The 71,488-nt window shown below is 37.7% G+C and overlaps 1 protein-coding gene across 1 annotated transcript; it reads left to right on the top strand.

The window, feature by feature from the left end:
• Positions 1-10,880: 10,880 nt before the first annotated feature.
• NCEH1 (neutral cholesterol ester hydrolase 1) lies at positions 10,881-66,722 on the top strand. The gene is made up of 5 exons (XM_051983183.1): positions 10,881-11,253; positions 48,811-49,039; positions 52,824-52,893; positions 60,191-60,362; positions 63,178-66,722. The coding sequence occupies exons 1-5, from the start codon at positions 11,092-11,094 to the stop codon at positions 63,793-63,795; spliced, it is 1,251 nt and encodes a 416-aa protein (XP_051839143.1). The 5' UTR covers positions 10,881-11,091; the 3' UTR covers positions 63,796-66,722.
• The last annotated feature ends 4,766 nt before the right edge of the window (positions 66,723-71,488 follow it).

The following is a 71,488-nucleotide window of genomic DNA, read 5'->3' as shown; positions in this document are numbered from 1 at the left end:
TTTCACATTACTTATTGTAATAGCTTTGTCATTGACTTCTCTGCTTACTTGATATGTCCTTTACAAAGCTGCCAAGGTAATCTTCCCCAAGACCCGGTTCTCCCTGGGTTCTTCCCATGACCAAACTTTAGTGCCTGCCTCTAGACTGAAATATAGATTCTTCAGCTTGGATATTAAGACTTTTCACCATCAAGCTTTAGTTTGTTTTATTTCATATTGTTCCTGGTCAAGTTCTGTCCCTGCCAAGGTAGTCTGCTAGCTCACATAGCTAACATTTATTTAGCATTGCACGCATGTTATCTCATTTGATCTTCCTAACCCTGTGAAGCCTGTCCCTATTTTACAAAAGAGGGAATTGAAAAACCTCCAGACAGAAGTAAAGTGACTTGCCTGGTGTCTCACAGCTAATAAGTGTATAAAACAGGACACGATTTCAGGCATCCTTGACTCTAGAGTCCAGCAGTCTACCCACTATGTTATCTCTTCCCCAATTAGACATTCCACATCTCCCCTCTGGTCTTTGCACAAGCTGTTCCCCATTCCTGGAATGCACTCCCTTCTTAGCTTCCTTTAAGAATTAGCTTAGACACCACTTCTCACGGGCGATTCACCAGTCCCAAGCTCCACAGTTGTTAGCTCTCTCTTCCCTTAAATGTTTTTGTATTTAGTCTTATCTGTGTGTGCAGCAATGTACCCTAGTTAGATAGAAGTAACTTTTGGTTATTATCTTTGTGCTCTTAAGGCCTAGCAGTGCTTTGTGCAAAATAGATTAAAATCTCACTTTGAGTACAATTGAATTGCTCCATACTATTCTGGGGCACTGTCTGAGATAAATTCTTCTCAAGTGTTTCTCGGACCTGCTTTTTTGGGTCCCTAGCTCTTGTTGCTGACAGCCCTATGTATGATGAAATTAATAGGGTCCATATCTCACCCTCTGAGGGTCAAGCCTTTTGTGCATTTCAGTACAAATTAGCTAATATGATTCCTTAATCTCAGCTATTTGCAGAGAACCTTTAGTACTTCCCAGGCCATCCAGCTAAGAGCTTCATTTGTAAACTGGCATTTCAGAAATAAACACTCTGTTTTTGTGGATCACCTCAAGGTCTTTCAAAGTTTCAAGGTCAGTAGGATGATCGATTGAAGCCAAAGCAGGGAAACAAGCTTCAAACCGATAATTGAATCTCTTCTCAAATAACTCCTGGAAGATGATGGACTCCATTGCGGAGGCCAGTTCTCTGGAGTTGCCCAAAGACAGGACAAGAGGGGAAGAAATCAGAACAATTCTGCAAAAAAGAACACCCATATTATAAACAGCAATCAGGCTCTTATCACCTGGTAATAAAAGAGGACTTCACTACTACAAAGCTGGACTACATTTCCTGCACTAATACATTACAATAAGCCAGTTACCCTCTCCCTTACCTCCCCTTTTTTTGGTAATCTATCTGGGTTTGAATCCTGCCTCTAATAGCCGTTGTAACCGAATCACTGAAGCTGAGAGTTGGAATAAGATCAAGTCCAGTCACTCAAGCAAGTAGTTTATAAAGTACTGACTACTAAGGGCCAGGAACTGTGCGAGGCACTGGGGAATACAAATAAAAAATTAAGCAATCCTAATTTGCAAGCAGCTTACATTGCAATGGAAGAATCAACAAACACAGATATATTTAGCATAAATATAAAGGGAATACATAAAAATATATCCTTGTTTGTACTTTTTTGTTTTGTTTTAGAAGCAATGGGGTTAAATACCTTGTCCAAAGCCACACAATTAGTATCTAAAGTCAAATCTGAACTTGGATCCTCCTGATGCCAAAGCTGATATTCTATCACTCCCAGAACCTGGGGTTCTATTTGACACCCAGTTGCCCTATCTTTCATTGCTGAAGAGGACCAAAAAGACATCACCGTGTTGAAGTCAAGATAACGACAGAATGGCTAACTGTAGCCGATCAGACCAACAAAAGCTCAGAAGGCTCTACACAGTTTGAGCACAAATCATTCCCATGAACATTTGGAATAAGGATGTCTCCAAATTTGTGCATCTCACATTTCTTTTGAGCTATTGCAATTTGCTGTGCTCATAAAGCAGAGATCCTTTTTTAGTGCAGAAACATTATGCTGGGCAGTCTTTTGTCAGTGTCTCCCATACCATATAATCACACAATTCTTCAGAGAGACCTTGAGAATGTCCTTATCACTTCTATTTGTGGGATCGATTCTCCGCTGCTGGAAGTAATTTTGGCCTAGCAATTAACACCAAGAAAACAGGTTTTCCACTTGACAGGACCATACCATCCATATGTAAAACCACAGCAAATGGAGAGACATTGAATGCTGTGAATAAGTTCACTTACCTGAGGAGTATACTTTCCAGGAAGTATAAATCAGGAATGGTTTACTCATGCATTGCCAGATTAGCTCACTGTTTGGGAGGATCTGAAGGAAAGTGTGGGAAAGAAGAGGTATTAGGCTGCCTATCAAACTGAAAGTCTACACAACTTTTGTGCTGACCTCATTGTTGTATGCTTATGAAACATGGATAGCTATTCAGTATTGTGCCAGGAAACAAACACTTCCATTCGCATTGTTTTAAGAATATTCTGAAGATCAACTGGCAAGGTAAGGTACTGGATGTTGGTGTCCTTAAGCTAAACTGCCAAGCATTCAAACTCTACTATGGAGAGCTCCACTCCTATGGGCTGGCCACACTATTGAAATACTAAATATACATTTGCCAAAAAAGACTATTTTATGTGGCAGCTAAGTGGCACAGTGGATAGAGCACCAGCCCTGAAGTCGGGAGGACCTGAGTTCAAATGTGATCTCAGACACTTCACACTTCTTAGCTGTGTGATCCTGGGCAAGTCACTTAACCCCAATTGCCTCAGCAAAAAAAAAAAAAAGAAAAAGAAAAAGAAAAAAAAAGAAAAAAAGACTATTTTATGGAGAACTCACACAAAGCAATAATTCACATGAAGGTCAGAAGAAATTTCTAATTCATATAAGGAAATGCTATACTATTATTGAGCAGCTAGGTCATACTAGATATAGTGTTAGGAACACTCATCTTCCTCAGTTTAAATCTGCCTCAGACACTTATAGTTGTGTGATACCTTGTCTGCCTCAGTTTCCTGGTTTGTAAAATTATCTGGAGAAAAAGGCAAATCATTCCAATATCTCTGCCAAGAAACCCCCAGATTGGGACATGAAGAGTCAAACCACTAAATAACAATATAGCAAGATTTGGCCTCTGGTTGGCTATGTAGGATGAAGGAGAGAAGTTAAGGATAATGCTAAGATTACAAACTTGGGGAAGCAGCAAGATGGTGCTACCTTCATTATAACAATGGAAGGTCTGTGGGCATGGGTGATAGAGGTCAGTTTTATACATGTTGAGTTTGAAATACCTATTTTATGCAGTGGCAATTGGCCCACAAAACATAAACGTGGATGTCCCTCAGTTGGAGAATGGCTGAATAAGTTGTGGTATGTGAATGCTATGGAATATTATTATTCTAAAAGAAATGACCAACAGTCTGATTTCAGAGACCTCTGGAGAGACTTACATGAACTGATACTAAGTGAAGTGAGTAGAACCAAGAGAACATTGTACATAGCAGCAAGATTATATGATGATCAACTCTGATGGATGTGGCTCTTTTCTTTTTTTTTTAATTGAAACTTTTTATTTTCAAAACATATGCAAGGATAATTTTTCATCACTGACCCTTGTAAAACCTTGTGTTCCAATTTCCTCCCTCCTTCCTCCCACCCCCTACCCTCGAAGGGTAATAATCTAAAATATGTTAAATATGGCAAAATATATGTAAATTCAATATAGATATACATATTTATAAAATTATCTTGCTGCACAAGAAAAAATCAGATCAAAAAGGAAGAAAAATGAGAAAGAAAATAAAATTAAAGCAAACAACAAAAGTAAAAATGTTATGTTGTGATCCACACTTGGTTCCCACAGACTTCTCTCTGGGTATAAGATAGCTCTCATTATCTTAAGATCTTTGGAACTGGCTTGAATCATCTTATTGTTGAGAAGAGTCACTTCCATCAGAATTGATCTGTAATGTCAGAGAAATTGAGGCAAGATAGAGATTAGAGAGTTTTTAATATTTTATTTGAAAGAGAGAGATTTACTGGGACCAAATGGATCCATGGTTTGGTCCCAGGGCTGAATGAGACTACCCTCTCCAAGAATCTAGCAGCCAGCAGTGAATGCTAGTTCTCAATGACATATTTATACGCAGTAGCTAAACAAAGGCAGGTGGGGTGGAGTCCAAACTCTGATGAGCAGGAATCTCCAGACAGGATCCATTAATCTGGTTCTGACAGGTTGGGGAGAGGGTAGGACCATAAATTCTTATTAATGGGGAGGTAAGAAAGTGTCTGGCTAGAGACAGAAAGTCTGGACTCCCCCTTTTTGAATTTACACATTGACAATTTATAACCTCTGAATTATACCAGTCTTAATGAACTGGAGGGAGGGAACTAAGGGGATTGAAGCAGAACAATTAAGGAAACTGAGGCAGAACAATTAGAAGAGAACTGTGGCACAACAATGATCCCATTTCAGGTTTTCTTGGCAAAGACACTGGAATAGTTTGCCATTTCCTTCACCAGCTCATTTTATAGATGAGAAAACGGAGGCAAACAAGATTAAGTGACTTGCTTAGGGTCACATAGTTAATAAAATTTGAACTCAGACACAATGTCTATCACATAAAAAAGTGTGCAATGTTTGTTGATTAACTGCAATTTAATTTAGCTTTTACCAAGCAGCCACTAATATGAGGAATTTAATAAATATTGGACTTGGTATCTTGTATAGGACCATAAATCTGGTTCCAATAGGTTGGGGGGTAGGACCATAAATTCTTACTAACTGGGAGTTAAGAAAGTATCTGACTAGAAACAATGTCTAGAGTCTCCCTTTCTGAGTTTACACATTGACAATTTACAACCTTAGAGCAAATGACCCTGGGTTATATCAGTCTTTATGAACCAGAGGGAGGTTGCAACTAAGGGGATTGAGGCAGAACAATTAAGGAAACTGAGTCAGGACCAATTTAGGAAAACTGAGACAGAAAAATTTAGGGAAACTAAGGCAGAACCAATTTAGGGAAACTGAGTCAGGACAATAAAAGAGAACTGTGGCACAACAGCTCATCATATAATCTTGCTGTTGCTGTGTACAATGATCTCTTGGTTCATGTAAGTCTCTCCAGGCTCTCTGAAATCATCTTGCTTATCATTTCTTATAGAACAATAATATTCTATAATATCCATATACCAGAACTTATTCTGCCATTCTCCAAGTGATGGGTATCCCCTCAGTTTTCAGTTTCTTGCCCCTACAAAAAAGGGGTGGGACATGGCTCTTTTCAACAATGAGGTGATTCAGGACAATTCCAATAGACTTGTGATGGCGAGAGCCATCTGTATCCAGAGAGTGGGTTCTCTTTCAGTGGATTACAACAGAGTAATTGCACCTTGTTTGCTTGCTTTTTTTTCTTTCTCACTTTTTTTTCTTTTTGATCTGATTTTTCTTGTGCAGCATGATAATTGTAGACATATATGTAGAACTGTACGTGTTTAACATATATTGGAATACTTGCCTTCTAGGGGAGGGGTTGGGGGGAAGGGAGGGAGAAAAATTTGGAACACAAGGTTTTGCAAAATGACTGTTGAAAACTATGTTTGCATATATTTTGAAAATAAAGAGCTATCTGAGTGTTTAACTGGAAAAACATCTTCACAGTTAAAAGTTCTGATAAAGACCTCATTTCCAAAATATATAGAGAATTGACTCTATAAGAAATCAAGCCATTCTCCAATTGATAAATAGTCAAAGGATATGAACATACAATTTTCAGATGATAAAATTAAAACTATTACCATTCATATGAGTGTTCCAAATCACTATTGATCAGAGAAATGCAAATTAAGACAACTCTGAGATACCACTACACACCTCTCAGATTGGCTAAGATGACAGGAAAAAATAATGAATGTTGGAAGGGATGCGGGAAAACTGGGACACTGATGCATTGTTGGTGGAGTTGTGAACAAATCCAACCATTATGGAGAGCAATCCGGAATTATGCCCAAAAAGTTATCAAACTGCACATACCTTTTGATCCAGGAGTGCTACTACTGGGCTTATATCCCAAAGAGATACTCAAGAAGGGAAAGGGACCTGTATGTGCTAAAATGTTTGTGGCAGCCCTCTTTGTAGCGGCAAGAAACTAGAAACTGAATGGATGCCCATTAATTGGAGAATGGCTGGGTAAATTGTGATACATGAATGTTATGAAATATTGTTCTGTAAGAAATGACCAGCAGGATGAATACAGAGAGGCCTGGAGAGACTTACATGAACTGAATGTTGAGTGAAATGAGCAGAACCAGGAGATCATTATATACTTCAACAACGATACTATATGAGGATGTATTCTGATGGAAGTGGATTTCTTCAACAAAGAGATCTAACTCATTTTCAATTGATCAATGATGGACAGAAGCAGCTACACCCAACGAAAGAACACTGGGAAACGAATGTAAACTGTTTGCATTTTTGTTTTTCTTCCTGGGTTATGTCTACCTTCTGTATCTAGGATATACTGTGACAAATTTAACATATATAGGACTACTTGCCATCTGGGGGAAGGGGTGGAGGGAGGGAGGGGAAATGTTGGAACAGAAATGAGTGCAAAGGATAATGTTGTAAAAAATCACTCAGGCATGGGTTCTGTCAATAAAAAGTTATTTTTTAAAAAAAGGAAAAGAAAATAAAAGAGCTATTATTAAAGCTTTCTTAACCAGATGGCTTCTGAGATTCCTTCCAGATCTAAATCTGATCTATGATTAGATCATCTTTATTGTCTTTTCTACTTCTAATTCGGTGAGATTTCAGAGGACTAGTAATTTAAAAAAAATCATTTTTCTTCATGAGACTGTCAGTAGCATTCTCTAACTCATCTTTCATATGTCTGATACAGTAGATTTTCCCTCATTTTGCCTATGTTTTATTTATTTATTTTGCTTTTGATTCTGCAGTTGATCTTTAATTCCTGAAAACAGATTCAAATCATTTTGACAGTAGGTCAGCATAAATGATAACAGTATCCATTAGTTTTAGGCATTTTTGAAGCATGGGGACAAGAGACAGAATACAATTTCAACAGATTACACACTCACCTTGAGAACAGTCTCTAGAAGGTAAGGGAAAGCTAAATCAGTCAGAGGTCAAGGAAAGACATCCCTGCCTCCCACAGAAATTCAATGAATCATAAACTCCCACTGGAAGCATTCAGACTTGCCATAGAGGAAGTGAGCATATTGAGTTGGAAATGGGAAAATAACTAGGTGTCAAGGGTCAGCCTGACTGTCCCCACAAACACTCTCTATGGGCTCTTTATATTGTAAACTCGGCCAGAAGGGACCTCAGAGATTGTCACAATTTTCCACTCTTCTCATTCAACTCACTGCTCCAGAGACTCTTATAATATACATTGGAAGGAACACCTTCAATATACTAGATACCGAGTCCAATATTTATTAAAGTCTTCATATTGGTGGCTGCTTGGTAAAAGCTAAATTAAATTATAGTTAATCAACAAATATCACGATTTTTTTATATGATAGACATTGTCTAAGTTCAAATCTTATTCACTGTGTGACCCTAAACAAGTCATTCAATCTTGTTTGCCTCCTTTTTCTCATCTATAAAATGAGCTGGTGAAGGAAATGGCAAACTATTCCTGTTTTTGCCAAGAAAACCTGAAATGGAGTCATTGTTGTGCCACAGTTCTCTTCTAATTGTTCATTGGTCCTGCCTCAGTTTCCTTAATTGTTCTGCCTCAATCCCCTTGGTTCTCCCCCTCCAGTTCATTAAGACTGATATAATTCAGAGGTTATAAATTGTCAATGTGTAAATTCAAAAAGGGGGAGTCGAAACTTTCTGTCTCTAGCCAGATACTTTCTTACCTCCCTGTTAGTAAGAATTTATGGTCCTACCCCCCAACCTATTGGAACCGGATTTATGGTTCTATACAAGATACCAAGTCCAATATTTATTAAATTCCTCATATTGGTGGCTGCTTGGTAAAAGCTAAAATTAAATTATAGTTAATCAACAAATATCGCGATTTTTTTATATGATAGACATTGTCTAAGTTCAAATCTTATTCACTGTGTGACCCTAAGCAAGTCATTCAATCTTGTTTGCCCCCATTTTCTCATCTATAAAATGAGCTGGTGAAGGAAATGGCAAACTATTCCTGTTTTTGCCAAGAAAACCTGAAATGGAGTCATTGTTGTGCCACAGTTCATTTCTAATTGTTCTGCCTCAGTTTCCCTAATTGGTCCTGCCTCAGTTTCCTTAATTGTTCTGCCTCAATCCCCTTGGTTCCCCCCCTCTAGTTCATTAAGACTGATATAATTCAGCGGTTATAAATTGTCAATGTGTAAATTCAAAAAGAGGAAGTCCAGACTTTCTGTCTCTAGCCAGATATTTTCTTACCTCTCCTGTTAGTAAGAATTTATGGTCCTACCCACCCCCACCCCCCCCAACCTATCAGAATCAGATTAATGGATCCTGCCTGGAGATTCCTGCTCACCAGAGTCTGGACTCCACCCCACTGCTTTTGTTTAGCTATTGTATATAAACATGTCATTGAGAACTCACATTTGCTTCTGGATGCTGGATGCTGAATTCTTGGAGAAGATAGTCTCATTCAACCCTGAGACCAAACCATGGATCCATTTGGTCCCAGTAAATCTTTCCTTTTCAAATAAAATATTAAAAACTGAGCTCTATCTTGCCTCAGTTTCTCCAGCATTATATCATAAAGACTTAAGTAGGACTGAACAACAAAAAAAGAATTTGATTTTTTTTTAGAATTTATGATTTTTAATGTTTTAAAGTAGGAGTTTAAATCTTGAATCATGTTGGAGTAATCAAACCCAACCTGTCACCCATTTTGGAATCTAAAATACCTAATTAAGTTATGTGACCTGGGAAAAAATAATTTAACTTGTCAGTGCACCCTAAAAGTATAAGTTAGTTGAATTTGCCATTTGCTTTAAGAGAGAAAATTTCTCTACTTAGTTTTCTATAAATCTATGAAATGACCTGAAAGACCTGATTCCCACCCCCCTCACCCACGCCATTAGATCTAGTAATCATTTTCTTTTTGATTTTCTTTCTTGACCTGCCAAAGCAATTTCCCCTAAATAAATTAGAAATTCTAATGTCTTATCAATAGAATGTTGAATAGCACTCTATACACAGATACAATTTTCCTAGTAGTCTATCTTGTCTTTCTCTAATTTTCAAACTCACGTCTTCCTTCTAATTGTAGTTCTTGAACTACAATTGAATCAGTCAATTAACAAACAAGTGTTAGGCTCTGGGATCACAAAAACAGAAACAGTCTTTCCCTTCAAAGTTGCTTAATTCTATGATGGAACCAGACTAAACTTAAATGAGTAAATAAAGAGGACTGGTGATGGACTTTTGAGAACCTGGGCTGTGCCTTTGATCTCAGTACTTAACCAGGGCCTTGACTTCTCTTTAACAAATGGCGGAGACTGGACTAAATACATCCAGTCGCAAAAGGCCATGGGGATGGCTCTCAAGACAGGAACCTTGCCTTCATTACACTCATGCACTGAGTCAAATAGACACAATGTTGGATAGCCAGAAACTACTCTTTTTTTTTTCCCTTGTCCAACTCCTTTATTTTACAGATAAGTACGCTGTAACCTAGAGAGCAGTGATTTACTGAAAGTAATACAGATAATAAATGGCAGGATTAGATTTCAAACTGAGGTCTTTTAATTACAAATTCAATATTCCCTTCATAAATTACAAATCCAGTATTCTCTTCATTAAACCACAAAATCTTCAATTTCAGAATGGAATATTCTCAATATTCTCTCAATAATTCTCTCAATAAATTCACATGACATGAGTAAATTGTAAGGGCAGAGGGAAGTTTTATACTTTCATCAAGAATAGTTGAATTGAAAATATTCCTTGTTTTGTTTTACTTATACTGAAAATAAAAATGTGTCTACCACTTCCTTTTGCCATCCACAAAAAACAAACAAACCAAAAAAAAAAAAAAAAAAAACCAAATAAGTCATATTCCATGCACTATGTTTGGCAGATTCCCTATCCTCCTGTGAGACTCGAGTCCATTGTTGAGAACTTAGCAGGGATTGGAGAGTTGGGGTATGTAGAAAGGTCAGAATATGGCAACAGTTAAGGAAGTTTAGCTTCCATATATTGAAAGCTGAAAGAAAATGTTAGTCCAATCCAGGAACAAGTTCTTACTGGGCTGCAGTTATGGGCCATTTCTAAGATGACCCTTGATCATTTGATTAATTGTTGGGCAGTTTTGGAGCCTGCTACCGAAGTGGGCTTTTTCTGTTTCCCACCCAGAGCATCCTAAATCCCTCATCCCCATCCTTTCCCCAAGACAAAGTAAACTCCACCAGTCATCTGTTAGAAAACACGTCAACAGAAAAGCTTGAGTTCTAATTCTCCTCTGCTACCGTTGGCGAACGGTAATGAGAAGCTTTTCATTGGGTGTTCTCTCCATGAGGGGCCGCTGGATTGACTTTTCCCTGCCTCAGGAGCCGAAGCAAAGCGGGGAGGAGGGAAGGGGGGACCTCCTGCCCTGGAAGAAGGAGGCCCGTCCTTGCAGCCGGAGCCCAGGGCCGAAGAGCGAGGGTAGGTGGCCGGGGCCCAGCTCGCACTTAGGGGTGCAGTACCCTGCGCTGTCCTCCAGAGTCCGCTGCGCCCAGCCGAGCGAGCGCACCCTCCTTGCCAGCCACTGCGCTCACTGACAGTTTGCAAGGACACCCCGAAGGAGGCGCGTCAGCTCGCGGACTTCCTCCGGGCGCCGCCGCTGATTGGCTCTCGGAGGTTTTAAGAAACCCGGGGAAGAACGCTGTAACCTTGCAGAAACTTAGTGCTGCAGCCGGGCTCTATCGTCTGCGCTCGGGTTTCTCCCCTCCCCGCCTTTGCCCAGCCAGCCACCTCCTCTCCCCGCAGCCGCGGCGATGGGACAGCTGAGCCACACGAGGCTGCGGTGCTTCTGCGTGCTGTCCACCGCCCTGGTGGCTCTGCTCGCCTACTACGTGTACATCCCCCTGCCAGCCAACATCTCCGATCCCTGGAAGCTGATGCTGCTGGATGCCACCTTCAGGAGCGCGCAGCAGCTGGTGAGCCCCCGAGTCCGAGCCGTCCCACCGGCTCGGCCCGCCTAGCGCCTTTCGGTCCCTGCTTGGAGAAAGGTCCACGGGGTGCTGAGGAGCCTGCGGCCCCCGCTGCATTTGCTCTCTCCCCGTAACCCAATGCGCCGCCTCCTTTGGGTGTTTTTAAAGGCTGCCAGCTAGTTTTCTGTTTCCCGAGCAGTTTTTCTCGCCAGAAGATGAATTTACTGAATGGAGGTTCAGCAACGTATAGGGGGGTTGGTCCGCGTCTGTTCCTCCCCTCTCCCCCCCCACCCCAAAACCTACCTCCTCCTTCTCTAAGACCCTGGCTGCTAAATGTCCGCGGGCGAGGAGAAGGGGCGCACGAAATCGCCTGTCACCATCTACTAGGGCCCTTTGGCCACTTAAACGGATCTGAGTCTAAATGCAACTTCCTAACGTCCTATGGCTTTGGGAAGGCTGCCTGTGACCCAAGGTCACACAGGTAGTCGCTGTCTGGGATGGGAAAGAAGGCCCTGGGCCGGCACCGACTGCACATCCCATTTTCTATTCTGGGTGCTTATCACAGACCCCGAGGGGGGTTAGGAAAGTGGCTAGCCAGTGTAGACATCCATGGCCTCGGTTTTGTTTCTACACTGTCATTTATGTGCTTGTCTGATCGGAGGTAAAATCTGCCTCCCTTGTTACACATAGCCTGGATTTACCCGGGAAGGGCTTATCTCACTAATGCATTCTGGGTATGTTTCCTGTGCCCACGGGCAGGAGGCTGCGGCTCTTCCTAGTTTACCCTCAGATAAGAGAGGGATTGAAGCTGGGATGGTGCGGAGATAAAGACCTCTACCATTCTCCCTGTCCACTCACCCCTGTCCAGGCCTTTGGGAGATTCCTATCTCCTACAGCAACAAACCATCCTCCATTCCTTTTGCTTCTATCTTCTAGATTTTCCCGTCCTCCTCCGGTTTTGCAGGAATTAAAATGAGAGGGAAGGAAAAAAAAAAAAAAACATCCCTCTTCATTTCTTAAAACTCTAACTTGCTCATGAAGGGCTATTCCCACTCAGAATCAGGCGAAGCAGTGCCTCCTTCTCCCCTGGTGCCCTCCTTTCCCTTCCTGTCTTTTTCCTTTCACCTAACTGGCCTGTATTCAGCTTTAGTTCCTTTCCAGAGATCAGACTGTGGTAGTCCTTTCCGACCTTAGCGATCTCTGTGACAGTAGTACGGTAGCAAATTACCCCATTTGTAGTATTTGAGTCCCTCCCATGTCAGAAATTGCTGAAGGCATTGATGATGGTCAGGAGAAAGTTTCCAACATGGAGGTCTGCCCAAAAAGGGAATTCTGAAGGGAGGGGGTGACCCTCACTGAAGGTCTTTAAGCACAGGTGGGATGAGACTTGTCAGCTGTATTGTGGCAGTGAGCTTTCCCTGGAGGGGGATAGGTTGAACTAAATGATCATTGTCATCCTTGTCTAGCTCTGAAAATCTTGAGATTCTGCCCTGGTACCAAGCCAAGTACTTTTCAGGCTGGAAGATTGAATTTGGCTAAAAGGAATTTTAAGATCTTTCTTATTCCCGTCCTCCTGAATTTGAGTAAACCAGGAATGATGAGTTAGAGTCATTCAGTAAAGTGTTGTTGGCAGTCAGTGAATGCTCAGGTTCAATTTAGCAAGTGCTGAAATTCTTCTCTGGCCCTGGGGGAAACAAACAAAAATAAAAATATCTGCCCTCAAGGAGTTGTAGTCTATTGGGAGAGATGCCCACGTATAAGCAAATAAAACAAAGGAAGGAAAACCTTACATAACTTCAGGTCCAAACATCTCATTTTTATAGTTGAGCAAATTTAGAGAGACTGAAGTCTAAAGTAAGTGGTACAAGGTCAATTAGGCCAGAAATATCAGATCCAAGATTTGAACTAGGAACACTGACTCCTCCATCTTTTCACACCAAATAATTATGGCAACACTGAATAATTAACACTCCCTCCCCCCTCCCACAAAAAAATAAAAAAAAAAAACAAGTATGTGGAGGGGGAGAGGGAAACAACTGGGGAAATATTGCTAGGATTATTACCATTCCTAAACTTCCCAAAGAAATATTCTCCAGTAAAAGAGTACAGTTATGGAAAGAAGCCAATTCTGTTCAAGTGATTCCTCTTCTCCTATTTAGATTATAAATCTCTGAAGGGCAAAACTCTAGTCTTTATATCCTGTGGTGAAGACTAATGACCTATACCTAATAGATACAAGAAAATATTTGTTAATATCGAAGTTGGGTAGCTACAGGTCTCCCATAGGTTCAGTGGATAAAGAGCCAATCTTGGAGTCAGGAAGACCAGAGTTGAAATTCAGGGTCAGACACTTTTTGCCTCAGTGTCTTCATCGATAAAATGAGCTGGAGAAGGAAATGGCAAACCATTCTAGTATCTTTGCAAAAATGGGATCATGAAGCATGAGACATGATTGAAAAAACTGAAATGCAATGAAAGTCAAAGGTCTAAGATAACTAAAGTAACCGATGTTATTTCCTGATATCATGACTCAAAATTTGGGTTCCTCTTTTTACCTCCCCACCCTCCAGGGGAGAATGTGTGGCTTCCACTTAACACTCTACTCTTTGCCTTATGTGAAAAAATGCTTCCTTTTTTTCTTTTTCTGGCCATCTGAATTCTGAAATAAATCAGAAAAGCTATTTAAATCTCAGGAAGCAGAACTCTACCGAGAATAATAATTTCCAAAAGATGATACAAACTGTGAATCAGAAATGATCTGACAGCTGTTCCTCAAGGTGTGGACTCCTGTGGGCTATAGAGAGATGATATTTTGTGAAGATTAGAAACAGGAAAGTACAATAAGTTTTCAATGTTGTATGTCAGTGAAACCTATGGGACTCTTAATGGGGTGCTGGATGTAAGATGTGTGACTCATTTGGGGATGAGAGATAGGCTATAATTATTATTTTTTAAGTAAAGGGCAAATGAAACAACTTCAGGCAACTGCCTACCCCATTAAATTTTTTTTTTTTTTAAGTAAAGGGCAAATGGAACAAACTTCAGGCAACTTCCCAGCCCACATTTTGGGAAGGTAGCCAGCCTTTCATTAAATCTGCAGTTGATTCTCTTCCCTTCTTTTCTTTCTCCCTTCCCTTCTTTCTTTTTTCTTTTCCTGAGAGGGCTGATCAGATGGATGACAATGCTTTTCCTTCATTATTATTAAATGTTTTATTTTCCTCCAGGTACACATAAAACAACTTTTTAATATTTGTTTTTAAAACTTTGAGTTCCAGATTCTCTGCTCCCTCCCCACTCTCACCCTATCTGGAAAACACACATGAAGTTATGGAAAACATTTCCATAAAAGTTATGCTGTGAAAAGAAAACAGAGATCCTGACTCCACCCACCCCATAAAAACAAACAAACAAACAAACTCAAGAAAAATCAAATTAAAGAAAAAGTATGTTTCAATGACAGTGCTTTTCTTGAAGAGTTTGAAGTGTCTCACAATTCTTGGGAGATGATCTACTCCTTCCTCTGAGATGGGAGGAAGGCAGAGTACATGCAGAGCTGCCAGCTACTGAAATGTCCCTAAAGTCACTCATGGTTTAACTGTATCCATGTGATCTTTTCTCAAGTTGTTCCTCTGTGGTTCTGGGTCTACAGATAGAAAAATTCCCACCACCAAAATGTCAACTAACTAATAGATAAACTAATACATATTGATCTGGGGCCTAGAACAAAACTGGTAAATCTTATCTAGCCCTTTCCTCCTATTCTACATTAGTTCATCAGATTACTTAGTTTTTCCAAGGAGCCAGGCTTGAAAAATGGCCTGTATCCACTTTGATTTCTTATAGTCTTGAATGGCAGAAAAGGGGAAAAGGAGGAAGGGCTAGGGAAGTTTGGGGAGTAGGGGAGGGATTGTCTTCTGGGATAGGCAGCAGGATAATCTAGTCTCCAAAGGGAGGTACCTGGACTCAAAGTGTTGCCCAAGGCTGAGAGATCTGCCCTACCCCCTCTTCTTTTGGACTGCTGGAAGTTGAAAGTAAATGATTAAACAATGAAGGTGAAGAAAAATCAGATTACTTTGATTGAACCTGTGTCACAGCTGGGAAGATGTCCTGGTTTATGAATGTTATGAATGAGACTCAACATGTAGAGCTTTGGACCTGGAGTCAGGAAGAGAGTTCAAATTCTGCCTCAGACACTAATGTGTAAGTCCCTTAACTTCTGTCTGCCTCAGTTTCCTCATCTATAAAATGGAGTTAATAATAGTACCTACGTGCTAAGATTGTTGCGAGGATAAAATAAGGTAATATTTATAAAGCATGTTGTAAACATCAAAGTGCTACATAAATGCTGCTGCTGTTATTATATATGGAGAGAGACACATTTACACACGTACACATTTAATTTCATGCAATGTAGGTTTAAGAATCATCAGCTATATATGAGAATCAGTTTCATGAACACAAATCGCCCTTTCCCAAATAGAAAAATGTATGCTAGCTTGCTGATTGTCTCGTATTCTCTTATTCTATAAAAGATATAAATGAGTGGGTTTTAATACTGGACACATTTTGTGCTGTTTGGTCATTTTTCAGTCATGTTTGACTCTTTGTGACCCCATTTGGATTTTTCTTGGCAGTGTTAGTGGGATGTTTGCCATCTCCCTTTCTGGATCATTTTGCAAATGAGGAAACTGAGGCAAACAGAATAAAGTGACATGCCCAGGACTATACAGCTAGTAAGTGTTTGAGCCTGGATTTCAATTCAGGTCTTCTTAACTTCAAGACTGGCACTCTATCTGCTGTACCTGCTGCCTAGCTACCTGACACATGATACATGTCATTTGAATTTTCTTTTTTTTAAGTAATTAAAATTTTTTTTTATCTTTAAAATTTTAATAGTATCTTTTTTATTTTCAAGATACGTGCAAAGATAGTTTTGTTTGTTTTTTAACATTCACCCTTGAAAAATCATTCATTTGAATTTTCAAGGAACAAAGAGCATCTTGGTTCTTGTCTAAGGTTCAGCTAAATGAATGTTTATCAGTATAATCAATTCTGTGGCTCTTATTCTTATCACCAACCTCACAGAGTCACAGATTTAGCCAGTTTTAGTCCCAGCCATTTTTTCCATTTCCATTTCTTTCTTTAAAAATATTGATTAATAGCAGCATACATGGAAAATGTTATCTTATAAAAAACAAAAAAGAGAGATTTTTATAAGATATTACTAATTTCTGTTATGAGCAACTTGATTTTTTTTTAAAGATAAGATAGAAAGAGCAAATGTAGGTCTTGTGATCCCATTGATAGGAGAGATGCCTTGATCAAGGTAACTTGGTTCTTCCTCTGACACTTAGAGTCTTAGAAGTGCTTAGAACAAAGGCATCAACTAGGATGTCCACAGCCCACATGGGAGAATCCTATAATGGGCTCCTACCAGATTAAATACAATTGGGAAATATTTAACAAAATTAATAAAAAATAAGATAAGATTAATAGAAATATGTGGTTTTCTAAGTTGATGTGCAGCCCTGTTTCTATTTGAGTTTGACTCCACTGGCTTAGCACATTGAATAGTTATATGACTTGCCCAGGATCATATACCCTGGAGCCTGGATTGAAATTTGTTAGGTTTTCCTGGTTCAGAGGCCAAATCTCTATCTTCTAGTCCAGGGGTCCTCAAACTTTTTAAATAGGGGGCCAGTTCACTGTCCCTCAAACTGTTGGAGGGCTGGACTATAGTAAAAACAAAACCTTTGTTTTGTGGGCCTTTAAATAAAGAAACTTCATAGTCCTGGGTGAGGGGCATAATCGTCCTCAGCTGCTGCATCTGGCCTGCGGGCTGTAGTTTGAGGACCCCTGTTACAGTAAGTTGCCTTGCTTATTGGTCCACATCTCTTTTGACCTTCCTTTGGATCTCTTCTGAATGTTTTTAAAATGTCTAATTGATACTCTTCTTTTTTATAAAAGAAAAATGGTATCACTATTACTGATCCCCTGGTTCAGTTTTGTCTGATTCTATGTGGCTCCATGGATGTTGTCTCTGAAGTTTTCTTGGCAAAGATAATGGAGTGATTTGCTACTTCTTTTTCCATGTGTTCCCATTTTGCAGGTGAGAAACGGAGGTAAATAGGGATTGAGTGACTTGCTCAGGATCATAAAACTAGTAAGTGTCTGAGTCTGGATTTGAACTCAGATCTTCTTGACTCAGACCCTATCCACTGCACCAATCTATTCTTTTTTAGGAAAACTCCCCACTTGTAATAAATAAATTTGTAATAAATATATTTAGGCAAAACAAATCCACAGACTGGCCTCTCAGAAAATATGGTTCATTCTGAATCAGTAATATCTTCTCTGCTAAGAGATGTTTCCTCTAACCCCCTCTTTTTTTTTTTTTTTTTTTAAGCACCTTGAGGTTTAAGAGAGATTAAATGAATTTCCCAAAGTCATACATAAAGTATGGAAGGCAAGATTAAAATTGTGGTAATTTTTGCTGATCCAGTGCCTTTTATTCTTGCCTAGCTCTTATTATGTGTTGTCTTCCTCAGTTAGAATATAAACTCCACCAGGACAAACTTGTCTTTGTTTTTGTTGAGGTTTGCACTCTGAGCACTTGTTCCAGTGCTTGGCAAACAGTAAGACTTCTTTAAATGGTTTTTGACTTGGTTAATCTGCCTGATTCTTATTCCCCTTCCCCAAATTGTTTTGTTTGCCCTTTCTCAAACTATATTGTTAACTTATTTTTAAGTATTTTTATTCCCCAGTGGAATGTAAGTTCTTAAAGTCCAGAACTGTTTTCTCTTTGTCTATTTTTTCTCTTTTCTCTGGTATCCATCAATAGTCAGGCTTAAGTAATTTTTATGGGTTGAATTGAATGAACTTTTGATCAGAACTCAAAGACCTGAATGATGTTAGATTGGGAAAATACAGATCCGATTTTCACCACTGAAAATATAGTTCCTAGATGTACAACTTTGAGATTCTTTGATTCTGATCCTGTCACTCCCTTAAAACTTTAAAAATATAAATAAGAAAATAAGAAGACCTGTGAAATGTTAAAACTAGAAAAAAATGAATTATTAAAGAATTTAATTTAAAAAAGAAAAAGAAAAGAAAATGTAGTCCCTCTCTAGTCTTTACCCCTCCCCTTCTTTCTTCTATTCACTCCATTTATTTGAGTGTAAGCTTTTTGAGGGCAGGGAATATTTTATTTTGGTCTTTAGTACCTACCGTAGTGCCTGGACCATAGTAGGCATTTTAAAAATGCATACTCTAAAAGGAAATTGTGGTATTAGTATTACTTTGCTATTTTCAGAGCTAGTTCTAGAGGTCAAATTTTTAGTGTTTCCAAGGTGGGGTGATCCAGGAAGAAGTATAGCTATGCTCTTCTCCTCTGTTCTCTGATTTTTATCCAGGAAGGGCCCTTGCTCTTCTGCAGTCCCAAGTGCTAGAACTCCTCAGTGCCCTGGACCTGGGACCAGGGCCTCTGCTCCCTTTCTGCCCTTCAACTTCAACTAGATCTTTTGCTTCCCTGCAGCTGCAAGTCCAGCATCTCTCTTGGCACTAGAACAGTGACCCAGAACTGCATATGGTCAATTGCCAAATAGTACCAGGTCCTATGCCAGTGCCAGCTAAAGGTCCCTGATGATCTTTTTCTGACCAGTTGTCTTCCCCACTCTCCCCATCTGTAGGCTGAGAGTTCTGGATGCTGCTTCTGCCAGTGCTGCCATTGCCACCTCCAATGCCCACTGCTAATCTAGCTTGCCCCCTACCCTGGTAGGGTACACCTCTCCTGCTGACTTCCTCAGTTCCCTTGGACTGGAAAACATGTCTCGCCCTGACCTGTCATTACCTCTGTTGCTCCAGAATTCAATTCAATGTGTTATATCCAAGTTGTTTGGAGGGGAATATAGGGAGAGTCTGGAGGGATTCCTGCTACTCTGCCATCTTCTGTCAAGGTCACTCATGAAATGTGATAAGCCAGATCTGGAGATGGTGCTCTAGTTGTGCTCTGGCTGGTATTGGGTATGGTTTTTCATCTTTCTTTTTTTTTTTCTGGAAACTATGTGTAGGAAGATGGAAAGACTGTTGGACCAAGAACCAGAAACCCTGGATTTGGGTCTCCTTTTTATCGCTTAACTGAAATCTTGAAAATCTTGAGGTTTCCATCTAATGTCTCCTAGCCTTGGTTTATTCATCTGAAAAAAAGTGATGATTCTTGTTCTGTGAAAAGCAGTGTGACTCAGTGGACAGCCCTAGAATCATGAAAACCAGGGATCAAACACCTCCTGGCTGTGTCACTCTGAGTAGGAAGTGTGTCTCAGGCAACTCTCTTGAGTAAGTTTGAGAGGAGGTGCATAGGTAAAGGGAATTTCCTTTCTGGGAATTCTCCATGCCATTGAAATCACAGATTTAGTCCGGAAAACTCCAACAAACTAACCAAACCCAAACAAACATTCTTGTATCTTAAATAAGATATTGAATAAAGGAGCATTTGAATGCTTAATTTGTAAAACATTATGTTAAGTGCTGGGGATGGAATCTTTTATAAAGAAAGAGTTGAAACTCTGTATGAGTTCCACACAGTTGGAAGGTTTCAGCTGTAAGTCATAGTCCTTAGGATGCAGCAGCAAAGTGGATAAATAGGAATGCCTCCTCTTCAATCTTATTTCCACTGACAAGATTACATCAGTTTCTGATGTTGAACTATCTTGACTTTGATGGCAAGAACTTTCTTTTTGGAATCTTGACTAGTTGTGACTGTAGCCCCTGGGACTTGCTTCCCAGGATGATGGCTTTGGGCACTGAGCAGGCAGCACCACTATTTCCAAGGATCCTTGGACTCAGATCCTATTTTGGTTCTGGGTCCAACGCTAAAAATGGTTGTGGTGATTTGACCAGACCTGCTGTGGTCTGACCCCTCTCCCCCTATCTTTTTGTCTCTCTGTTCTTCTCTGTGTCTCTGTCTCTGTTTCTGTCTCTTTCTGTCTCTGTCTCTCTGTCTCTTTCTATGTCTGTATTTGTCTCTCTGTCTCTGATTTTCTCTTTTCTCTCATTTCTGTCTGTGTCTCTTTGTCTCTGTCTCTGTCTTTGTGTGTTTGTTGTTTGATGCTGTTTCAACTAGGCTATTTTGCTAGGATAATTGAGGTTGAGCCTTTGTAACCCTAATATGCTACTTCATATAAACATTAGATATTATGGTCACTAAGATTCATTCATTTTTGATGATCGTATTTGCTTCTATTGAAAGCTAATCCAGCTGTCAACTAAAATCCCTAAGTCTCTTCCAGCCAAAACAAGTCTTCCTTGTTTAGGAAACCTGTGTCTATGGCTTTATATTTATTTATTTATTTTTTTAATATATTGAAGCGTAAGTCTGAGCCAATTGAGTTTCAACTTATTTGTGGAATGTATTGGGATCTGGAATCCTAATTCTTTCATCTGGTGCATTAGCCCTTTGTTTTGTTTCTTTTTTGCTTGAACAAGCAAATTAATAATTAATTTATGAAATGATGAAATGGAGGCAAGCATACCCTACTCTTTTGGTACTTGATGGCAGTGGGAAATGAGGCAGCAATCACACTTTAATAAGGCACAGAGACAATGGGTGAAAAGTAGAGGGAGATCCAGAGGGAGATATCACAGCTCAGGGATAGGGGAATGAGATGATGAAGGGAAGCAGCATGGGGAAGAGTTTGGGTAGGGAAAGAGGTAGAGATTATCACTCAAGTAACCATGGATTAGAGTTCGGAGCACTGGCTAGGATGGACCTACTGAAGATGGAAGAATGTTGGGCTGGAGTTTGAGGCCCCATTTTTATAGTTTTTTTGGGGGAGATAGACCACTGTTAACTTATTAACTTATCCAGGTCATCTCAAAATTAACAATAGAACTTCAAAGTCATCATTTTAAATTTATCATCATCTTTTTGATGTTCCTTTGGCCTGGAACTGTGGAGGTCTGGATTTTGTCTGCAATTTACATATCAGAGGACAAGGCATCTTCACAAATAGGACCTAGATAATTTCCCTTGATTAGGGGCATGTTACAGGGATGGGAGTTTTAGTTAATATATGACTCAATTTATAAATTATGTTCCTTGGTCTTTGGGAGGTTTGCATGTGATTTCCAAGTTCCCCTTTGCCTTCTTTTTTTCTACTATTGTTCATTTGCACTGACTACCTATAAACACACTCTACTGACTAGAAGAAGATGGCAGTAGTGGTCAGGGGAACCAGAACAAGATATAATTTTAACCCAATAAGTATGCCATTGTGTTGTCTTCTTCTGGGTGATTGATCCCAAATGCTTAGGGGACCAACCCTTGCTCCAGAAACGGCTCTTGGTGATAGTTGTGATCATAATGATGGTAACTGACATGTATATAGCCCATTGCTTATATTAATTGAGATGCTCACAGGTACCCTGTATTGGTGGATAGTACAGATATAGCAGAATTATCTCTATCTTGCAAATAAACTGAGACTCAGATAAAATAGGTGACTTATAGGATCATAGATTTAGGTTTAGAATTTGACTCCTTCATTTTATAGATGATAAATAGAGGCCACAAGTCACTCAATCAGGATTAATGATTTATTCACACTTTTGATGCAATATTTGGACCTATGTATGATAGGGCAGCTAGGTGGTGCAATGGATAGAATTTTAGGCCTGAGTTCAAATATGGCCTCAGATACTAACTAGCCATGTATCCTTGAACAAGGGATTTTTTTTTACCTTGTTTGCCTCAATTTCCTTACCTATAAAATGAGCTGGTAAAGGAAATGACAAGCCACCAAGATCTTTGCCAAGAAAACCCCAAATGAGGTCACTGAAGAATCTGATGATTGAACAACAAAATGCCAGTCTACATATCCAGCACTTTCTCCACCCCATCAGACAGCTTTTGACTATTCATGACTTCACACAACTAAAAGTTGTAGAGCTTGGACTTTGAGCCTATGTCTTCTGGTTTCTAATTCAAGGACCTTTATCTCCTTTTTATTTATTTATCTTTTTTTTTTATTATAGCTTTTTATTTACAAAACATATGCATGGGTAATTTTTCAACATTGACTTTCCCTAATCTTGTAGGTGTTTCCACATTGATTTGGATTAATAGACTCTTTGGGGATCCTTATCTCTAGTTTATCATCAGGTTTCCATTTCTCTTCCTTATCTACAAGGAAATCTATTAAAAGACTGTCCATTTCTTTCGTAGCATTCATCTGAATAGGTTACCCAGTGAAAAAACTAAATTCAGTAAACATTTTTAGATGCCTACTATTTTTTTTTTTTTTTTTTTACAATTGACAACTCATGTGGACTACTAGGAGAAGACAGATAAAAGAGATAATCAAGAATTTTCATTTATACTAGCATTTCTATCAGAAATGCCTTCTGAGTTCCAAATACAATGGAGTATAGTACTGGATTTGGAATTAGAAGCCAAGGATTTAAATCCCAGTTTTATTTTCTGCATAATCTTGAATGAACAAATCACTTCTTGGAGAGGGACCATGTGATCAGAAATCTACAGCTAAAATGGATCTGAGAGGTTAATAGTTCCAACTCTCCTCACATTATAACTGAGGAAATAGAGGTTTAGGGTAATGAAGTAGTTTGTCTAAGATTATACAAAGTGGAAGCATCAGAGCTGGCATTTGATCTTTCATCTTATGCTTCTAAGGTCAGTATTTTAGGTGTTGGTTTAGATAATTGGCAAAGTCTTTTCCATGTTTAGAACCCTAGAACCTAAGAACAAATTATTCAAGCACAACACCTTTATTTGGGGATTCCTGTGTACTTGAATCCAGCAAAGACAGGCCAAATCCAAATACATCCAGATATTATCAGAAGCAATGCCATCTCATGGGTACCAAGACACATAATGAAACAAGAATCCTCAAACACAGAAAAATCAGGGGAGAACAGAATCATTATTTTTTTTTTAAGAATATAATGAAATCTGATTTTTATAATAGCTATCATTTGTATATTTTGAGATTTGCCAAATGCTTTCCAAACTTTATTCCAGTCAATCCTCTTCTGTGAGCGTGGTAGAGAAACTGGGTTCAAATTGTGATTTAGCTGCTTACCATGATTGTCACCTTGGGTAATTAGCTTAAACTAGATTAATGCCTGGCACATAGTAGGTCCCTATATTCTTGTCAATTGCTTGCTTTTTTGGTAAATATTATTTTATTTTCTCCAATTATATGTAAAAGTAATTTTAAGATGCTTTTTAAAATAAGATTTTGAGTTCCAAATTCCCCCCCCCCCCATCCCTCAAGATGACAAGCAGATACAGGTTATTTATATAATGAATTTGCTTTGAATTTGAATGTATTTGCAAATTCATATAATGAAATTGCTTTTTGATTGAAGAAAGGAATTTGAAGACCTACATTTGAATCTAACCTCTGACACTTTTTAGTGGTAAGTTACTAAACTTAGTGGGCAAGTTACTAAACATCCTTATGTGAAAAAAGAGGAGGTTGGATTTGACAGTTGAGGTCTCTTGTGGCTCAAACTCTATTATTCTGTTATTTGAACATCTCTGGCCAATCTATAAAATTATGTGGTTAGACTCATTGAACACTTGCAACTCCTTCCCTCTCAAAATTATGATCCTACATTTATTAGGAATTTCTCTGGGTTCCAGCTTACTCATCTGAAGGAATAAAAGAGTTCTGTTTTATGACTTCTGGGTTCTTCCAGCTCTAAATCTAAATTAGGTCATGGAGATTTCTCTGGACATCAGTTTACTCATTTAATCAATTGTTACATTGAGAGGATAGAACTTGGTCCCTTCTGGCTCTCAATCTATGCCCTTACCATCTTCCTCCCAACTTTGTGAGGCCAGTGCAATAGACATTACTATGCCCATTATATGCATAAGAAAATTGTGACTTTCCCAGGATCACAAATAATAATATCCAAGATGACTCATGACTTCATTGTTCCACCCAATTGTCACGTGTCACCTCAATAAAATAGCTATGAATAATTCCTGAAGCATAGTTTCTCAAATCAGAGTATGTATTGTACAGTTTATGTGGATGTTCTGGGTGGAGCCTCCATCTTAAATTATTTCGCAGAATTTGCAACATTTCTACATTCATGACAAGTTTTAGAAAAGTTATTGTTGGTGAGATGATTCAGACCAGTTCCAGTGATCTTGTGATGAAGAGAACCATCTGTACCCAGAGAGGACTGTGGGAACTGAGTGTGGTTGGCAACATAGCATTTTCACTCTTTTTGTTGTTGTTTGCTTGTGTTTTTTTTTTTTTTTTTATTTTCTTCATCATTTTCTTTTCTAGTTTGATTTGATTTTTCTTGTGCAACAAGATAATTGTATAAATATGTATGCATATGTTGGATTTAATATATATTCCTACCATATTTAATATACATTGGACTACTTGCCATCTAGGGGAGGGAGTGGGGGAAAGTGGGGGAGAAATTGGAACACAAGGTTTTGCAAGGGTTAATGTTGAAGAATTATCATGCATATGTTTTCAAAAAAAACTTTAATAAAATAATAGAGGAAAAAAAGAAAAGTTATTATTGGATTTACCCTTTAAAAAAATCTTTTTGTTAAATCATCCCTGTGAATGGACAGATATTTCAAAAACTGGGATTAGAAGCAGTTCTTGTCTCGTCTGTTGGAATTTTCATTAATGTCATGCCAGTTTTCCTTTGGGTAGAATCATATCCATGTGATGTGCTAATGTAAATTCAGTGCTATAGTTAGTAACTTGGCATGTAAGATGTGTGTGTGTGTGTGTGTGTGTGTGTGTGTGTGTGTGTGCGCGCGCGCGCGCTCCCATGCATTGTTTGGCAAGAACTTTATGTTCCCCAGAGCACACGTGTAGCATAAACTTGGTATGGGGCCTCTGGGGTGCCTCTTTGAGTTAAAGGAATATGTGACCTCATCTTTCTTTTAGTACCTGCAGCAACAATTGCTTAATTCTGGGACTCTATCATTGTTTACTTAAAGAGGGAGAAAAAAGCTATCTCATTTTGGCATTTTGCCTACCAGAAAAACCATCTCAGCTTGGAAAGCAATTTTCCATTCTTTTGAAAGTGACTTTCCATCTGATTGTTTTGCTGACATCATCTACTTTCAAACAAGGTCATTGAACTTTCACCCACTTCTGGCTGCAATTTCAGCTGGGCACTGTCAAGGTCAAATATTTCTGCTCTCATGCCTTCCCTGTCTATTCTGCACTTCTCTCCAACTGTACAAACCACATTATAAATGTAGTAGAGCGACTTTGAGGAAATCTCTGAAACAAGAATTTAGTTAAAGTTCTGGATTAACCAGTTCTTCAAAATGCATTATGAATATCAGGTTTAATTTAGTTTTTTTCCCCCCCAACATTACAGAAACTTCTTAAAATGCAAAGGAACTCAGAAGACATGAATATTAAAAAAAAAAAAACCCTATAAAACAATAACTTATCACACTCATATTCTGAACCAAGAAGTCTGACACATAATAATAGGTGTTTAATGAGTGTTGATTGATTGTTGTGAAGACAACTTTTGGGGATGGTTGAATAGGTTATTTGGTATTTATCTAGGACCCAGGGCTCAGGATTTCTTTTTTGGTTATTCTGGGCCAGAATCCTCCAGATGGTGATGCTCTTGTCTGAAATTTCAGTGTTATTTGATTTGATTTATTTATTTCAGCTGGGCATTGTCAAGGTCAAATGTTTCTGCTCTCATGTCTTCCCTGTCTATTCTGCACTCCTCCCCAAGTGTACAAATCAAATTATAAATGTAGTGGAGTGACTTTGAGGAAATCTCTGAAACAAGAATTTAGTTAAAGTTCTGGATTAACCAGTTCCTCAAAATGCATTATGAATATCAGGTTTAATTTAGTTTTTTTCCCCAACATTACAGAAACTTTTTAAAATGCAAAGGAACTCAAACGACATGAGTCTTACTGGACAGCTAACCTCAGAACCTCAGGAAATCCTGACCTGAAAACTCAGTTACTTTCAGAATTAGAAACATTCATTTCTCAGGATTAGAGAAAACAAAAAACTGAAGTGGCTGTGGTCAGTGACTCAGGCTCAACTAGGCAAGTACATAGTCTTACTGCCAAGTCCTTGTAGCCACCATTATCACTTGGGGGATTGAGGGAAAATACTATTCTTTTCCTTTACTAGAAGTATAAGGAAGAGCAAATATTGGCAGAGTCCCAAAAAGTAAAACACTCAAAAGAGACCCTGATTCCAGTTTTCTTTCTTCTTGTAGATACCAGATGTCAAGCTCCTTTTGACAAGTCAGAACTTTTTCAATGCTCCTTCACCATAACCAGTAAGGAATTATGTCATTTTGAGAGGCTATATATATCACTCAGTAAGAAATCAGGCCATATATCTAGCTCCACGAAAGATGTCCTACTCTAAATGATATTATCTATAGAAACAATTTAAGGAAAAACTTTAAAAAAAAAAAGGTTTATCCCTTATCCTTATTTGCTAGGTTTTGAAGGTAGTGATGTGGCACAGTGGATAGAGTTTGAGGTCTGGAGTCAGGAAGATTCATCTTCTTGAGTTCAGATCTGGTCTTAGACACTTAGTAGCTATTTGAATGAGTAAAAGAGGTCATCTTTTGCCTCATTTTTTTTTTTTTTTTTTTTTATCTAGCCTAATCACTGAATCGGTATCAAATAAAATAAGATTTGGGAAATATCTTAGCTAAAAAAAGTCAAGGTCTCCCACTGCTATTTGCAGTCTTCCTGATCTACGTCTTGCCACTGGATCCAGATCAGTCTGGAGGAGTGAAACTGGTGACTTTGCACAGCCTTGCCTCACTTAAATCCAAATCACTTGAATGTCAAGACGTCACTTTCCTGATGTCATTGGTTCTCTTCCAGAAGGAAGGATCAACAATAACAACAACAAACAATGATCCTGAGCAAGTCGGTTAATCCTATTTGCATAAGCTTCCTATCTGCAAAATGATCTGGAGGTGTGGAAATGGTAAACCACTATTTCTGCTAGCAAAACCCCAAATAGGATCACAGAGATTCAAACACAATTAAAACATAACTTAACAACAATAATCTAAATTTTACAGAGTAAGAAACGGAGGCCTAGAGAGGTCAAAGGAGTTGATGTTTGGTGTAGATTCTTGTTCAGGTGCTCATTTGGGTTTGATAGTGTGAGAGCTCTTCAAAGTCTAGAATTGTGTGGTTCTCTTGTGGGTGTTTTGTGCATGATTTTTTCTGAATATCTGGTTTCACTTGTGTCTTTTTACTGAAATCATTACACTAAAGGGCATTTATTGGTAATTACATTTCTTAGCTTTAATAGTCCAGTTTCCTTAAAAGACCTGGTATACTTGTCAAAAAACGGCTGGTAATCTAAATGACGCTGATTAGAAATTATTCATCTGACAGGCTAGATCTGTCAGGTGAATAATTTCTAATCAGAGCCATTTGGATTACTTCTTTTCCTGGTATCTTTGGAATTTAGGACATGAAGCATGGGTGAACATCCTTAATGGGCAGTTTTTGTAGTGACCGTGGTGCTGGTGTGAGCAGCAGGTATGAGAGCTCTGAAGAGCAGGAATATCCACTTAAGCTTCTTCAAGAGGACAGCATCAGAAGACTAGAGTGTGACTGTCCAGCTTAAATGGGCTTTCTAACTGATTATTTTTCTATTCCTCTGCTTAGACTTGAGAAAATAGAGTGGACCACTTAATCCAATGGCTGATACTCTTGAAACTAGAAGTATCAGTGGGAAGAACAACTGGTTTTCTAGAGTCCTGAGAAAGTGGGAGGTAATTGGAATTGAGGAATTAATACAGTTATTGTTTGCCTAAAGAAGGAGTGTAGGTGGAAGGAAGGATTGTTATGTTATTTGACATCTTTGCCTTCCAAATTTAGGTTAGGGATAGGTTTTAGTTCTTCTAGAAATATTTAACCAATTTTGTCATAGAATGCTGTAAGATTGAAAAGAGATGCTATCATTGAAACAGATGAAGGCATTAAATTTTTACCTTTTTCTGGCTTGCCTTTTAACTGGGCATTGTATAAGGTTAAATATTTTGATCCTCAATTTCTGGTTTCCAGCCCTAACTCTCTGGCTTTTTACAAGGACTACCAAAGGAAATATAAATAATTGTGAAGAACATTTAATATTTACAAACTCCTTATCTTTGAAGAAATCATTTGCTAGCTCTTCAGGGTCAGGTAACCATTTTAGTTTTGTCTCTGTGCCTACCATAATCATTTTTACCATCATGTTCTTTAACCATTGTTGAGGCATTTGAGTTTTACCCTGATTCACATTTTTAAACTATTACTTCTGGGAACTGAAAATGACTGAATTATTATTTTTCTCAAATGCTCTATTTATATTCTCTTGGTTTTATAAAACCCAGAGGATTGAATCACTCTATTTACATAATTGAACTGTGGGCAGAAATGAATATGCTCATTCATTATGAAAATGTATTTGTTCATTATAATTATCATGATTTAAAGTTCTGCTTTTTTGTTGCAGTTTCCTCACTGAGTATAAGGAAAGGATTGGAATAGGTGATCCTTACTGACCTTTCTACCATTAAATATATGATCTATGAATATAGATAAATATAGAATATAAATATAGATTGCAGACAGTTTATTCAGAGATCAAAATCTGATTGTCAACGTATATAGTTATGTTCCAAGAAAGCATGTTAATTTATAAAGGGGTGTGTGTGTGTCTGTGTATGTGTGTGTATGCGAGGACTTGAACCTGCATATTCAGAGGGTTGGTAGAGTATGCTTCTTTAATAGAAAATTCATTATCTATGATTCACTACAGTTCTGAAATCCTTCCAAATCTTTCTTTCTGTTCCTTGAATAGTTCTGTCTCTTTGATTTAAATCTGAAGATTAGTTGTACTTTGAGCTTTTTAAATTAGTAGTCAGGCTTGTTGATTGGCTTGGAAATTATTTCTCTTTGATAATAATGAGTAATGTGAGATTTAATTTATTTTAGTCAGATTGTTGATTTCATGATTGTAGATTAGTTTTGGTGACAAATTACCTCTGCCATTGCAGATAATTATAGTTCCATCATGTCTGACCCCATTTGAGGTTTTCTTGGCAAAGATACTGAAATGCTTCGCCATTTTCTTCTCCAGCTCATTTTACAGATAGGGAAACTGAGGCAAACAGAAATTGTGTGAGGCCAGATTTGTACTCAGGAAGATGAATCTTTCTGACTCCAGCCACTCAGCTGCCTTAATGCAGAGAGACACACCTGTTCTAATTTCTAGTCTTGGAGAATTGCTTGGGGCCTGAGAGGGAGGTGACTTGCCCTGCATCACACAGCCAATAGGTGTGAGAAGCAGAAATTCAATCCAGGACTGTTGATTCCAAGTTCAGCACTTTCTAAACAGTTCTATGTCTATTTCCTCAAATTGAAGTGCCAGTCTTCAATTTGAATAGTACTTCACACTGAACAATTGATTCTTGCTATTTTAGGATTATTGTACTTTTTCAATGTGAAAAAAAAAATGTATAGGTTCAGTTTGGTTAGAAAAGTAGAACAAATTGTACTGCAATGGGCAGGATCACTATCTGTGCATCCCTCACTCAGGGAACAAGTTATTATGAGCAAGAGGTCAAGACATTGGGTTCTGTTCCCTGGCCAAGTAAATTACCTACTTGTCAGTGCACGAAGAAGCTCTGGTAGGGGCTTCTTCTTTGAATCTCTAGACTGTTTTGGACCTTTGCCATGGTTCCCAATTTCTACTTCTGATTGGATATTTTCAGCAAAACCTTATCTTCCTGATCCTCGAGTTTAACATCATGAAACCTTTTCCACATACTGATTCTGTATCAAATCTCACCTACTTTAAGTTGCTATTTTTTTTGTTGTAGTGGTAGTCATTAAATTACTCAGTGATGTATCTCAATTTATAAATCACAACCAGAAATATTTGCATGATTTTTGGCAGTTGAAGGCAGGATAAATTTTTAAAAAATAAATCTTTGTATGTGTGTGTGGGGGGGAGAGGGTGATATCTACATTTCCTGGGGAAAGCTAAGTGTCAGAGAGAATAGAGTGACAGGCTTGAAATCAGGAAGACTCATTATTCTAGCTATGTGACCCTGGGCAAGTCACTTTACCTTTTTTGCCTCCATTTCCTCATCTACAAAAATGAGTTAGAAAAAAAAATAGCAAACTATTCCAATATCTTTGCCAAGAAAATCCCAAATGGGGTTACAGAAAATTGGACACAATTAAAAATCACCACCACCACCAACAGTTTTCCTGTTGTATCCTCATAGAGAGAGACCCATCTTTTACCACAAGGAATGACATAGGCTGACTTTTCTTGTGCAGCAAGAATATTGTGCAAATATGTATGCATATATTGGATTTAACATATTTTAACATGTTTAACATATATTAGATTACTTGCTATCTAGGAGAGGGAGTGGGAGGAAGGAGGAGAAAATTTGTAAGGGTCAATGTTGAAAAATTATTCATGCATATGTTTTGAAAGTAAAAAGCTTTAATTTAAAAAAAAAAAGAAAGAAATGACATAGAGAAAAAGAAAGAGTTAAAAAAAATCTTCTGTGTTCCAAACTATAGTCCCGTTCTACAAAGAGGGAAAGAAGCAGGTATTTCTCCCTTTCTCCATATCTTCTCTTTGGGGACATAGTTGATCAATGTAATTTCAGTTGGATTTTTCATTTAATTTGGATTTTTGTTGTTTTTCTTCTTTCCATTTACATTGTTATATTCACTGTGTATGTTGTTTTTCCTGATTACAATTATTTCATTTTGAATCAAATCACATAAATCCTTCCATGCTTCTCTTCTTATGCATGGCTGTTTCTATGACTCAAAGGGAGAACAGAATGGACATCTCAAAGGTCTCTTCTCCCCGACTTCTTCCAGGAGAGAACTTTAATTCCTACCAGGAAAGGAAGCAGGAGATAGGAACTAGAAGCTTGACTACTCTGCTCTTCTCAAAAAGAAAGGGTACTAACCTAGAAGTATATCTGCATCTTTAAATATTGCTAGTCTAGGGCGAAACTGTACATTAAGACTCATTCAAAATTCCTACTCTTTATTAATGGAGAGAAAAGGCCCCAAGGCTTGATCTTTTCCTCACCAGATAAAGGAACTCACATAGCAAATAGCAAGAAAACCTGTTTATCCAAGTTCACAAAAACAAAATAACACTATGTACCAGATTACATAGATTAAATGAGTTCTCTCTCTTTGGAAGCAAGGGAAGTCAACTTGACTAAGAGAGATGTCTTGTATTTCATCCAAAGAAGAATAATTCCTAAAATTTCTAGCATGGGGAGCTGAGAATAGGGAATGATAGTGACTACCAGCTTCTCTCATGTTGGCCTTTTCCCAGAATATTTCTCTCTACAATGGCTTATAGAGATTGGCCATAAGGACTTCTTTCTCAAGTTAGGAGAACCAAAAAAGACTGTAAAACCCAGATTTTTCTCCTCTTCCACTCCTACCCTCTGGATTCACACAGGGTATTTGTAACCACTAATAAAGAGAGATCCATAAAAATAAACTTTGGAGCTTGGTTTGTAATCTGTATTAGTTTTTTCATCATTTATTTAGTATTTTTATTTTTCCTCCAGTTACATGTAACATTTTAAAAACATTTTTTAACATTTGTTTTTTTAAAACTTTGATTTCCATATTCTTTCCTTTCTTTCATTCCCATCTCTCCTCATCGAGAAGGCAAACAATATGTTATGTCATATATGTTAAGTCATGCAAAACATTTTCATAATAAGTCATATTGTGAAAGAAAACATAGACAAACAACACAACAACCCAAGGTTTCTGGAAAATATCCTGCTTATCATTTCTTATAGCACAATCATATTCCATCATGAGCATATAACACAATTTGTTCAGCCATTCCCCAACTGATAGGCATCCCCTCAGTGTCTAATTCTTTGCCCCCAGAAAGTTAGTAATATTTTTGTACTTATAGGTTCTTTTCCTTTTTAAAAAATCTCTTTTGAGATGCAGACCTAATAGTGCTATTACTAGGTTAAAGGTTATGTATGATTTTGTAGCCCATTGAGCAAAGTTCCATATTGCTCTATACAATGGTTGAAAGAATTCACAATTCCACCAACAATGCATTAATGTTTCATTTTAGAACCCCTTTTACTATTTGTCATTTTCCTTTTCTGTCCTATTACCCAATGTAATAGGTATGAAGTAATACTTCAGAATTGTTTTAATTTTCATTTTTCCAATGAATAATTATTTAGATCATTTTTTTCCAGATGCCTGTAGATAGCTTTGATTACTTTATCTGAAAATTGTTCATATCTTTTGATCCTTTCTCAATTGGGGAATGGCTCTTATTTTTTATAAATTTGACTTATTTCTCTATATGTGTGAGAAATGAGGCCTTTTACCAGAGAAACTTGCTTAAAAATGTTTTTACCATTGCTAATGCTAACTGCATCTTCCTCCCCATTTATTCTATTCTTTCTCTCCTTTCACCCTGTCCCTTCTCAAAAGTGTTTTGCTTTTTATTACTTCTTCCCCAAATCTGCCTTCCCTTCTGTCCTCTTCCTTCCCCATTGTTTTAGTAATTTTTTATGTCACGTACTATTCCTATATATATATATATATATGTATACATATATATATATGATTATTATTTGTAGCATTCTTCTCCAGTCAACCAATGAGCATCTATTTTGTTTCCATTTCTTTTCTATTATAAAAAATGGTAGAATGAATTTTAGTGAGCCATTGTACGGACAGACAAGCGCCATTCTTTTACCCCTCTTATTTTCATACTAGGTTAAAAATAATAATAATAATAAATAAATCCTAGTCAAAGTCATCCATTTTCACATGAAGAAGTGTTTGGAGGGTTGATAGTCAACTTCTGCCCACAAAACATTTTTTTAAAAATAATTTTATGTACATATATACAGATGTATATATATACAATCTATATATCAAATGGCTTGCCTTCTTAATCAGGAGACAGGGAATTTGGAACTCAAAAATTTAAAAAAACACATGTTAAATCATTTTTAGAGATAATTAGGAGAATATAAAATGCTATATAAATAATTTTTAAAATGATTTCATTGATTTTTTTTTTTTTGTGGGCTATTGCTCTTTCCAGTGAATTTCTACCTTTGACCCTCATTCTTTAAACTCTCCACTAACAATAAATACAATGAAGTAAAACAAATGAGCACATTGCTGGCACATGCACACACACACACACACACACACACACACACACAGTACACACACACACACTTCCTCTCCAGGAGCTGAAATCTGAAAAACAAAATCCTATAATCCAAGAGTGGCCAATTGAAAGGATAAAATTGTTTTCTGTGATTTGATCTGTTGGCTTTTTAAAAAAAATCCATTTACCATAAAAGTATTTATCTTGCAATAGCAACATAAATTCTTTGTAAATCTTAATAACTTGCAAATGTATGATTTCTTTGCTGACTTTTCCAAATAAATAGGTCTTAATCTATCCATACTTGTCCATTCTATATAATTTTCTTTTATATGCTCACTGTGGAGACGTCCCAATGTGCTGAGAGCCATCCTTTAGGTCTCTAGACATTATTGTTCAGTCATGTCCAGCTCTTTGTTTTCTTGACAAACCTGGAGTGGTTTGCCATTTGCTTCTACAGCTCATTTATAGATAAGGAAATTGAGAAGAACAGAGTTAAGTGACTTGCTAGTCAGTGTCAGGCTGTATTTGAACTCACAAAGATGGGTCTTTCTGACTCCAAGCCTCACACTATATCTACCATGCTAATTGCCCTTACAAAGATATTAAAGTTCATTTCCCATGGTTATTGACTTTTTTTTCTTGTCATATAATTTCTTAGATATCCTTCACACTACTACTGTGTAATTCCTCATTAGTATACTTATTGATCAAGAATAGACATATGCCCAGAATAACTGAGTCACAGTCATAGTAGTCTTGCTATAAATACAGTTAAAGCAAACTATGAATTGCTGTAGAATTGTAGCTTGTCATTTCTGCTTTACTATGTTGTGCCTTTATTCATTTTCACAAACATTTGTTAAGTATCTAAATATCAGAGACTGAAGATATAAAGACAAACCAAAAGGCAGTCCTTGTGGGGAATTTTCATTGTCTTTTGTTTTTATGTCACCCATACTTCCCAATGTATCTGGATAACCCCTGGAGAGCCATCCTATATAAAAAAGTAGAAAAAAGTAGGAAAAAGCAGTTCAATAGACCAGCCAACAAATTGAAAATGTGGTGAACTCTTCTGCAAAGAAAGGAGGGAGAGCCTTTTTTGTATCTTTTATTTTGGTAATTTGTTTCATTTATATTGTCACCATTTTTTGTACATATTGTTTCCTGGTTCTGTATACTTTGTACATTGTAGCAGTTCATATACGCCTAGAGAGATTGCCTTCTTGGGAAGCCAGGGGAGATTAACAACATATACCCATATGTATATATTTTATAAATATATATGTTTAGAATATATTATATGTATAATATATATTAGTCTAGGGACAACTAGTGCATAGAGTACTGGCTCTGAAGGAAGACTTGAATTCAAATGCTCCATCAAATACTTTCTAGCTGTGTGAGTCTGGGCAAGTCACTTAATCCCAATTATTTCCAAAATATAAACTGCCTTTGGGACACATCTCAAACTGGATGTCCCATAGGGATGTCGAACTCAGTGTGTCCAAAACAGAATGAATTCTTCCCTTTCCCTTCATTTCTAAATATTATCATCTTTACCTCTTCTATCACCTGCACATTCCGTTTATTAATAAATCTTGTCATTCCCACTTTTGAAATATCTCTTGAATTTTCTCCCTAACTGAGCAGCTCATAATCGACAAGAATTTTGCTTGCTGCTTTAGAATGAAGTTTAATACAACTCAGAAGGCCCATGGTTCTTGAAATTTAAAAGCTAATTTGGGAAACTTGAACTGACTTCTCTAAATTGCCCAAGGGTAAAAGACAGACTCCTAAAAAAGAAAGCTAGAGTCTCTAACATACGCTCTTTCTTCTTTCCTTTGTTATTCTACCTCTTTCCTGCTGGGCCACTTCAAAGGTTAAGAAGGATTGAAAGAGGTGCCAAAAGGCATCCTTGAGGAAAATGTTTTGAGGATTGGGGGAGTGGAAGAAAGGGCCATCACTTTCCTTTGCTTGGGTGATAGGACTCAGAATTGCTCCCAGAACTTTCTATTGACCCCAACAAGTGGAAAGGTTGCCTCTGAATGGCTGCCCCCGGGACCCTGCTGGAAAAACCAAGAAATGAATGAATAAATTGGGAATAAATCTAAAGGTCTCTGTTTACCATGGGAAAATGTTGAAATAGGAAAAAAAAAAAAAAGGAAAAGGAGATACTTGAGAAGAGAATTATGCTCTTAACTTGAGTGTAGTGAATTGGAAGGATCCCAAAATTGGGACTGCCAAGACATTCAAGTAAAGGTTATCCTGCCTTATTAGGAAGTTATATGGGATCGGTGGGTTAAAAAAAATTTTTTTAGATCTGTCCATTTTAGGGCTGATTTATGAACCATAGAAGAGGATCAGTCTTAAGACCATATATGATCTTACTAAGGGAGACAGCATTGTACGATAGAAAAGGGGGCCATCTCAAGAGTCTATGGACTTGGATTTAAATCCCCATATAACTTTGGTTAAGTCACTTTACCTTGATTGGCCAGTGACACTATAGCCTTCTTTCTTCCCCTCTGGACATAAATGTCCCATTTTTTTTTTCCTTTTCCTTCTCCCCTTCCTCCTTTTTTTCCTTCCCTTTTCACACCATTTTTTTTTTTGGGGGGGGGAGGAAGGAGAGGCATCTGAAGATTATTGGTATTGAGAACTCCCAAGGAGGAAGCTCCCTCTATCCAGAAGATCAACCACATCTTTATACCTTATAACCTTAGAAAGATTTACTTACACTATCTTATTTTTGAGAAGTTGATTACAGGTACTTCCTTTTGATGAAGGATGGCAAAATTTGGAAGATGTCTGAGGTTGCGGATTCATTTTTTTTTTTTTTTCCTAGAAAGATTTAAGAATGGATACCAGAACTGGGGAAGAATTTAAAAATGCATGTTTGCTTTTCTTGGATTGGAATTCCCAGCTGGGGTGAGGCAAGAATAAGACTAGTTCTCTAGGGTGGGGCTGATGGCTCTGTAGTCTACTGTTGGGACATGGAATTAATGGTTAATTATAGGAAGGCTAGATGGTTCTTGGGGAGGAGAACGTGATATTCTCTCTGTGTCTCTCATTCTCTGTCTCTCCGTCTCTCTCTGTGTTTGAGTTTGAAAAAATCTCAAAAAAGTTAGGATAGAATTCATTGACTTTCTTTCTAAGAGGTTCTTCAGAAATCCAGTCCAACTCTCTAATTGTACAGGTAATTAAGAAGTAAGCTGACCTATTTGGAGTCATATAGGTAGTAAGGGATAGAATGTTAGTATTAAAGGGTGACACTTTGAGGCCTTTTTTTGGAGGGGGGAAGTAGTATCACGAAAGGTCCTGTGCAATTTGCTGAAAGCAAATTCTTGGTAAAATTCTTCATAGAACAATGAAGAGCTTAAAAAAATCTAGGAATAATAGATGTCCTAAGATAGGAAGAGAAGATGGACTAGCCATGTGCTGACCACCAAATACCTACTTGCATCCTATAATGTCAAGAGAAACTGGAGGCCCCCAGCACATTAGGTCAGTCCTCTGGATGAGTTGCTTTTGAGTAAGTTCACAGATCCATTTAGAATACTGAATAAACAGTAGTGGATTTTTTCATCATGTATTTTCTCTTTGAGGAAACAATGAGGTAGTTCAGTGAATAGAGCACTGGATGTGGTGTAGAGTCAAGAAGTCCTGAGTTCAAGTCCGACTTCAGACACTTACTAGCCCTGTGACGCTTGACTTCTGTCTGCCTAACTCTATGAGAGAAGAAAATGCCAAATTATTCCAGTGTCTTTGCCCCCAAATCCCATAGACAATATGGTCCACAGTGTTATGAAGATTTGGAAATGGCTGAACAATTACAATTTTTATTCCTCTGGGTGGTGTGTAAAGGAGAGTAACTTGAAAGAAGGCAAGGTCCTTGCCAGCCTAAGGGGTGGCATCTCATCTAAACTGAGGCAATATCTGGGGCTCTTCTGAAGGGGGAAGGACCCATGGATGAATAATTATAGTACAAAATGGGATAAGAGATAGGCATGAGATTTTTGACAGGTTAATTAGATGACATGGTAAGAAGTTACTTGAGGTTTTAAATGAATATGTTAGATTGTTGGTTGTACAGATGCATATTAATTGAAGCAAAAACATCTGCATTCTAGATAGAAGAAAATGATCTTTCTGGGCATTGGGTATATGTGCCAACCACTCCCATCATTGTATTAGACCAAGGGAGCATAATTTATGCTGTTAGAAGTAAGCAATTAATCCCCCTTTTCCTTCTCTTTGGATATATTTCCCACGCCCCTTTCATTTTACTTATAAAAAAAAAAAGAAAGAAGGGGGGATGGCTTCAATACCAGTATGGCAGGGCTTTGGAATTGGTGCAAATTCAGCAGCATGATATAGTGAAAAGGGAGCTAGCTTCAGAATCGGGAAGACCTGACTTCAAATACACTTGAGACTCTCACCAGCAGCACACTCTCTTTCTTAGTTTCTTTTTGTTTAGTCTTTTTTTTTTTTTCCATCTATGTCCCACTCTTTATGACTCCTTTTGGGGTTTTCTTGACAGAGATTCTGGAGTATTTTGCCATTTCCTTCTCTATCTCATTTTATAGACAAAGAAACTGAGGCAGACAGGATTAAATGACTTGTCCAGGTTCACACAACTAAGTGTGTCTGAGGTAAGATTTGAATTCAGGGAGATAAGGCTTCCTGATTCAAGGCACTCTATCCACTGAGCTACTCAGCTGGCAGTTTCTTTACCTCTAAAATAAGGTTGTTGGAGTCACTGGGTTCTAAGACCCCTTTCAAGTCTAAAATCTATGGTGTATGATCCTGGTGGCTCAGTTTTTGAGGATAATTTGGAAAAAGTCTCATTTGGGAGACATCGATGTGTTTATCATAGATTGTAAGTTACTTAAGGGCAGAGACTGTTTACTTTTGTCTTTGTACTCAAAGTGTGATAACAGAGGAGTCAAATAAATGTATGTTAGTTTGTTAACATATATGCACATTTCTCCCTTTAGATTACAAACTCCTTGAAGGCAGAGTCTATTTCATTTTGGACTTTGTATTCCCAGGATATAGCACCAGGCTGAGCATAGATTAAAAGGCTAATTAGTGCTTATGAATTGATCAGTTTGATGAATAAGATGAATCTATTTTCTCTCAAGAAGGAGACTATATAAACCCATCAAATTATTCTTCCCATCCTCTTGAGTTCAGGGTAATCTCCAAGCCATGTTGTTATCTATATGCTTTGTTGGTTTCCACATGTCTTAAGGGGATTTCTAGGAAGACCTGGATGAGGGTCACATGGAATGGGCAGGCAAGTATAGATGGACTGCATTCCATATTATTGAAAGAATTATTTATATTGGGGAGGTCATGGGTCTGATGGATTATTGGATCCTATATTTTTATTCTGGCATCTCTAATTTTATCTTAAAGATATTTTATTTATATTAGCATCTATATTTTTATATATCCTTCACTAAATAATAAAAATAAGAATAATCACCATGAATATGTATATAACACTTTTAAGGTTTTCAAAGCCCTTTGCAAACTTTATTCCATTTTGTCTTCACAGCTATTACTGTCCCCACTTTACAGATGAGGAAAATGAAACTGAGAGGGGTTCAGTGATTATCCTAAGCTAGGCTTACAAAGCCAATAAGTATCTGAGAAAAGATTTAAGTCAGATCTTCCTGACTTAAATCCCTCAATGTATCCTCTGTGCTGCCTGAAGTCCTATTCCAATGTCTTGTGGTATGGAGATGCCACTGGTGTTTAAGCTTTGACAGGTCCAGCTAAATTGAAAATGTCATGGTTAGAGACCCAGTGGGCTGTGTTTCTGCTGTTTGAGGACCAACCTACTAGGTACTGAAATTTTCTGTATTGCAAGGGGATGACTCTTTTTTTCTCTGACAACTCTTCAAGACCATCTGATAAGCTCATGATGGATTGGGATCTTCAGGCTGTCCCACACTGATGAAATCATAGCAATTTGAGGTGTTGGAGAACTGAAATTTGGCCATATTGCCTACATTACATGTCATTGCGTTAATATGTAGAAAAAGCAGAGTCAGATCTCCTACTCACTGACCTTCAAATGTGCAAGATTAACTCCTGATTCAGAAGCAGTCTTGCATAATGCATTTCAGAAGACAGATGAAGGACTGGAAATGAAACACCCTCCCTTTCTGTTTGCTGAAGTTGGGAGTGAATATTGTGTTTTGAATTTCGTACTTATACATCACCTTTGCCTAGAATGCATAAAATTAAATTTACTAAAACATTGACTAGCATTCATAAAATCCCTATCAATTCCAACCTCAGGGGGCCCTGTCAGCCAGCATTTACTAGCTCTGTGACAATGGGCATATCATTTAATTTCTCTAGGCCTTAGTTCCCTTATCTGTAAAATTATAGAGTTGGGTTTAGTCCATTCTAAGGTTACTCCCAGCTCTAAATCAGCCTGATGGCACTGAGATTGAATCCCATAATGTTGGGATTTGGAGCTGAAAGGACCTTTGAGGCCTCTAGACAAAGGTAGCTTTGGTACCCCTTTGTGAACGCACACAAGTATTATAGTTTTTAGAGATTCTCTACTGAGTATGTATAGAAACAGTAGAGGGAGAACAACGTGGTATTTTGTTTTATGTTTTCATTCCAAGAATGAATCCCTGCAGAAGCAGCTATAGATTATAAACCTAAACTGGATGTAAATGAAGGATGAGCTATGCAAAGCTAGGCAACAGTTATGAGAAACAGGCAGAATTTGCATAGGGGACACATTTTGGCTTGATGAGAAGTCAAATCCACAAGAATTATTAAGCCACTTACTATGTGCTAAATTCTAGGGATAAAAGCAAAGGCAAAAAGAATCCCTGATCTTGAGGAGATCACAATCTAATGCGGGGAAGAGCATGGAAATAACCATATATAAACTATATTCAAATTAATAGAGGAAAACCAATCCCAGTGGGAGGAAATAATTTCTCCCAAACCACGTACGGGAGCAATCCATAGAACAAACATTTAAACTCTGATCCATCTTTTTAACCTTGCAGTTATTTATTTATATATATATATATATATATGTATATATATATATAATTAGAGAAAATCAACAGAGGAGAGGCACTAATTTTAAAGAGAGCCAGGAAAGGCTTTTTGCAGAAAGTAGAATTTTAGTTGAGAACTGAAGACATCCAGGGAGGTAGAAGTAAGAAGAAGAAAATGGCAGGCTTGGGGTACAGCCAAAAAAAAATGTTGGGAATCAGGAAAAAGGAGGGTTTTGTACAAGAAACAGCAAAGAGGCCAGAGTCACTGTACACTCAAGGGAGCAAGATGTAAAAAAGCTAGAAAGACAGGAAGAAAATAGGTTATGAAAGAAAAATCTTCTAACAAATAGATGCTATTCCCAAGAGGAATGAGGCTCTCCCTCATGGGAAGATTGGATACATGCAAAGACTGGATAAACATTTCTTGAGTATCTTATCAAGAACATCCCTGTAAGATTGAACCAGATGGTTTCTAGGGTTCTGTCCAATTCTGAGATTCTATGATTTGAGGGGAACAGTGAGATGATACCTGCTTAGACTGATAGATTCTATCTTCCCCTTGGCTAATAATAATCACAGAAATGTGTTCCAATGAAAGGATATATTGAAAAGATGCAAAAATAATGATCAGAGAAATGTGTTCCAATGAAAAGATATACTGAATATACAAGATGATTTTGGAGGGAAGGCACTAATAGATGGGCACATCAGGAAAGCTGAGCTTTGAAGGAAACTTAAGAATTCTGAGAGATGAAAGTGAAAAGGGAGGGCATTCCAGACACAGGGACAGCCAGAGTCCATTATTGGGCAAATTGTGACATAATAGATGAAATGAAATGTCACTGCGTTTAATAAGAAATAAGTAATATGAAAAATACAGAAAATCTTGCAATGATTTTCATGAGTTGAATAAGTAGAGCCAAGAAAATATTATGCAGCATGACTACACAACAGAGTAAATGGAAAGACCTGTCACCCCAAATCAGAAGTGAATGTTGTGAAATTACAAGGAACAAGTTAACTTCAAAGGAGAGCTATGAAAAAAAACTCCACTGCATTCTTCCAGGTGTGGTATATCATCACAGAATTTTTTGAATTATTGAATGCTTATTTCCCTTTTTGTGTGTGTGTGCATCTTTAAAAATGTTGTTTATAATACAGAATGACTCTTGGGGAAGAGAAGAAGAGGGAATTTTAATGAGAAAAACTCACAAAGATATTTTTAAAAAAGCACTTAGTTTAAAAAAAAATTGAGTGATGGCGTATTTTGTTTGAAAGACAACGAAAAAGCCAGTTTGACTGGCCCAGAGTGTTTGTCGAGGGGAGTGCCGCAAGGTTAGAAAGATGGATCAGAGTTTAAGTGTTTGTTCTATGGATTGCTCCCTTGGGTGGTTTGCAAGAAATTACTTCCTCCCATTGGGACTGGTTTTCCTCCATGAAATGAAGGGTTTGGCCATGATGACATCTTGAGTTCAGTCCAGCCCTAAATCAACAGTATGTGATTCTTACCTTGTAAAACTCCCACACATCTGCTGCTTTTGTAACCATTTTTCTGAGTTTGCTGGATTCCTCTCCTAGGGAGGGGAAGAAACAAAAGCTGTCTCTTCCTTACCTAAAGGCGACAGACCCGGGTGCACAGTCTTAACCTCAGTTGGAGGATTTGTACTGGGAGGTGACCAGATAGCAAAGGCATTTGTTTTTAAGTGTTGTATATGATCTATTACCTCCTGACATGAACCAGTTCTATCAGGCAGGGTAGAAGAAACTGGTATTAGACCCAGTTAGCATCAAAGGAACAATGTGAACAATGGACAATCCGCTGAATGAGGTTCCAGTTCCAAAAGCTTTATTGGGCTTTGGTTTTTAGAAACCATGGGAATATGAGAAGTATACTACCGTGTTTCCCCGATAATAAGACCTATCCTGAAAATAAGCCCTCCCCTTACTGTGTAAGATTCCTCTAAAATAAGCCCTCCCCCGAAAATAAGCCCTATTGAGATTGCTACTGTAGTGAAGGTGATCCCCTGTGCTACACGCTACATTACGGTACCCTCTGTATGCACCGTTCCTCCCCCCCTTTCTCCCCCCCCCCCCCCCCCCCCCCGCATCCGATCAGAGTTGTAGCAGTGAGCGTGTCAGCCTGTTCTTCCCCAGTGATTTGCTTGCTGGCGCCATTGAGAGCATTAAAATAAGCCCTCCCCTGAAAATAAGCCCTCTGGTGTTTTTTTTTCTATCCAAAAAAATAATAAGACAGTGTCTTTTTTTCAGGGAAACACGGTACTGTGCTAAAAGCAGCTCTGAAAGCCCATTGTCAAACTAAGCTAGCATACTGTAATTGATTAAAAAAATCATTAGCTTCATCTTAATTTTCTTTCCATTTTTAAAACATTCTGAATTCAACACCAAAAAAATGAGCATTTTCATATGCATGTTAGAATAGAATTAATGAAGGAGGATTATATGTGAAACTAAGAATTCTTCTATATATGATTTATAAAGTAATTTACAGTTAACAAAAGGTTTGTCTCCTTTATTCTTAGTAAAGAAAATGTGACTTTATTTGAGAACATGCTGTGCTGGTACCTTATATACATACATACATATATGCATATATACCCATTGCAATACATACATATGTATGTATATGTCTATACATACATATGTATGTGTGTGAATTTCTATCACTGAACAGATATGCTTATCTATAAGCATATGCAAATGTGTAGGTGTGTATATCTATATATATGTGATTATATCACCTGGCCATGAGAAGAAACACTATATAGACTTGAAGCTTGAGATGGGAGAGGGCATCAGCTGGGTATCTTAACTACCACTTGACATATTTCCTACAGAGGTGGGTTCCTCCTAGGCCTTTGGGTTACATATAGCTTTCTCAGATTTGGGTGCTTCACCCTGGGGAGTAAGAGGTCTGGGTATAGAGGAACCTGTGACCAAGATCTCTTCACTTTAGTGGGCAAAGTAATGGGTTAAGGTTAGGGTGAAGACCATACCTGGGGAGATGGGGAAACATTAGCTGGGCAGAAGTTTGACTCAGGCCCGGAAAGCCCTCTACCCTGGGGGTTTCAGTGAGAAGCACCAACAGGAAATGACTTTGATTTTAGGAACTGGACAGGACATTGGGGTCATATAAAACTTTCCTTTCTCTCTTGACACTTCTTGGGGGAAGGGGGGAACCTTATATAGTAATTCTTAAACTGAGGACTCTAGAAATTCCCCTCTTTCTCAAAAAAAAGCCTGTGCTATACTACCTGAAATTCTGCCAGTGAGTTATAAATAGAGATTTTATTGAATCAGTGTTTGAGTAATGGAAATAAGCTTTGCAGTCAAGTCACGATGTAATATCATGAAAAAGAGCACGACATTTGGTGTATAGGGACTTTGCTTCCGTCATTTACTGCCTCCATGACCTGGTCACTTATCCTGTCTGGCCCTTACTTTGGTCTCCAAGATCCTTTCCAAATCTGAAATTTTATGATTTTGTGATTCTGTATAAGGATAGAGTCTGAACCTATAATTTCACTAGTATCAGAAACTCTCAGGTGAGAAAATACCCTCTATCAATGCAAACTTGCATCTTTCCTGAAACTTTTAGTCTTGAAATACACATATGCATATACAAATCTTTTTTTTTAAATAATAGTTTTTAATTTTCAAAATACATACAAAGATAGTTTTCAAGATTTATCCCTGCAAAACCTTGTGCCCCCAATTTTTCCCCTCCCTTACTTTTCCTTCTTCTCCTACATAGTAAGTAATCCAATATATGTAAACATGTACAATTCTTTCCTATTTATTTCCACATTTATTTGCATATGCAAGCACCAGGACATCAGGTTACTTGCCTAGGACACTGTAAAATAATTGATATTATTTGCAATTGTATTTGTGTCTAATCTTCTATTTATACTATATCCAATGGGGACTCGAACTTTTCCTTTATAATTGTTGAATGTTGCATTAAAAAAAAAAAAGTCACCCTGCCAGCTGCTTCCTAAAAGGAACTAAAAGTTTTTCTCTTGAGGATTTTGGAAAGCTCTCGTTTCAACAAGATCCCCTGGGGATATTGATTCTAAAACCAGGTTTGGGAATTACAGGACAATGTACAGGACAAATGTTCGGTCTTCCCCAGTGCAGAGCTCTCCCAGTATGGTCTTTATTATTCAGTAAATGAATGAATGAATGCATGAATGGTAGGATTTGAAGGCAGCTCTTTAGCATCTCTTAAGTATGAACTCATCCAAATGTTTACAACATCACGGTCATTTTGCCCTCATCCTAGCTTTGGAAACTTTTTAGTATAGGCTTCTTTTTGCAACTCTCTTTCAAAATACCCCCACAAAGTCCTCTCATCCATCAATCAACCCTCCTTCCCCCATCAGATTTAATTCTTGTAGGGATAGAGTTTGCTTGAGTAACAAGAGGATTATATAAATACAAAGGACAGGCTGCCTCTTTGATCTCTTTACTTCCCCTACCCCCGGGAAGCCTAGAATGCATTCTAGAGGCACATGCCCTGAGCCCCTGGTTTATTTAGTCATAGTCTTTTTTTCTGTTTGATATTCCCCTTTTGGAACTAGAAGGAGTCATCTGATCTCAGCATGGGGCCAGAGAGAAGAGAAGAGAGTCAGTTCCTCTTCAAAGATCTTCTCTTGATTATTTATACCTTCTCTTATACCTTCTCTTTCCTCTTTCTTCTCCTTCCCCTAATCCCCTATTGGTAGAGCTTTTCTCATGAACTTTTTTTTTCCAGTTGGGAAGGGTTAATAGACAAGGTTATTCCTGCAGAGACATTTTAGACCAGTGAAGTTTCGATTCATTAGCTTTTGATTTTTTTTAAAAAAAATCCTCCCTCTCCTAAAAGTGCCAGATTTTGCATTTAAAAAAATCATGATGCTACTCACTTCATAAAGGGAACTAAAAGCTTTGCCTTATGGATTTTGGTCTATCGTTGGCACATTGGAGATACCCTGGGGTATTGGTTGCAAAACCAGCTTTGGAAATCACCAGATTTCCCATCAGCAGAGTATTCCATTTGGTCTCAATTGACTGCACATGTGATGATAAATACTAAGGCCTTAATGAATGCTTTATCTGTATATATGCCAGACATAGTGTTAAGTACGGGGGATTCCCATAAAGCAAATTACATAGTCCTTTCCCCTTCCATACAGGATATGGGGGAAAGTCATGGGATTTAAAATTGGGAAGGAAACTGAGGGATCAACAACCCTCTCATTTAAAAAAAAATGGGGAAACTGAAGAGCCATCAGGGATGCACAGCTAACAACCAAGGTCAGCTTCAATTCAAGGCTTCCCTGACTCAAATCCACAGCATATACATCACACACATAAACACACATGGGTTACTTCAATGCTTGTCCTATGGTTTATTATCCAAAGTAACTCTTTCCTTTTTTTTTTTTTTTTTAAACCAGAAATTTATGGAGATTTTTATAACTCTGATTTTCAACTTAAGAATTTTTTTTCAACTGGACCTGCTGAAGAAATCCTGCCACTAAGGATTAGCTCTTTTTTTTCTTCAATTTATCACCTTAGAGAATTGTCTGGGACTCTTTGCCCAGAGTCTCACACCCAATGTGTAGCAGAGTTGGGCCTGGGGTCCAGGTTTTCTTGTTGTTTGTTTGTTATTGTTTTCTTGCAAGGCAATTGGGATTAAGTAACTTGCCCAGAGTGAGAGAGCTAGAAAATGTAAGTATCTGAGTCTGGAATTGAATTAAGATCCTGCAGACTCCAAGGTGTGGATACTCTATCTCCTGCACCATGTAGCTGTCCCTTCAGGACTTTCTGACATCAAGGCGAACCTCTGTATCCATTCTGTCTCACTGCTTTCCGGCATATGAAATATTCATTGACAGAACCTTCAAAACCCCATTTCTTTAAAATTTCTCCACTGAAAAAGTGCAGAAAGCTAACCTACAGAAATATTGAAGAGTAAAAAATCCCTTACTGTTATTTATCATTGGTGCTATCCCCTCGATTTACAAGTGTCTACAGTTTATTGAAAAGAGATGAACAGACAAAGCTGCCATGAATGGTTCAGCCACCTCAAGGAGCTCACATCTCAGTGATACCACATCATTGCCCTTTTTGCAAATGTTCACTAGCAAAGTCAGGAACAAGAAGGATTTCCTAATTAAACTTAAGTTTAAAGCTTTAAGCTTTTGCTTGTTTAGGCAAAGTTATTGCAGTTGAGCAATCATTTTTCTGACCAAAGATTTTTGTTCCTTCTGTGGTTGATTTTTTAGTTCCTCTAATGCATTGGGATGACTGTGTCAAAGTACCCAGTAACTTTCCTGATGACTCCTCACCCTTTCTCTTTCAAAGAACTGTTGCCCTTTTCTGATGAGCTTCTGCAACCATAGACACTGCTTTCTCCATCATAACCATAACACTATGATAGGGGCTGTCTGAGCTTCTTTCATGAGGCCATAATTTGGTTGCTGCTTCCCACTGTGATCTTTGAATCACTAGTTCCCAGTGTTCCCATGGTTACCAAATATCTTCCTTCACTGTAACCATCACATCCTCCTCCTCCACCATCACATTGATCTACCTCCTTGGTTTCCACATTTTTGTCTGTATAACCTCCTCTACTATTAGAACCTGCAACATCTCCATGGTTACTACTTTCTCCATTAGTTCCATTAGGCTGGCCATCTCCACCTCCATAACTGCCTCAGCTTATACCACAGTAATCACCTCTTCCACTGGAGTTTCTACTACAGTCAAAGTTTTCTCTGTCTCCTCCAAAGCTTCTTCTGCAACCCACTTGTGAAATTGCTGAGGCCCCCTCCACAACCCCTTTGCGAATCAATGGACAGTCTCTTGCTTTGAAAGGACCTCTTTACTTCACAATTATGCCCATCAATGTAGTAGTAAGCCACTTCTGAATAACAATTTTGCCACAGTTAACATGGTTAACAAAAGTTACAAAAGCAAACTTCTTTCCATTCTTCCAATTTCCCAATTTCTGTGGATTCAACTTTGTTATGCTTTCTCCATCCTGGCCATGCTGGATTATTCTCCATCCTTCCTTCTTGTCCAGCTTCTTTCTGTCTGAATAATTTTGCTTAGATTAGTCCCTAGACAACAGCTCCTCCTTCATCCCTTTCTGAAGTGGATTTCTTCTTTCAGAACTCACCTGAAATGTCACTTTGTGTCATACAACCTCTGACCTCAAGTGAAGGGGATCTTTCCACAGCCCAATTCCCGTAGTAACTTGATCTTCTTGACCACGGTCATTCTACCTTGAAACTCTCTTGTAACTTTTACAGGAAGCCTTTCTAATCCCTCTTAATTCCAGTGTCTTTGCTCTGTTAGTTAATTCTTGTTTTATCTTGCATCTAGCTGGTTTGCACATGTTTGATCCTTGCTGCCAATTAGATTAAGAGTTCTTTGAGACCAAGGACTGTCTTTGGCATTTTTTTTTTGTATCATCAATGCTTACACAGTGCTTGGCAGATAGTAGGTGCTTAATAATTGCTTAATGCCTGACTGATTGGCCAGAGATTTTTTTTTGTTCTTTTTGCAGTTGATTTTTAGACTTGCTCTAAAGTTGGATTGACTTGTCTCAAAGCACCCAGGGATTTCCCATGCATGTCTCCCATTTCCTCTCCCCATTTAACTATCCTTCTCCATTTAACTATCCTTCTCCTTCTCCATTTAACTATCAGCTCTATGAGGGCAAAATTTTTCATTCAAAAAAATCTTTGGATTCCAAATACTCAGCAAGCACCCAGAATAGCAGACAACTTAATGATGTTTGTTTATTAATTTTTGTTTATAAAAATTGCATTCCTATGAAAGGTAGTATATAATTAGTGATTGACATAACAGTGGGTGTGATTTGTGTACACCCTGTAGACACTGTCTAAAGACAATGGATAGAATGTGTTATATTTAAAGTCAGGAAGAACTGAGTTCAAATGCTTTCTTATAAATTTATTAGTTTTGTAATCATGGACAAGTCATTTAACTAGCTATCTTCAGTCTCAGTTTTTCCATCTGTAAAATGGGGATAATAAATTCACCTAGTTCACTATGATGACCAAATGAAATGGTCTGTAAAGTGCTCTGCACACCTACAAGTAAATGTCAGGTGGGCTGTTGTTATTCCTCCTTGAATGTCAGACTCGGCCCCATTTTCCTGTAGGTACTTGCTCAGTCAATTTTGACCAATGATGATGAGTTTCTGATAAGGTAGATATGAGCACTCCTTAATCTTCTATCTTGCTTTTCAGAGTCATCTGATCCAATATGTGGGCCTCAGCCATCATCTCATCGCCCTGAATTTCATCATCGTTTCTTTTGGCAAGAAAAGCGCGTGGTCGTCTCCCAATGTTCAGATCACCGATACCAATTTTGACGGTGTCGAAGTTAGAGTTTTTGAAGGTTTCCCAAAGGCCAAAGAACCACTGAAGAGTGGTATTGTTTACATCCATGGAGGAGGATGGGCCCTGGCGAGTGCAAGTAAGTTTTGGAAAAGCTCTAATGGTTTTAGATGGGTAGTGCTTTTCAGTTGTTTTTTAATTTTTTTTTTTTTTTAAGAGCCTTTACCTTGATTGAGCACAATAATTTTGAACCTGTTGCTAGTACCTAAAAACCATTTCTCTCAAATAAAATCAATTAAATAATTAACAATGACATGCCCCCATATTCCCCTCCCAAGACTTCTCACTCCCCCAAAAAACCTCTATCCTAAACCATGAGAATATCATAGTATAGGACAAACACTCCTGGACTCGGACTCAGTGGGATTTGGATCCTGACTTTGCCACTAACTAATTTATGTCATCTTGGGTCATTTCTTTGGCTTCTCTGAATCTCAGTTTCCTCACCTAAGGTCCCTTCTAGTTCTCAATCGATGATTCATGCTTTTTTTTTTTTTTATCTTTTTTTTCCTTTTTGGTGAAACAGTCAGGGTTAAACTATCATATAAGTAAGTGTCTGAGGTGAGATTTGAATTCAGATTCTCCTACTTCCAAGGCCAGGGCTCTATCAACTGAGCCATCCAGCTTTTCCTACCCTTCCTTTTGGATGGCTTCTTGGGTTCCTTCCAACTCTAAATGTATTAGAGTCCCAGACTCAGTAGCCATAGAGGTAAAGAAGGGCTGCTAGGACAGCCTTTTGCAGTGTGCCTCATGGGACTCCATCTGCTCCATGGATCTTATGATTGCTTCTTATCCCTGAGCCTCTATCTCATCTAAGCTCCAAATTAGTTTGAACTACCCCGAGGTCCCAATTATCACAGGTAAATTACCATAAGCATGTTAAAATGGTGATTGCGTACTGGCAGACTAATTTTAAGCATCTCATTTTAAGCATACCTGTCCATTAAATAGCAAAAACCTGGAATAATTCCAGGCCAATCTGGGCTTCTGGCCACCTTTCATTCAGTATGGATTCTACAAATATTGTCTGAGTGCCTGTTCAGGGCAAAGGATTTGTCTTAGGGGCTTTGGAGGTACAGAGGGAGGATTCCTGCTTACAGGGGTTCATGGCACTTTAGTAAAGAAGAAATCTAATCCTTATAGATGTAGGGCTGAAAGGGGGCCTTCAGGGATAGGATTTGAATGCAATTCCTATGATTTCAAGTCTCACACTCTGCTGTGAATCATTTTATCTCCTTGAAAGTTAGAAACCCATAGAAATTCACAAGGACAAGGTCTCTTGAGTGTCCTAAACCCCAAATAGAGACTTTTAAAAAAATATTTATTAGTTTTTGACATTTACTTTTATAAGATTTTGATTTCCATTTTTTCCTCCCCTTCCTCCGTTCCTTCACCCTTCTCCAGGACAGCAATCTGATATAGATTATACATGTACAATCATATTAAACATTTCCCCACATTAGTCATGTTGTGAAAGAAGAATGAGAATAAATAGAAAAAACCATGACAAACTAAAAACAACAAAAAAAGTGAAAATGCTGTGATTCTATTTGCATTCAGACTCCAATTCTTTCTTTGGGTATGGATCACATTTTCCATCATGAGTCTTTTAGAATTGTCTCAGATCATTGTATTGCTGAGGAGAGCAAAGTCTATCAAAATTGATCATCCACACAATGTAGCTGTTTCTGTGTACAGTGTTCTCTTGGTTCTGTTCTCTTCACTCAGCAACAGTTGATGTAGGTCTTTCCAGATTTTTAAAATAGAGACTTTCTAAATTTTTATCATCATCATCATCATCATCATCATCATCATCATCATTATCATCTTCCTGATGTTCAGATCTGACCACCTCATTTCCTTGCTTAAAATCTTGCAGGGGCTCTCGTTGCTCATAGAAGGAGATAGAGATAGGGTTCAGACCACTGATTTTATTGATATATGGAATTCTCAAGTGAGGAAACTCCTCTTACCAATGCAGGTTGACATTTTTGTCCCATGGAATCTTAGACATTTGCCTAATGAGATTAGTTAAAGAACTTAACTCACGGTTACCAAGATAAGATATGTCAAGTATCATGGAAAAGCTTATGTACATATTAGGAGCAAAGTCCATGTGAGTTCAATGAAGGTTGTCCTTTCTTTCTATAGAACCATTCTGGCAGTCTCAGATATTGTTTTCAGGAAATACATTATAAAATGCACTCGATGTTACCTGGTAGAGATAGCAAGTTTGTACCCATTATTCTATTTGATTAATTAGCTATCACTTAGCAGGAAGCAGAGTTTTGTGGGAATGACACAGACCAAATAAGATTTGATTGAGGGAGAGGAATTGAGAGCAAAAGGTATTAGGGATGAGGACCATTTGTCCAGAGCAGGACCGGATGTAACCTTGTGTTGGTGAGGATAAGGAAATCGATCACTCATCAAGCATTTGTTAAGAACTGGCTATGACTTGTGAGGGAGAGAAGCATCTGTATCCAGAAAGAGGACTATGGAAACTGAATCACAACATAGTATTTTCACCTCCTTTGTTGTTTACTTGTTTTTTTTGTCCTCTTTTTTTTTTTTCTTTTTGATCTGTTTTTTATCTTGTGCCGCATTATAACTACGGAAATCTGTATAGAAAAATTGCACATGTTTAACATACTTGCTGTGGGGGGAAGGGAGGGAAACATCTTGGAACACAAAGTTTTGCAAGGGTGAATGTTGAAAACTATTTTTGCATTTATTTTGAAAATTAAAAGCTATTATTAAGAAAAAAATAAGCTGACTATGACCGACACCATTTGATGTTCTGGGAATAGAAGTACAAAGAATAAAATGATCCCAGCTTGAAAGGAGTTTGCATTTTATTGGGAAAAATAATAAATATCCACTTAAATAAATACAGAATCAATGAAAAGTGAATCAAGGGGTAGTTAGGGGCTCAGTGGATAGAATACTAGCTCTGGATTCTGTAAGACCTGAATTCAAATCCAGCCTCAGATGCTTACTTGCTATGTGACTCTGGGCAAATCAATTAACTTTGCCTTAAAAAAATGTCAATATGTACAAAATAGTTCACCATAAAGTAGCATAGAAGGGAAAGAATCAGGTAAGGCTTCTTGGAAAAGATAATGCCCAAGCTGCATCTTTATATAGGGCACAGGACACATGGTGAGTGCCATATAAATGGAAGTGATGGCAAGGATGAAGATGAAGATGTATAATAGATGTGGTGGAAGCCAGTACAAAGACATTAGCCAGAAAGTCTAGCTGTGTGGGAAGTGGAACACAAAAACAGACTGTCAACCAATCCATCCATTCCCCAACCAAAAACAAACTACTTGGCCAGATCTGACAAAGGCCAAATGGGTGAGGGACAGAGCTGGGAGAGGGATTGAATGCAGCTCTGTAGCTGGATAAGCTGTTTTCCTCTCCTGACTTCCTCTTACTGAATTCTACTAAAAGAAGAGCTGAATGAAAAGATGATTAGTTGTTTTTTTTGTTTTTTTTTTTTAATAATGTTAGGTGGGCAGCTAATTGGTGTAGTGGATAAAGCACCAGCCCTGAAGTCAGGAAGACGTGAGTTCAAATCTGGCCTCAGACACTTAACACTTCCTAACTGTGTGACTCTGGGCAAGTCACTTAGCCCCAACTGCCTCAGCAAAAATAATAATAATAATGTTAGATAATTGAACAATTGCAAAGATTTAATGTTGGCATATTGATTTTTAAATTCTGAGAAGTCTGCCTTCAGGGAGATTGTATTGAGATGATAAAAGTCCAATACCAGTCCCAGAAATATGTTTGCTAATAAGAGTAGTCGATGACTTAAAATATCATAGATCTTACTCTGATCATTCTGTTTCTTCCAGGAATTAGCTATTATGATGAACTCTGTTCAAAAATGGCAGAGGAACTGAATGCTGTCATTGTCTCAATTGAGTAAGTATTTCTCAAAGGGTAAACCGGGTATTTTAGAGCTGGGAGGATTCTTAGAGGTCATTCAGTCCAATCCTGCCCCATATCCATGAATGTCAAGTCCTGAAACAAATCCTGTAATAAAGTCATGAGTTGAGGAATAAAGCATCTTTAATTGAGATAATAGAATAGCAAACCTGCTGCTCTGGGGGAGGTCCCAGAAGTACAAGGCACGATGGATCACCTAACTCCAAGACCCATGCAAAAACTTCTTATACCATCAGGAGAAGAGCAGGAGGCCATATGAGGTAGCAAGTCCCGATCATGAGATCCCTGGGACCTTTGGCAATCTGAGCAAAGAAATTCACTTCATTCTGGCCTTTTTGCTCTTCACACCATGAATCCTAATAGCAGGGCAAGGATGTTAGAAGCTGAGATCCAGCTTCCAGGTTTCCTTTACAAGATAAAATCTCTGTGTGGGGGGATTTAGAGTGAGGTTCAGCTCAACCTAATCAAGAGTAAATATCTTTAAGAGTAGGAATATAAGGACATTATTGAAATTCTGACCTTACAAGTGTCATTTAAGGAAGTGGTAATCCATATTGCATTTGATATTAACAACATTCTGTCATTCTATTAGCAAGTATATTAACAATTTTTGTCATGAGGAAAAGGAGGCTCAAAGGGAAGTGAAAGGTACCCCATGGTCCCACAATATGAGCAACAAATTGCATCTTCACATTTCTCTCCTAATCTTAGAGTTAGAGCTAGAATGGAGTTAGAGATTGTCTAGTAGAGCCAGCTTATTTTACTTGTGAGGAAATGAAAACAAACCAAGCAAGAATCTGGAGCCACATTTTTAAGGATTTTAAATGCCAAATAGAGGACTTTGTAGTTTAACCTAGTCCAGGGATTTTAAACCTATTTTATATTCTGGATACCTTTAATCAATCAATCAATCAATATTTACTGAGGGTCTGCCCTGTACCTGGCCCTGTGCTACTTGCTGGCAATCTGGGGAAACCTTTAGACTCCTTAGAATGTTAATTTTTAAGTGCATAAAATAAAATATATAGGATCACTAAGGAAACCAATTGAATTGAAATGCAGTTTGCAAAACAATACAATTGGGTCATAGACACTAGTTTAAAAATAACTGGTCTAAAGGCAAGTGGAGTCTCCTTCAAAAATAGGAATAGTCCAATGTAAAATGACTGATCCTGGGATTTCAGGGGAGGGTCCTGAAATTGTCGTCCTTTTGTTTGCATTTCATACTGCAAAATTCATAGAGTCCTATGTTGATTACTTTGAAATTCCTATGTGAATGGCCCAACCCAGAAGGGCACGAAGACCCCTAGCTCTATTTCATGATTCGGACTCGGATTATTTTTGCACAAAGTTATAGATAAAATGACATCAAAGAAAACTTATTAGTTTTTTTTTTTCCTGAGGTTCTTGTAATAATTGAAAAAAAAAAAAAAGAAGATAGCCAAGTTCTGGGGATTTAGGGGGTTGTGCTAACCTTTTTGGAAAATGAGCCTCAGAGTCAAGAAAATCTCAGCTCTTTATTCTGTAGCTACAGTGGGGGCAGTGGTGGGGAAATTCTACTGCAGTATTTTTATTTTCCTTTATCTCTGACATTTTTTTTCTCAAGCTTTTTGTTTTTTTCCTTACATAATCTGATGTCTAGTATTTTTAATTGCCCACCTCTCCCTGTCATGCTACATTTCACATCTGTTATTCACCAACGGGTTGGGCTGGGGTTTTTTTAAGCACATAATTTGTGCATATTTCTTTCTTCTGATCTTTTTTAAAGCAATATTTCTTTTCATTGTTCTTCCATCTTAAATCGTTGCATAGCATATATTGAAACAAAATGAATTTTTAGTTTTAAATTTTTAAATATTTTTATTTCCCCCCAATTACATATAAAATAATTTTTAGCATTTTTAAAGATTTTTTTGAGTTCCAAAGTCTCTCTCTCTCTCTCCCTTTCCTCCCCACCTCATCGAGAAGGCAATTTGATATAGATTATTCATGTGCAATCATGCAAAATATATTTCCATGTTAGTCATGTTGTGAAAGAAAATACAAAAAAACCTTGAGAAAAATAAAGAAAAAGTATGCTTCAATAGGCAATGAATTAATAGTTTTGAAAAGTATTGGAAACAATCCCAGAATAATTTGAATCAGGAATTACTGCTCATTAATAAACACATTTGTTTTGCTCATTAAACCTTAGTTTGGTTATAATACAATTCAACTGAACAAATATTCTTTAAGCATCTTCTTCATCCAAGAGGAGAAAGAATTGTTTTAAAGCTTCAACTCACAATCTGCATCTATGATGCAGATTGACTATGTGATTTCCAGACAAGTTCTTGATTCTCTAAATAGCAGTTTCTTTCTGGTTTGCAACCCCATATCGATCTTATAGTTGAATGTGGGGGTCGTGAAATTATGATTTATTTTCAGTAAATGCTTGATTTATATACCTAAGGTCATGTAAAAATTTCTTGGACAAAAAGGAGTTCTAGGTAGAAAAAGTTTAAGAAGCCCTGCCCAGACCAGTGGTTCTCAAAATTTTGGGTTTCAAGACCCCTTTTATTCTCTTTAAAAAAGTTATTAAAGACTCCAAAAGAGTCTTCCTCAAAGAACTTTTGTTTAAGTGGGTTATATGATATCTATTGATATTTGTGACATTAGAAATGAAAACATCAAAATATTTATTAAAATAGGATTTTTCGTTTGTTTGTTTGTTTGTTTGTTTTTTAACTTTGGGATTTTCTGAAAGGACCTGGGAGCCCTCTAGGAAACCACTATTTTCTACAACTCTATGGCTATAATTGTGGAGAAGGTGGCAATATCAATGAAATCTTACTTCTAGCCACTGGACTAGGTTCTTCAAATAGAAAGAGGAAAAAGATAGACCTGCCTTTGAGGAGATTGCATTTAACTGAGAAGATCAAATAAGTAGTTAGTACAAATTAGTAAATACAGTATTTAGTTAGATAGTTAGGTAAAGTAACCCCAGGGATCAAATGGCATTGACAGCCCAGAGAATAGAGCTTCTGGGCAAGGTGGTACCTGAGATTTCACATTTTTGGAGCTGGAAAGAACCCAACTATTAAGGAGCTATTAGGGTTTCTGTAAATCAGAAGTGAGAAAGCTATATCTTAGAAGTGGAGCAGCTGGCACTGTAGCTAGAGCTCTGGGCTTAGACTCAGGAAGAGCTGAATTCAAATCCAGCCTTACACTAGTTATGTTACCTTGGACACTTCACTTAATCCTGTTTGCTTCTGTTTTCTTATTTCTTACTTCTTCTTATTTATTTATTTATTTTGCTGAGGCAATTGGGGTTAAATGATTTGTCCAAGGTCACACAGCTAGGAAGTGTTAAATATCTGAGGCCAGATTTGAATTTAGGTCCTCCTGACTTCAGGACTGGAACTCTGTCCACTGCTCCATCTAGCTGCCCCAGTTTTCTTATTTTTAAAAATGGGAGTACTGGCACATCACCACCACCACTATCCTCCCTCTGCCAGGGTTTGTTGTAAAGATCAAATGAGATAATATTTATAAAATGTTGTATAAACCATAAAGAAATATACACAGATACACTTCTCTATTTATATATATGAAAGAAGCCTCTAGGGTTTCTGTGAGTCAGAATGCTGTATAATTGTTAGCTATTATAATTATTGTGCTGGCTATTAGGTAAAAGCACAGACAGAAAATAAAATGTCCAGCAGATTCTGGCAGGCCAGTTTGCTTGGGACAGGGAGTGTGTGATCTATGTGAAGGAGGCAGGAGGCAGACTGGTAGGCTGCAGACGCCTGGCTGAGGATTTTGCATTTGTTTTAGACATTATTTTATTTGTTTGGAAGGAAGCATGCCCAATAATTAAAGATAGGCAGCTGACTAGACCACAGGTGTTTCTCCCTTCTAGCAGTAGCTTCAGTTTCAATTTTTATCAATAACTTGTATTTTTTTTATTTTTTTCCCCACCATCATGATTTCCAAATGAGACTTTTTTTCATCCAGGGAGCCATCTAATCTCTGGACTCTTGGTGCCCATGTGATTGGACAAATCATTCCCCTTTTCTGTCTCACTAGCCTCCTCCATAAAATGTGGGAGCTAGACTAGCTGCCTGTTGGGTACTTTCCAGCTCCAAAAATGTGATCTCTTGTAACAGATAGTAGCTTTATTTCTAGGGAACGGTTTAGCAGAATATGTCTGACTGCTTGTCACTGCTGATCACAAAATAACTACTTTGACCTTTCTCTTTTGGTACTGTCTCCATGGTATTTTTTCTTTGGACATCTCAGCCTTCGGGGCCTTCCCTACAAAGGTCAAAATGAGATTGCCTTATCTCTACAGTCATTTCTGATGCTTTTGGATACTTGGCTCACTTTAGTGCCTGGGAACTGAGAATCGTAGTTCCCTCCAGCTACCACCTAATCAAAAGGATAATGAATGGGCCTCTCTAAGAATTTGGGTCTTGAAAGGAGGTATGGGAAGGGAAGGATGTGGATCTTTTACAGAGCCACAAGCATCTTAGATTTCATAACTCCGCTGGTCTTTCTCAGGAAAATTGGATAAAAGTTTAATAGAACCTAAGAAAGTAAATGGCTTTTTCCTTTCTTCATTCCTCTGTAACCCATAATTCAAAACTACTGGACCTGTTTCCAGAACATTTAATCTTAGGATTGAGTTTGGCTTTTCTGGAGAGGAGAGAAATGAGTTTAAGTCAGGAGAGAAAAAGTCAGTGATAAATATTTTTGATCATCCAACATGATGATCTAACAAGCATTTCCAAAAAAATGACTTGGATGGTTATTTAGGTAGTTATATATCAGATGGACAATTGAGAATTCACCACTGAAGTGTTCTGTGCCTTCCAAAGGACTGGGGGACAAATCTAGTACATCATGTACAATTATGCCACCCAGTGGCTTTGGTATATCATTTTCACACTTCTAGCCTCTTCAAATAGCTAGTGAGTGTGGATTGTGATAAGGGTTAAGTGGTCACTAAGAACAAAGAGAAGGAATTCAGGATATTTGGAAAACTTGCAGGGAGACAAGTCATTGCAAGCTTTCCTTTTGGACTTTCCCCCCAGAACATCTAGTTCAAAGGGGGCACATCCATGTTGTTTCCTTTATCCATGACTTTTAGCAAATGATTACTTGTTTTCTTTGATTGATTCTATTTATTTGCACGTTGGCTCTAGGATTGGAGGATAATGGTTTTTTTCATAATCATTGTGGAAATGACTGCCCTGTTTTGGGATATCTATCCCCTAGATGATGGTAACTAGAAAATCTCTGGGATTTTTAGCTCTGTAACCATGTACATATACCATGAATGAGTATGTGTTTAGGGAGTAGGTTAGGAGTGGATTTTAGAAGAGTCAATCAACTCTTGGTATTTTTGTATCTATTTTTCTTTTTTATTTTTCATAAAAGTGTTATGAAACTTTCTAAATAAAAATTCTTCTGATTTTAAGATTCAGATTTCCCATCATTTTTGCCCCAAAGTTTGTAGTTTTTTTTTTTTTAGGTCAGTGAAAATTCGTGGACATAGTGTTAATATTTTTGTCGGTATAATGAAGGGAGGGCATTTCATAATGTGGAAAATCCTTCCCAGTTCTGACATTCTAACAATATCTCCAAGGTAAAATGCTACTGGGATGTTAGTCTGCCTCTTAAATGGACTTGAAGCCTGATGCTCTTGTCCTACTTACTAGAATCACAAATGTGTCTTGTGTTTGTTGAGCTGGTCTGACAAAGAAATTACTTATTTTTCTGGGTTAAGGATCAGGCTAGAACAGATCCACTTATTTAGACTAAAATACAATATTTTTAGTTAGAGGAAGTTATGAGAAATCACAATGGTAATTCTAGGTCATTTGCTTCCAATAGATCTAATAATGGGTAACCACAACACAGCATGATTTTATTTTCTTTGACAGTTTCAGGATGTATGAAGTTTTTGGTCTGGATAAGAAATCCCCTAACCAAGAAATTCTCTAAATACTGCTTTCTGGAAATTAATTCCAAAAATGTGTTAAACCATTCTTAAGGAATAATGGAAGTTGCCCTATCTATGTGACCTCTGGGCAACTCCCTTTTTGTGGTCTCATTTTCCTTGTAAAATGGGGGTAAGAGGATGGATTAAATCAGGGCTTCTTAAACATTTTCCACTCATGAGCCCATTTTGCCTAAACAATTTGTACACAATCCTGGAAGTATAAGTATACAAATCAAACACTTAATGATAATAAATCATAAATTCGTGACTTCATATTTAGCCATGAAATCCATATGGGGTCATGACCCACAGTTGAAGAAGTTGGGGACTAGATGGCATCCAAAGTCCTTTCCAGTTCTAAATCTGTGATCCTAGAGTGCTGATGTACTGAAAAGAAAGTTTTATGACTTTATGCTTTTTGTCATAACTCCTTATTGTCCTGGATTTAGAGAACATTTCCAAAATGAATCAGATTGGCCAGAGAATGCTTAAAGCAGGAGTTCTTCATATTTTTATTTTTTTTGTATCATGTACACTTTTTGTAGGCTGGTGAACTATGAACCTTTTCTCAGAATAAGGCTTTTAAATGCATAACACAAAATGTAAAGAATTACAAAGAAGATCAATTTTATTAAAATACTTGTCAAAATATCTTTTTAAAGCCCAGTAAATTCATGGATCCCATCTTAAGAACCTTTAACTTAAAAGCTTAGTCTTTTCTTATGGTGTTTTGAACTTACATAAAGAAAGACTTAAGAAATTTCTTTATCTATTTGTGGGGGCAGCAGTTAGAATTTTCAAATCATCCTAGAAAGGGCTAATATAATATAGTATTATATATATATATATATATTATAATACAAGCAGTGTAACTTAATGATACAGGGCAAGCAAAAGTCTCTCAAAGTTTCAATCAGGACTTTGGGCTTTATAAGAAAGGCAGGGAACATATGCAGGCTGTCTGGTTTCCCACCACTGAAGTAAAAGCAGAAAAATGGGGTAAATTGGTCGGTGAGGTCCCATTTGGATGGACATGATCCATGGAAGTTTTCAGATGGGAAAAATTATGGCCATTTCTAGGAAAGTTCAGAGAAGTTGTGAGTGTTTCTCCAAGAGAGACAGCCTGTGATAGATGAGAGATCTGACACCTCACTCCAATCCTCCCTAATAAACTTTTCTTTCAATTGGTTTCAAAATGAGCCTTCCCTGTCATGTCTCTTCACATCAATCACTTTCAGGAGCAGAGCTGCCATGATTTTTAAATATATAGATCTTTTATCTCCATAGATACAGGCTGGTCCCAAAGGTTCATTTTCCTGAGCAACTCTATGATCTAGAACAGGCTACCAAGTACTTCCTGCAACCTCAGATCCTAGAGAAGTATTCCGTGGACCCAAAGAGAATAGCCATTTCTGGAGACAGTGCTGGTGGAAATCTGGCTGCAGCTCTGGGTCAGCAGGTAATGTGACATGTGTTTTGTTTTGTTTTTTGTAATTTTTCTCTTGTTCCATTTTGTGGTTTCTATGGCAACAGTATTTTTCTTGGGAATTGGTAGAGGTTGGAAGGATCTGTCCAAGGTGCTGCCCCTGTGATCTATCATGGGAGAAATCTATTTCTGAGAAATCTATAATGAGAGGTCCTATGGCTCAAGCCCAGGAGCACAAGCTCTATGGATAGATCTGGCCGCAGATTCTTAATATTTTTGTTACCTTAGGCAAGTATCTTATAAACCTTAATTTCCTTGTCAGGTGACCTCTGAAGTCCTTTCTAGGTTAAGCTGCATTATTAATATTTTCTCCTTCACTTTTTTTTTAATTGAGGCAATAATGCTTAAGTGACTTGCTCAAAGTCGTAGATATAGTATGTGCTTAAGTATGGATTCGAACTCAGGTCATCCTGATTCCAGAGCCAGTGTTCTATCCACTGCCCAATCTAGTGGCATTTTCTTAAGTCTAGATAATCAGCAAGGCAATAAATCAAACTTTGATTTGTAGCATTTGCCAATTGTGATGTGAATGTTTGCCCTGAAAATTTAACAAATGGCTCTCACCAGCCAATATGAACCAATGTCAGCACATTACTGCCTACCTGTAAGCCTTTTAATAAAAAGTTAAAAAAAAAAAAAAAGCATAGTTCCAGGGTTGGAATGGAACTTCAGCTGCCACCTCTTCCATTCCCTGCATTTTACAGAGGAGGAAAATTTAAATGTGCGCCCAAGGATACTTGGTTAGTATTTGAAAAAAACATGATTTGGACTAGGGCCCTCTAACTCTAGGTCTGCATGTACATTGAATTGTGTTCAACAGTTTTCCTCTTTATTGCCTTTTCCTTCTTCCTTTTTTTCCATGTTTAAATACAGAGTTAGTAATTTTAAATGTGAATGTGAATGGGATAAACTCTCCCATAAAATAAAAGCAGATAGTAGATTGGATTGAAAGTCAGAATCCTACAATATGTTGTTTACAAAAAACACACTCAAAGCAGGGAAAATCATGCAAAGTAAAGGTAAAAGGCTGGAACAGAATCTGTTATGCTTCAGCTGAATAAAAAAAAAGCAGGGGATAGCAATCCTGATCTCAGATTAAGTGAAAGCAAAAATAGATCTAATTAAAAGAAATAAGGAAGGAAACTACATTTTGCTGAAGAGTATCATAGCTGAAATAATATCAATACTAAATATATATGCACCAAGTATATAGCATCCAAATTCTTAAAGTTAAGAGAATTGCAAAAAGAAATAGACAACAGACCTATACTAATGGGAAGGCTCAGCCTCTCTTCCAGAACTAGATAAGCAGAACCACAAAATAAGAAAGAAAGTAAGGAGGTAAAAAGGATTTTAGAAAAATTAGGCCTTTTCTCCATGCTTCTGGAGGGTCAGGATGGAAAAGGAAGAAGGAGAAAGGCAATTCAAGAAAACCAGTCAATGCATCAATCATCAGTGGCTACAATATTCTATGCCCAAAGTCCCCCATCCCTGAAAGGAAGGAAGGAGGAGGTCACCAGCTCACCTTCCTACATTCTTCTCTGCTTTTCCCCTTCAATATTAGAACATGATTCTGTGTTGTGTTTCTGGACGATGGGGCTGTTCACACTTGCTTCTAAATTGAGCAGACATTTTTTTCTGGCTGTTTCCTCACTCATGCTACTTCCCTATTCCAGCCATGGAGGATTAGCAAACTAGGTCCTTGGGGTGATGGGAGCTTGCTCTATAGAGGGTTAGGAGCAGGGATTGTGAAATTAATTGTGTGTGTGTGTGTGGTTTAGTATATAGTGCCATGGCTCTATAAACATCTGGTAAACACTATTGAGAAAGTACTTGGGATACAGTGGCCAAAGAGCTGGAATGCCCAGGTTCAAATGTTATCTCTAAAACATAATCATCATCACAGTCAGTATTTATGTAGCAGTTTAGGGTTTGCAAAGTGCTTTATATATTCTATCTCTTTTGATCATCATAATAATCCTGTGTAGTAAGTATGATAATCTCCATTTTACAGATGAGGAAAGTGAGAGTAGAGTAGGATAAGTGACTTGTATAGAATTATATGACTAGTAAGAACTGGAGGCAGGATTTGAACCCAGTTTTCTGCTTCTATCCATTACACTGCCTAGCTGACTCATACTAATTATGTGACCCTGGGTCAACTTTTTAATTTCTCAGTGTCCTAGTCAACTCTCTAAGACTATAACTTAGAGTTTTTTTTAAATTTGATTCATTTTTAAAAATTTATTAGTTTTTGACATTTATTTTTAAGAGATTTTGATTTCCATTTTTTTTCCTCCCTTCCTCCCTTTTCTCTATCCCCAAGAGAGCAAGAAATGTGATATAGGTTATATGTATGCAACCATATTAAACATATTTCCACATTAGTAATATTAAAGAAAAATCAGAATAAAAGGAGAAAAAAATGAAAAAGAAAAACCAAAAAAGATACAAATAATCTGCTTCAATCTGCATTCAGACTCCATAGTTCTTTCTCTGAATGTGGGATCACATTTTTCATCATGAGTCCTTTAGAATTGTCTTAAGATCATTTTATTGCTGTGAAGAGCAAAGTCTATCAAAATTGATCATCCGAATGTTGTTGCTATTGGTGTGTACAGAAAAGGTATTGACCTGCTTAGGTGGAATGAGTTTCCTATACCAGTCTCTAACTGCTGTTGATTAACTTAACCCAATTTTAGAATATTTTAAATTATCATCAGGGTATGATGCATGTGAATGATATCAGATAAGATACCACTCTGTTCTTCCCTTTCTTTTCCTACAGTTTTGCAAAGATGAAACCTTCAGGAATAAAATCAAGCTCCAAGCTTTGATCTACCCAGTCCTCCAAGCTCTTGACTTCAACACTCCATCCTACCAGCAAAATGTAAACTCCCCAATCTTGCCTCGCCATGTCATGATCAGATACTGGATCGATTATTTAAAAGGGAACCAGGATTTTGTCCCGGACATGGTGGTCAACAATCACACCTCCTTGGATGTGGAGCATGCTGCCACTTTCAGGTCCCGGCTCAACTGGCTTTCCCTCTTACCTGCATCTATCACAAAAGATTACAAACCTGTCATGCAGACGGTGGGCAACCCCCGGATTGTCCAAGAGCTCCCCCAGCTCCTGGATGTGCGCTCGGCGCCACTAATTGCTGACCAGGAGGTCCTTCGGAACCTGCCAAAGACCTATATCTTGACCTGTGAACATGATGTCCTCAGGGATGATGGCATTATGTACGTCAAGCGCTTGGAGAGTGCTGGTGTTGATGTGACCCACGACCACTTTGAGGATGCCTTCCATGGTTGCATGATTTTCACTTCATGGCCCACCAATTTCTCAGTGGGAGTTCGGACTAGGGACAGCTATATCAAGTGGCTGAAGCAAAACCTTTGAAGAGAGAAGCATCCCAGAGAGGGCATGTGAACTCCTCTCAGCCCACTGAGATCACGAGGGATCGCTGAGCACTTTCTGACTTCCTCCAGGTGACCGCCAGGCCATGGTGTGTCTTGCTTGGGAGAAGCCAAGTGATGAATTCTGATGAACTTTACTAATTTCTCTTAGTAGAGAAGATTTGAATCTCTTTCCCAAACTGGATTAACCAGCCTTCTGGTCCATCCAGATGGCTGCCAGGTTCCCAAACTACCAAAGGATTCTGGGAAAGCATAATCTTCCCCTGGAAGTGGCTCTTTATACCAGAAGACCTTTTATGGAGGAAAACTTGACAGTCCCCTCTAATGAATTTTATTTAAATCTGGTTCCCTTTTGCAAATAACTTATTTATAAATCAGTTGGTTACTTAAAGGCCTAAAATATACCCTTCTATCCTATTTCTACTCATTAAATGCCTTTGTTCCTCTTTTGCACAGATGGTCTTTCTGGTAGGGACATGGGCTTCATTCCTCCCAGTCTTTTGTAAAGGATGATAATCCACTAATCCTTTGGGATTATACTCTTTTCTCTAAAGTTCACTTCTAACCACAGCTATTAGAGAAAAAAAATTACTAATGCATTAGTATGATTTACACTGGATTTTGTACATAGTCAAAAGAGTTTTTGTTTTCATGTGACTAAATTAGAATACATGCCATGTCTGTGGGATGGGAGTGGAGAGGGATTTGGGGGTAAATGTATTTCATTTGAGAATGAACTTTCTATAGATAATAAATGGAAAAGGCCCATCCAATGAAAGATTATTTTTAATATGTAAGTATAAGTGATCTGCAAGAAGACGTATCCACGTGTAATGTATAAGCAGGTAAGAGGACACATTTAATACCAGGTTACAGTTATGACAAAATTGCTGAGAGCATTTATAATCTAATTTTGAAGCTTCTGAACTCATCCATTTATAATATGACTGATTTCTTGATTTGGAACATTCTTATGTGTTAAACATTTGGTTGATTTTTTTTTTTTGATGAATTTGTCATTCTTTAGAGTGATGTTATACTGTCATTTTCATTTCATAGCTTCTTCTAGGACATATTCTTGAGTCATAAATGCACACAACATGTTAGGAAATTGACCAGAGCAGATTCAAGTCCCATGAGAAATTATCCCGGTGTTTTTAATGAATGTATACATGTGAGATTAAGTAGTTACAGACCAGAGTTGCATAAACTTCAAATTTTTGTCACTTGGTAATTTGGATTTATCCTGACATTGGTACCAGGAAGAATAAGATTGAATCTTCTGGGCAGAGAGGACACGCTTTTTGTTGTTCATCTTCTCTCTCTGTAGTATTTTCCTTTGTCTCAGGAAGTACTTCTAAGCACAAGGGAGAAGATTATGGAAAAGTTTTTTCAGTCCATGATGGACCATTTCAAACAGGTCATTCTCTCTAATGGAACTATCTCCCAGGCTATTGTGGCAGCCATTCTCCTCTGTAACCATGGGCTGGGGACCGATCTAGGGGAGCAGAAAGGTATTGCTTATACATCTCAGGAGCAGGAATGGTTACCCAGGGAAAGGAAAAGGAATAGATATCCTTCTTATGATCAGGCTGACTTGTGATAGCCAGCTCCCTACCATGTCAGGGCTACCATAGAAGGGACATGGTTTAGAAGAAGCTAAGGGTAATAAATACAGTTGATATCATCCTTTTTAAAATTTTTCAACTGCATTTGATAAGCCAAAGGCCACAAGCATTTCATGTTAGAAACAAAAGCAATGAGAACAATAAATAAAAGACACACACAGACATGTATCTTAAAGTAACAGATCTTGCTCTTTGCCCATCCTCTCATGGCTTTTTCCCAACCCACTCCTCCCAGGGCATTACTGGACATAAATAGAGGCTGTTGTCACCATTCCACCAAAGATTTGCTTTGTAGAAACTTGGGATTTTAACTTTGACCCTGTATAATAAGCCACCCTTTACAAAAACTTTTTAAAACTGTGATTCAAAGACCAAAGCTGGAAGTTATATCCATTTTCAATGATTTCTGCTGCTATGATAAAACATTTCTTAAAAATAACACATTTCTCAAGAGCTTCTGAAAATCACATCTTGTAGAATTGTGAAGAAGACTTATCTAGGGAATTAAGTATCCAAATTCAGACAGTAGGCCTTCCACAGAAATTCTCTCATTTCACTAAAAATAGATGATTAAAATGTATGCGTTGCTAGTCTTCTGATTTCTCTAGTACCATTGACTTGAATTAGGCTGGGAAAGTGGGTTGTATCCTCGTTCTCTTCTCCCCCCCCTCTACATTTTGCTAGAATGAAATTCATAGACTTGTAGAATCAGAACTGAAGAGACCATAAAGCTTATCTGATCTATTTCACAAATGAAGAAAGAAATTTTTAAGTGATTTGCCTAAAATCTGTTAACTCAATTTCTTGGAATAATGACAATCAATGATCATGGGCACACTAAAATCCATAAGAATAACTTGAAAACTTGGGAGGAATTTTTATGAGTGTTCTCCAGTGGTCATTTTAGACATTTTTTCTTTTAAAAAAAGTTTTATTTAGATTTTTAAAGTTTTGCACATTGCTTCAGTGCCAGGGGCTCTGTTTTTTTTTTTTTTCCTGTTTTATAAAAATGTGTTTTATTTTTTAAAAAATTAGTTGTTTTTTTCCTGATATCAGTGTTGTTTATGTAAAGTGTGAAGAAAAAGCCTTCAGGAAGTTAAGTACTGGGGAAAAAAAGTTAAGGATAAATTCCCTTTAATGTTTTAATTTTTATTTGTGAAGAATTGAAAAGCAACTTGATGTACTTTGCTTGAGGGCTCTGCATGACCTTTGGCCTTTTTTTGGTTTGTTTTTTTAGTTCCTACCCTGGAAAAGGGAATAAAGAAAAAAAATAAGCAAAAAATGAGTAGTGTGTGATTTATAAAATGAAAATTCAGTTATCTCTGAAACATTTGTTTCATATATACAATATCTGAAAAAAAAAAGCGGTTGCACTTTTTGGTAACTTATGATGCTCAAGATTACTCAAGATGAGTCATGACTTCCAGATTCTTGCAGCTACCAGTCATAGCCAAATGTTTTGGGCCAGTAGGAAAATTCACTTTCCTCTAAAATATGGATGGATGTATCTTTTTTTGCTATAGCCAGTTTTATTTCTGAGATGTATATAAAGTTTATTGCAAACATTTAAAGTACTGTATAAATGTTATTATCATTGCTTTTAATTAGCCATAGCTTTGTTATATCATATATATGTAGAATAGCATGCCTTTGTTATTGTTGTTCCTTAATAACTGAGCATTGAAAAATTGATTTAGAACTCTGCATCTTTCTTGTTTGACCAGAGCATTCTGTTATTTTTGCAAAAGGAGAGCCACTAATGGATGCCATGGCCAAGAGTTTAAAGAGCTGAATTAAAGTTTTCACAAAGTTTCAGAAGAATGAATATTTTTATATTCTGTTAAGAAGACAAAAATACAATGAGGGCAGTACAAATTAGGAGATGAATAATAAATAGCATACAAAGTTGAAAGATTACTAAAATAGAATATAAAAAAGAGTCTTTTAGTGGTGGTGGGACATTTGGAGAAAAGCATAAAATTTACAGAAAATTGATTACAGAGAAATACTCATTCCCATTGTTCTACTGAAGATAGCAAGGTTTCCCATTGGAAAGCATTTTTTCATAAATCTGTAGGGTCCAAACATCTATTATACCCATAATGCTTTGCAACAATGTCAAGATCTCTAGAAGCACATAAAATAAAGTTGTTCTGGAGGCCTGGTTCTATGCTAAAGTCTTAATGACTTGCCCGTTTCTTGGAGAAGTTAAAAAACTTGCCTATGATTACAAAGCTAGTGCGTGTGTCAGAAGCTGGATGTGAATCAAGGTCTATTACTTCATGAATGGTTCTTAAGCTAAAGGCTTAACTGGGTAGTAACTTTTAAGTAATAGAATAAGTAGAAATCTGAAAAAAAATTCTATAATTCCACAAATCCTACAGAGTTGCTACTCTGCCTTCTGCCAACACATACTTGTGTGTAAATCCATCTGGAAAACAATAATGCCATTCGTGTTGCACTTTGCATACATTAACTCATTTGATCCAAGGACCTTGTGAGGGAGGTGGTACTGATCCCATTTCACAAGTAGGGCCTTTGTATGTGGGTTCTCTATACAAAGGAGTATAAATTTTGATAGCTTATACTTTGATTTTGGGGCTTGGAGGTTAGATTTTTTTTTTTTTTTTGTAAACATGTTGCAGGATTTTGACATTGGAGGATTAGATTTTTCCCCCTATTTATTGTCATTTTTTCCCCCACTCAGAGGATCAAACACTTTATTATGATGCTTAGTAAGCAGGCAAAGTTTCTAAAGAATTCATCTTCAATAAGGGAAAGATGACAAGCAAAATTCCCTAGCAGGACTTGCAATTAGGGGGAAGACACCCTAAGATGGTAAATTTCTAATGAACTTTCCATTTATAAGGGGAAAGTCTATAATTTCTTTTTATGTCAGGGCAATTATTTTCTCATGTCATTTTCATTTATGATTTCTTGAAATATAACTGGGAAACTAGGCTTTGATGAAAGTCCATTATGTTTCAAATAAAGCTACTTAGCTATGCCTTTAAAAGCAAGTTACCATGGCTCTCCCTGATTGGCCAATAAGAGGTACCAGTCAAGTCTTAATTGCTCATTGTTTGGGTTCTGATGGTTGAGAGTGAGTGTAAATAGCAATTATTTCTATAATGGCATCTATAAAATGAGGGGATTGGAGCCGCTAGTTGGTGTTGGCCCTAAAGTCAGGAAAATCTGATCTCAGGCACTTAACACTTCCTAGCTGTGTGACCCTGGGCAAGTCACTTAATCCCAATTGCCAAGGAGGGAGAGGAGGAACAACCAACAAATGTGGGGAAATTGAGGCATGTTGTGTGAGACTCAAAATCTGATAGCCTGTGAGCGTCATATGTAGGCTTTGAACTTAGATCTTCCTTCTTCTCTCTTCCTTTTGCTGCTGTTGTTGTTGAGGTGTTTCAGTCAAGTTTGAGTCTCCCAGATTCCATTTGGGATTTTCTTGGCAAAGATACTGGATTGGCTTGCTGTTCTCTTGCCTGGCTCATTTTACAAATTAGGAAATGGAGGCAAACAGGATTAAGTAAATTGCTAGGGTCACACAGTTAAGGGTCTGAAACCAGATTTAACTCAAGAAAATGAATCTTTCAGACTTTAGTCCCTGCATTTTATGTGTTGCACCTCTTAGCTGCTTCCTAGCACAAAAATGACCAGTTAATGTTTTAAGCTACACTTTTAAAATTGTTTTTATTAAAGCTTTTTGTTTTCAAAACATATGCATGGATAATTTTTCAACATTGACCCTTGCAAAACCTTGTGTTCTACCAAATCCTTTCCCCCTTTGCCTCCCAAACACCCCCTAGATGGAAAGTAATCCAATATATGCTAAATGTGGTAAAAATATATATGTAAATCCAATATAGGCATACATGTTTATTACAGTTATCTTGCTGCACAAGAAAAATTGGATCAAAAAGGGAAAAAATGAGAAAGTAAAATTCAAGTAAACAACAGAAGTGAAAATGCTATATTGTCATCCACACTCAATTCTCACAGTCCCTCCCTGGGTGTAGATGACTCTCTTAATCACAAAATCATTGGGGGCAGCTACGTGGCATGGTGGATAGAGCACTAGCTCTGAAGTCAGGAGGGCCTGAGTTCAAATCTGATCTCAAGAATATAACACTTCCTAGCTGTGTGACCCCGGGAATTTAACTCCCGATTGCCATAGCAAAAAAAGAAAGAAAGAAAGAAAGAAAGAAAAGAAAGAAAGAAAAAGAAAGAAAGAAAGAAAGAAAGAAAGAAAGAAAGAAAGAAAGAAAGAAAGAAATATATGCATGTATGTATAAAATCACTGGAACTGGCCTGGATCATCTCATTGTTTAAGAGAGCCATGTCCATCAGAATTGATCATTGTATAAGCTTGCTGTTACTGTGTATAATCATCTCCTGATCCTGCTCATTTCATTCAGCATCAGTTCATGTAAATCTCTCCAGGTCTCTCTGAAATCATCCTGCTGGTTGTTCCTTACAGAACTGTAATATTCCATAGCATTCATATACCAGAACTTACTCAGCCATTCCCCAATTGATGGGCATCCACTTACTTTCCAGTTTCTTGCCACTACAAAGAGCTGTTAGGCAACACTGAAAGAAAAATTCATTTGAATGTCAGTAGAGGGTATACTTGAAGTATTGTACTTTTTTGTACTGATTTCTTTTACTGGGAAGAGTGGGGGAGATAGAAGTAAAGGGGGAGAGAGAGAGAGAGAGAGAGAGAGAGAGAGAGAGAGAGAGAGAGAGAGAGAGAGAGAGACAGAGACAAAGAGACAGACAGGGACAGAGAGAGACAAAGGCAAAGACAGAAACTGACAGACACAGAGACAGAATCAGAAAGAGAGAGAAAGGGAAGAGGTTCTTTAAAAAAGAAAATCTATTAGATCCTAAAGGATATCAAGTCCAAGTAAATGAAAAGGCTTTTTTTTTAAGCTCATAAATGTACCAGGGGAAAAGGGCTGAATTCTTTAAAAAGGAGCATTTGTTAAAAAACCAAAGCTATGATTCATTTGTGTGCCCAACAAGCTCCTTTGTTTGTGTGTTTAGGGCTTTTATTCAGGATGTCTGTTTATTCTCTTTTTGAAAAAAAGACTCACAATAATCATGCTTTGCATTTAAGTAGGTCCCTCCAAGTCAGACAGGAAATTGGGAGCTTGTTTCTCTCTATTGTGGCTGCAGGCTAACCTCCCTGAAAACAGCTGCATGCTTCAGGACCTTGGAGAAATGGAGTCTCTCTTTGAAACCAGGGACAAAGATTGGCTGGTCTGCTCCCTCAGAAGTGAAAGCCCACGTGCATGGCCCCTCCCTGGAGCAGCAGCTCATTTATCTTTTAACTTTCAACAGTAACCCTAATCATAATTGGTATCTAAATAGTACTGATGAGGAGGACCTGACTTCAAATCTGACCTCAGACAGTTAATAGTTCCTAGCTGTGTGACTCTGGGCAAGTCACTTAACCCCAATTGCCTCAGGGGAAAAATTTTTCTTTTTTCTTTACAAGAAGAGGTTACAGACAAGATGAAGAGGTAAAATAGGGGCCAGGAATTAGCAAGGGAAGGGATTTTAACAATAAGGGAAAAGGCAAGTTCCTTAGTGGAACTCACAGTTAACCAGTAGAAAGGGATGAGGTAGGATGAGGTGGGAGTATGCCATTGACTGTTGGACTGAATCCTAAAAGGGATTTCATACCCTAAAAGTATTCTTTAGCTATAACAAGGAGAAAGACATCGTATGAGGAATGGGAATGGGAATGGGAAGGCAGGCTAACCCAAAAGGGATGCAGCAAAGATAGCATAAGCCATGGACAGTTTTATAGGGAAAATTTAACCTCAGGGGTTTGACATCCTAATTTGGCTTTCTGATTGGATACAGTCGGATGGGTTTTCAAGACCTCCACTTGGGGTGGGACTATGTCAGAGCTGATCTGTATCGGTGCCCTTTCCTGCTTATTAATTATTAATAATATTAAATCTTAACAGTACTTTCTCTGCCAACCACAAAACATTTTATACACATTCTCTCACTTAAGTTTCATGA

Source organism: Antechinus flavipes, chromosome 3 (assembly GCF_016432865.1).
Source record: "Antechinus flavipes isolate AdamAnt ecotype Samford, QLD, Australia chromosome 3, AdamAnt_v2, whole genome shotgun sequence".
Classification (NCBI taxonomy): domain Eukaryota; kingdom Metazoa; phylum Chordata; class Mammalia; order Dasyuromorphia; family Dasyuridae; genus Antechinus; species Antechinus flavipes.
Note: the sequence above shows the minus strand (reverse complement) of the source record. Positions and strands in the feature narration are given on the sequence as shown.

What these genes read in the sequence shown, in the direction of transcription:
- NCEH1 (XM_051983183.1), top strand. Translation starts at nt 11,092, where the DNA reads ATGGGACAGCTGAGCCACACGAGGCTGCGGTGCTTCTGCGTGCTGTCC. An exon ending in TCAGGAGCGCGCAGCAGCTG is followed by an intron (nt 11,254 to 48,810) that starts GTGAGCCCCCGA and finishes CTTGCTTTTCAG; the next exon opens with AGTCATCTGATCCAATATGT. An exon ending in ATGGGCCCTGGCGAGTGCAA is followed by an intron (nt 49,040 to 52,823) that starts GTAAGTTTTGGA and finishes TGTTTCTTCCAG; the next exon opens with GAATTAGCTATTATGATGAA.